The 72,089-nt window shown below is 41.7% G+C and overlaps 1 protein-coding gene and 1 long non-coding RNA gene across 4 annotated transcripts; one reads left to right on the top strand and one right to left on the bottom strand.

The window, feature by feature from the left end:
- Nucleotides 1-32,209: 32,209 nt before the first annotated feature.
- On the bottom strand, nt 32,210-47,300 carry PDIA4 (protein disulfide isomerase family A member 4). 2 transcript variants are annotated; one of them, XM_086743063.1, is made up of 10 exons: nt 46,932-47,300; nt 41,205-41,373; nt 39,223-39,428; nt 38,419-38,557; nt 37,723-37,928; nt 36,798-36,956; nt 35,530-35,681; nt 34,985-35,138; nt 33,523-33,756; nt 32,210-32,966 (listed from the first exon to the last, which is right to left on the bottom strand). In XM_086743063.1, the coding sequence occupies exons 1-10, from the start codon at nt 47,032-47,034 to the stop codon at nt 32,551-32,553; spliced, it is 1,938 nt and encodes a 645-aa protein (XP_086599189.1). In that variant the 5' UTR covers nt 47,035-47,300; the 3' UTR covers nt 32,210-32,550. The 2 variants fall into 2 exon arrangements, with proteins under 2 accessions (XP_086599189.1, XP_086599190.1); XM_086743064.1 differs by having other exon boundaries at nt 34,985-35,135; nt 46,932-47,298.
- A 281-nt stretch (nt 47,301-47,581) lies between these two features.
- LOC147601666 (uncharacterized) lies at nt 47,582-57,078 on the top strand. Of its 2 annotated transcripts, none has more exons than XR_015257936.1 (3): nt 47,582-47,606; nt 53,807-53,916; nt 56,739-57,078. It is a non-coding gene; the product is annotated as an uncharacterized LOC147601666 (long non-coding RNA). The 2 variants fall into 2 exon arrangements; XR_015257937.1 differs by lacking the exon at nt 47,582-47,606 and adding an exon at nt 52,802-52,952.
- The last annotated feature ends 15,011 nt before the right edge of the window (nt 57,079-72,089 follow it).

Genomic DNA, 72,089 nt, shown 5'->3' on the forward strand with positions numbered 1-72,089 from the left:
ACTGTTAGCATTACAGAGCTGCGCAGCTGATGGACAGTCAGCTAGGTTTTACTGAGACTTGTGAATTCCTAATGAAATTATAGTTTAAACTCTAATTCCCTTCCTACCAGCAGCAGTATGTGAAGCAGAGCAAGTCCTCAGATCACTGTCAGACCGCAGTAAGCAATGCCATGTGACAACACCGACAGAGATAACGTGAGACTCCATTAGGCACTCACCCTACAGTCTTCTTGGGGTGCAGTCAGCAGAGCACTATTTAAATGCGTTGCTCAAATACCGCTTGGCACATACACAGCTGCTTTCAGTGGGGGATCTGTAAAAAGGCCATCCAGCGCCCTGGAGTCAAGGAGATATTAGACAGCTTCTTTTTTGACTGAGAAAAAATCCCAGTCACTGTCTTGACAGGCATTAGAAAATCTGCTTGATGTGGCTTCAGGAGAACTGAGAGCAGAGAGAAGTGATGTTTATCCAAATATGTTACATGAGTAAATGCAATCATATAAAATCCAAACCCCTTCATACTCAAAACTATAGATATCTCTACAGTTCTTTGGTTAGCTTGCAATTAGTCTCTACTTATACATTCAAATGCTAATTATGAATGTCCACTGAGACTACTCACATAACATCTTGATTTATATTCAGGCTTAACTGTCACTTCTAATTAATATTCTCTTTATGTCTATATAAATAGTATATGCCATAATTTAAAGTAAAACAGTTAAACCAGTAATAAAAGAAGCCGATAAAATTTCCACAACACATTCTTTTTACACCCACAAAACAAACTTGTGTAATCCAATACGTTTCCCATTTTTTATTATCTTTTCCTGCTTCTTACAGAGCAGGAATAGATACTTCTACATGCAAGAATGTATAAGTCTAGGATTTTTTTTTTTTTTTTACTTTTTACATTTGTTGATTCATTTTTGGTTTGTTTTTTTTTTTTCATTGTGCTTTTGGTATTTTGCTATTTTTAAGAGAAGATATTCTCCCTCTTTGTGTCACTGTTTCTTGTAATTATCCTTTCCACTATCTCTGCATTCATATGCAGAAGAAACTGAACACTGTCTTATTTCTTACACGCAGAATGACCTGAAGAACTGGCTCTGCAGTATGGCTTATCACTGTCAGATCATTTCTGGTTTACCACATTCAAAGTAAAACTTAAATTTAGAATTGTTTTTCAAAAAATTGGTTAGATTTTTATATTATTTGAATGAATTTATTTTACAGCCAGTAGTACTCCTTTACATCCATCACAATACAGATAGAAAACAGAGTTTTGCTTTCTCTCTAAGTGGGAATAGCATTACAGTATGCTTTTTAAGCAAATAATCTTCTAAGAATAAAAGGTGTCAAATGAAGTAATTAGAAGGGATGCCAACAGGCTGGCCTCCAGGTTATTGTTAAAATAATGAAATAATTAATTTCCTTTTCATTGACTAGGTTTGTTCCAGAACATGTTTTTTTTTGTGAGTGGAACCACCAGGTATACAGATATATGAAAAGTATGAATCATTTTAAAAACATCATCTTTTCGTTGTGGAAACAAAGTGTCACAGTCCACAGTGACCAGAACTGTCAGTGATTTGAGATTATTCCAGACAGATAGAAAAGATATCTGGTTTTCTGTGTTCAAGTTTCTAGGCTGAAACAGTCATACTAGACTTTGATTCCCTTCTGAAATGCTTTGATAACGGTTACAATCTGGTGATTGAATTCTGCAACTCTTGCTAGATCAGCTTCTCTTTATGAAAATATTTTTGCTTAGACTTGATCCTAAGTTTTGCTAGCATTGCTGATCTAATGAAATGGGCTCTATATTCATAAATTTTATCTGCAACATAATTTCTTTTAGCATATCTTAGTCATTACTGGCTTTCAGTACATGAGTGTTGTTATTATCTAATCATGATTTTTTTTTTTTTGCAATCAGGTTGGCTGTGGCAATGATTTTGTGAAACAAAATATAGATGTCATTTTTAAAAAAAATACTTTTTTTTGCTGTTAAATAAGTTACGATTATGCTATTCATTTACTTTTCTGGTCAGTGGTAAAGGAGAAAGAAGCATTACTGCTCCTTTAAAAAATACTTCTCAAGAAAGATAATATCCAATATTGTCTTAAAGAGCTTCACCCAAACACTCGTCACTTGTGGCATTCCCAGTAGAGAGGAAGGTGTAAGCAAACCCTGTAGCTGGGCTCGATGAACACTGAAGAGAGGCAGGGAGAAAAAATTAACTCCTCCTGTGTGTTTTTTAATGAGAGCTGGGATTAATGGTGAATCTCACCCACCTTTTCTTTTAAAGCACATTTCTTGCCCTCATAGTTAAAATCAAAGGTAGATTCATTAGGAAGAAACAAGGGAGCTTTAGTACCCTCCATTACCTGTTGCCTGGGCTTTGCCAACTCACAACGGTTTGTTTCCATAGAATCATGGAATGTTTAGGCTTGGAAGGGACCTTCAAAGGTCATCTAGTCCAACCCCCCTGCAAGGAGCAGGGACATCCCCAACTAGATCAGGTTGCTCAGAGCCTCATCCAACCTGGCCTTGAACGTTTCCAGGGATGGAGCATTCACCACCTCTCTGGGCAACCTGTTCCAGTGCTCTACAACCTTCATTGTAAAAAATCTTTTCCTAATATCTAATCTAAATCTACCCCCCTCTATTTTAAAACCATTACCCCTAGTCCTGTCACAACAGGCCCTACTGAACAGTCTCTCCCCATCTTTCTTGTAGGCCCCCTTGAGATACTGGAAGACCGCTATAAGGTCTCGCTGGAGGTCTCGCTCTTCTCCAGGCTGAACAGCCCCAATTCTCTCAGCCTTTCCTCATAGGAGAGGTGCTCCAGGTGTTTCCATCCTTAACATATGTAATCATGGGGCCAAAGAGGTCAGAAACCGGCAGTATGTACAATTACCCCCCTGCTTCCTAAATTCTAACCTCAAAGCAATGATCACAATTTTTTGGAGACTGATTGATGATGGCTACATTTTTGGGACTGGCCACAGGGATGTCTCTACAGGGGATTTCAGCCATCACTGCAGCTGAAAGCCCATGCCTCAGTGTACGCCAAGATTTTATTGGCTGTCTGCAATTTGTGGGAGTGTAAATCGTGTGCACCCTGAAAGGCAGCTTACAGGGTGCTGAAATCTGAGTATACATAAGCTCGTACATGACTTACGACAACTTATATCCAAGCCACCTTGCAGCTCATCACCTCTAGCAATGCTAGCTCTCACCATCCCACAGCCATATCACCAGGGTGGACACAACCCACTTGTCATGGCCCAACACAAAGCATGACAGATCTCAGGTTTGATACATATTTCAGCAGTGGCTGCAAATCAGATGCAGCACCGTTCAGCTAATTTTGCCAAATCTGTCTATAACATAAAGTTGGGTCTTGCACTGCTCCAGCACAAACCCCATAGACTGTGAGTTGGAGCCCAGAGTTATTAATCTGACAGAAAATAGAATGAGCAGGGGCATCCTGGAAACTGGGAGTGGGAAGGACTCAGGAGACCTTCCTCCTAAAGGTCTTCTGAGCAGCATCAAACAGAAGATATTTTTTTTCCCTTCATTTTTAGTCAAATATTCTTAGGATGCTAAAAATCATGTCATCATCTCTTGAAACATGTCGGTAATACTTAATGGTTGTCATTAAGATGCGCCCTATTTTAGCTGAAAGTTTTTACACATTTTACAAGAAACGTGATTAAATTCTGTAACAGATAGCATTGAGGAGAGTTATACTGCTCTTTTTCAAATAGGCATGAATCCATTAAATAATGTTTTTTAAAAGCCGTAAAATTGGATTTATCTGATTCACCCTTTTAATTGCTGGCACGGGTGCTTTAAAAATGCAGCTAAAATGAAGTCAAGATGACATTCTGAGTAGGTGTCTTAATATCAGCAGCTATTTCTTTTCAGGTTATTTATTTATACTGACAGCTTCTGAGTGATATTCTTTTGAACTTGTAAAGGCATTTGGCTTTGAATCTTCTTGGTTGATTCGTGATTTAAGATACTTACTGAAAAAATAGACTCAAGTGAGTCGAAATCCAGACGAGTGAAATGGTGACACTAAGCAGCTCTAGGCCGCCCAGTCGGTGTGAGGAAAGGTGACGCCTGTGTGCTTAGGGCAATCCCGAGAGAAGCAAAGCTCTTGTTTCCTTTGTACGTCACTGCCATCTGCTGGATTGTATCAACAGGCTTGCGGAGTGGGTTTTTTTTTCTTAATCATAGTCGGAAGAGCTCAGAAAGTAGAACAAGCGGTACAAAATCCGTCTCGCCGCATCAATTTGAAAGCGCCCAATATTATTTTTAATTGAATAACTAAACACACCTCCCTCTCGATAGTCGCTCAACTCAATGTTTTCACAGCACAGAAAGGAGTTTACACCTCAGTCGTTTGCTTATATTTCCCATCATGCAAATTTCTGGCAATCCAAGAACTAGTTCTGTCATCTGAACTGCTAAAGAAATGTGCTAAGGAGACAGAGTTGTTGTTTACTGGTGCTCATTGTACAAAATATGTACTGTACATTAATCATCTTCTTTGCTTGGATTGGTTAAACAAATCATTCTACGAAGGTAGAAGAGAGATTTTGGAGATTTATTTAAAAGCAGAAGGAACAATAGTATTGGTTGATCTGATGGTAGTGGGTCAAGCGAAATTATTACTGTTATTTAATCTAACCTTTCTATATTCCACCCCATTGCTAACCTCGACTGGTCTTTTTAATGCCTTTTAGGCACCTGCTGTTCTTAACAGGTTGGTATCCGCTGGCCACATCTATTAGTCTATAAAGTTAAAGTTAAAGTGACTCTGTATATCTCATATAAACTCCTTGTGCCATGATTCTCAGTTCTCACTACCTAGTGTAACTTTTACAGGACATAGTTCAGTACATGGTACATTTGCCTCTGAAACAAAAGTGAATAATTGTTCTACTTATACTATTAAGAAGCACTGAATTTCCAAATTTCGGAGAGGTTTTGGCAGAAGTAATAAAGCCATGATTCTAGGTACTTGGGCCCTAATTGTTAAAAAAGGACACTACCTAAAATTGCAGATGATAAATCTGGCTATGTGACCAAATTAAAATCCTAGTGATTAACTCTAGTTTTGTGATTCGTACAATTTCCCTGGACATTTCAAAAGGTTTCTAAACGATTGTACAGTGCTGCTATCCACAGCTAGGCCACTGCCAGGTATCACAGCAGAAGCTCTGCACTCCAGTGGCAGGGGAGGAAGAAGTCTCTTACTGATAGCACGCAGATGAGTCTCACTAGAGTCAATGCATGACAGTGTTTCCTATAAGTGCATAATACAGTATGATGCTCTGCAAAGACTTGGTTTTTTTACTATCCTCTGCCATTTGTTACAGGTAATTACTTTTTTTTTTTTCCCCTAAAGTTTAGCTTTTCATTAAGATTAGTTTACACCTTCCTGGTAAATTGTTACTTCATCAATATTTTATGATCTCCTTTGAAGTACAACTTCTATGTTTCACTCTTCAGAATACAAAAGGGTACTGACAATGACCTTAGCTAAAAAGCAACAGGAAAAAAATAGTACTTACACTTGGGTAAGATTTTGGTGGTCAGTAAGTGTTACCTAACCTTGCAGATAATAAAATAGAACCAACGAAACAAAGACATTCCATTTTAAGAAGCCAAGGAGAGTTGGAAAGGAAATACTGCAGTAGAAAAATGCAAGTTACACCCAGATGGGAGATGGTGAAAGGTGGGGAAGGGTGTAGAATGTAAAGAACTTACAGAAGCATTTCTCTCTAATAAGACTTACTAGCATTCAGGAAAGCTATTTTGTAGGAGAGCCCACACCTGTATGATTATTTTAAAGACAGATTTCTTCAGACTACAGACTGATTTCTGTATCTTTATAAAGGTGACTAGAAAAAAAAGTACATGACAGCTAATTTTAACAACAACAACAAAAAAACTAAGTCCAGAAAATAAAAAATTCTTGTCACTGAAAGCTGAACAGTAACTTAAACTCTAGTCTTGAATGTAATAGAATCCAGAAAGGAGAGATATACTTGCAGAAATCCAAGCTGATCAATTTAACCATTATGTCAAATGTTTGTATGGTAATATCATGAGTGTGTGAAAAAATTATTTTCCTTTGATGTGATGTGATTCTCCCTGACATTGAGGTGAATGAGGGTATGGGTCTGTTACACAGGACAGACATTAGAGAAAGAGGAGACAGTAAGTGCTACCACCTATTTGATGAAAAAGATGATGGGTTATGTTCACTGGGACAAGACCTAAGTACTAAACCTCAGTGAAAATCAGAGCAGGGCGTATAAATTCCATCCACAAGGAGCAGTTAGCAGAGGTATTCTTGTCTAACAGAAATAATTGTAAATATGTGGCTTTCCCAATGTGTTAATGATGACAAATTATCCAGATTGTCATCTGCTGCCGTGTGTTCTTTGGCTCTGTCTCTTTGCTGCTCTGAAAAGGTCTGCTAGGGTAGGAAGATTAAAATTAAAATTGAGGGCTTATTTCTATTTTCACCCTGTGGAAGAGTTTATAGTGTCTGCCCCAAAAGCCATGCTTTAGATTTGTTTATATTATTTATGTTATTTTGATCTAAATTATAAGGCAGATACACCCTTCTAGGATCAGACCATCACAGCTGCTCTATATCATTTCTAAGACAAACAAATATACAGCAAAAGATACTGTCCCTTTCTTCATCTAGTTGCTTTTCTGGAAATCTCAGGACTCAGGTCTGCCCGTCTGGCCAAGTTTCAGTTGTACTGACAGTGGTGGTGAATTTACCAGTTGGACTTACAATTCCTCCTCACTCGTACTCAGCAAGGTGAACTATTTACTTCACTTCATTTGTTTTTATCTTGCTAGGTTTTTGGAGCAGCAAGCAAGGAAGACAGACAAAGGGTAAACATCCTTATTGACGCTGAGTTGTATCAAGCAAGCGATCCATTGGCTGGGGTCACAGTCTGAGCAAGACAGAGAAAACCAAGAAGGAAATATTGTGCCCAGTATAATAAGATTTCAAAGTGTGGCAGTGTCAAAAGTTAAAACCATACAAAAATCCAAATTATGTCTTCACAGTGACCTATTTGATTATTGTCCTATGAATGGCCTACAAAGCACCAATGCAAACAGGATGACCCAGTGGAAGCCAAAAGGAATCATACATATATTGTTTGATAAAAATGCTTGTAAAATAAATAGGAAACCTAAGCAATGCTGTGGATAACTCAGTAGAAGTGACTACTCCATAGACAACAAGGAACTAAGCATCGGGATGAATCATTTGGACCTGTAAAAAAATGGAAACAAACATGTTTCATGGCAAATTATAAGTTAAGCCTATTCCTCAGAGGGAACTTGGACTTCATCTGTGGTGTCTGGATAAAACCAAACCAAACAAAACTGACATAGACAGGAAAAGTAAAATATTTGTAGAAACGATGGGCCTCTTCAGAGAAAAGAGAAATGAGTAGATGGAGTTAAGAGAGAGGGATATAAAATTATAGCACAGAGGAAGTCAGTTTGGGACCCTACTTACAATTATTCATTAAGAGAAGAGATGAGTTTTAACAGTGATGAAAGGCAATCAAGATATTGAAACATACCATATTTTACTTCAGGCATTGGTAAGTTGTGCAAGTTTTTGCCACAAGGTAACAAGATACATTTCACAAATTACATGTCACCACATACATATTGCATTAAGGAGGATACTGGGGCTGTTTCCGATAGCAAGCTTTGTCTGTACTAGAAAGTTTAAGTATTCTAACCAGCATCAATCTAAAATTTATGTTGTAAAACAGTCATGAGCCCATGCTGTAAACATGTAAGATGGTTTCTGCCTTTTACTGAACTAAATTACATTAATACAAGAAAAGCAATCTTAAAAGCTCTACATTAGATGTTCTCACCAGTTTCCATATGAATTTTAAACTAACAGGTCAATAATGGAGACAGGAAAAGATTACTATTGTATCTGATAATCTAAAAGCTATGTTTCCAGGTATTCACTCAGTTTGAACAAAAGTAATAAAATATGTTCTCACAGGCAAGAATCCAACTTTTAATAAAAAAAAGAATATTATTTTTTGAGGAGAAGAGAAGACGATCACAAAAAACATGGGATTTTTGTACTGAAACTTCCCTAAATGCTGTGGTTTGAACCCAAAATCAGAAAGAACTTCAACTTCTCATCCCAGTTTTAATGTAACTATCTTTAAAAAGGTTTACAATACAGGAAGAGAAAGTCTAGAAGGAAAACCTTTGGAAAGAGAACTTCTGGCTCATACTTGGATGACAGCCTACATTACTGTAATGTAAACTGAATCCAAATGTGGCCCCTTTAGTCATTCCTGACTGTTGTAGCAACATAAACATTACTTGTGCTTGAATATATGCAGTAATGTATGTGTATGTGCTTGCCCAGTACTATTCAATGCCTTATTAAAATACATTCTCAAGCATCACATAACTTTACTTCATCTCTCTCAGAGGACCTTCAACTGAAACTAAAATTGCTCATTAGCCTTCACTGACACCTTAGAACAAAAATTTTAAAATGAAGCTGTTATTTTAAGAGTAACATACTGATTATTGTTATTTTCCCCTGATACAAAAAGCCATGAGTATCTTTCCAAATTTTGAATCCTTCTTTCCTAGCGCACTTCAGTCTTTCAAAAAAACCTGCCTTCATATTCCATAGCACATTTTCAAAAGTAGCTATTATTTAGGTTTCTAGCATCCCAGATGCCTTATTTTGGATGCCAACATTAAACCTAGGCTGCAGGGAAGAGAAGGGGAAATAAGAGTTCATTTTAGTTTGTTTGCTTTAAAGCCACTCAGCAAATCACCGATACCCACTTTTGCACAGGCATTTAGGCATGCAAAAGTTAGGAGGCACTCCACACCTGCTTGACAAGGACTGAATTATCCTAATTTTCTTGTGTGTCCAAGCCTTGGACTTTTCTATAGTTTTGGGGAGGGTTATTGAGAAAGGGCAAGAGGAGGACTGGTTTCCACTTGTAACACAAATGTGCAGTGTGCCAAAGCCTTTGCAGGAGAACATCTGCAAGAGAGTACAGACAACCAACATAGGTGAAACTATGCAGCCTTGATTTACTATTAAGCTCATGCACAGTATTTTCAACATCAAAAGAAATAACTGCATGCTTACAGTACTGACAATATTTAAGTATTTTACTAGATTGGGACTTCAGTTGTTGCTCAATGAGATTTGGCTAAGCAGTGCTTTGCCGTAAACCATTTAACTGCTTGCATATGATCATAAACTGTATAGTAAAAGGTTGTAAACTTAATGAAAACATGTAGTGTAAACAAAATATTATGAAAAGAGGCATGCATTATTTTCTTTTTTTTTACTTGAAGGCCAGCTAAGTGTCAAGTACTGACAGTGAAGATTACTTGAAACATAAATTCTTCATCCACTTCTCAGGGACAGCCCTAAATCTTCATTAGTTGGAACAGAGATATTTTGGAAAGTGATTGTAATGGATCCATAGCCATTGTCTGTATTTTTATACTTAAATCACTATTCTCACCATTATAAAGTCTTATTCCTTGATCAGGCCTTTGAAAAGCAATTCAACACAGATGTTCCAAATAACAAATACCATTCATTGATACACCAGTTTATACAGGGCATAACTTTACTAGTGTATTAAGATTTCGGTATCCATGGGTTCCTGAATAAAATGATGTGTCCATCACAAATTAGGAAATTGCTATATCAATTCAGCTTTGGAAGAATGAGTCAGATTAGAAAGAGGAAGTACGGAGACTAGCGAAAGACTTATTGGTACACATTTGAAACTGAAATAAAAATTTCTAAGTGAAGATGGTCAAGGCTGTCAGAACAATATAAACAGCAAGATAATTTTCTTGTTTGAAAATGATAGAAATAAATTTTCAAGTGACTTTTCCTAAAGTTGTCAGAACAGGAGCAAATAAAACTAGCTTTAGTCTCTGAACAGATTATTTTCAAGTAAGATAATAACCATGAACATTACAAATCTTTAAATATTTTGTTCATGATCTCTTGCCTTTAGAGGTGGGAAACCTTGTTGCTTTCAATTAATAATCCTAATAAATTGTAACATTTAGCTGATCAGCATACTAAATCATGCTGTATTTTTGCCGTAGTTTAGCCCCAATCAGGACCAGACTACACACTCTCTCTCACTCACCCCATCCTCTGAGAGAACAGGGAGAGATAGTATAAGGAAAAAAAAAGCTCGAGGTTTGAGATAAGGACAGGGAGAAATCCTTAAAGTTACCATTACAGGCAAAACAGACTCGACTTGGGGAAAACTATTCCATTATTACTAAAAGCAAAGCAGGATAGTGAGAAAGAGAACAAGATAACTTTCCCCCACCCCTCCCTCTTCCCGGGCTTAACATTATCTCTACTACCTTCCCCACCCTGAGTGGCACAGGGGGAAGAGGGAACCGGGGTCATGGTCAGTTCATCACACGTCGCTTCACGCACTCCTTCCTCATTGGGCGAAGAACTCCTCACATTCCTCCCCTGCCCTATCGTGGGGTCCTTCACATGGGCCACAGTCCTTCTTCAAACTGCTCCAGCGTGGGTCGTTTTTCCACAGGCTGCAGTCCCTCCAGAATGGCTGCCCCAGTGGGCCCTCCATGGGCCACAGCTGCCTTCAGGCATCTGCCTGCCCCAGTGTGGGGCAACCCCTCCACGGGCTGCAGGTGGATCTCTGCTCCTCCATGGACCTCCATGGGCTGCAGGACGACAACCTGCTTCACCATGGTCTTCACTACAGGCTGCAGGGGAATCTTGGCCAGGAGTACCATTACTCCTCCCCCTCCTTCTTCACTGACCTTGGTTCTCAGGTTCTCTTCACATCTCCTCTCCACTTCTTGCAGCCCGGCTGGGCCGAGCCAGACCCAGTCTGCTGCCCAGCGGGAGGCCAGAGGGTGAGAGTCACAAGGCCCATAAGGCCCATGCCTCCCCCTCTCTGTCCCCTGTTTCTGCTTCTTCACATCTTCTTCCTTTTTTTTTTTCTGTTTTTCCCCTTCTTAAATACGTTATTGCAGAGGCATTATCATGGAACATTCTGCCACCAATTGGCTTGGCCTTAGCCAGCAGCAGGTCCACCCTAGGCCCGGCCGAGTCCACTGAACCAAGGGGAAACTACTTCTAGAAGCTTCTTATAGAATCCACCACCATGCCCCCTCCCCCCCACCCCCCCCCAAAATAAAACCAGAAAGTGAGAAGTTAAAAAAATATTTTTCCCCATGTCTGGAAATGCTCAAAAGATGGTATTTCTGTTCAAATTTCAAATTACATAAATGCTTTTTATAGGCTTTGCCTTAGGTGAAACAACAAAGACCCTCTGTCCAATACATCGTATTCCTGACTGATCACTCCTTCAACATCTGAAATATCCTGCTATTTATTACTGCATTTATAGACAAAAAAAACCCCACTAAAATCAGAGCAGTTGTTCTGCTGCTACACATGGTTTCTGACAATTCTGACATGTTATGGACTTATTAAAATGCCTGGGAAGAATACAGAAGAATACAGAAGTATAGGCTATTGAGAAATTTAGTTAGACTTATGATATCACTTTCTGGACACTTGCAAGTCTGTAATGAATTAGAGAGCTTGCTGACATGCTACAAACAAAAATAAATTATTTCAAAGAAAATGAATGTCATATACTGTCATATTGAGTTGGTTGATTTTGACCGGGAAGCTCAGCCATCAGTGGGAAATTTGCATCACCAAACACTATTTTTACTACCACTTGTTGGCCACGGTTGTGATGCTTTTTAAAAATGTATGAGTGCAGGGATGTTCAGGAAAACATTATAAAAATTAAACCATGTGTTGCTCTTAGGCTTCTGTAAGTAACAATAAAGGCTTTTATAGTAACATTAACTCTCCCACTTAATATGTCAAATACTTTGATTGTAGGTTAAATCTCTAAAGACACAGCTGCACACACAGATATTGGATAATGAGAGGGCAGAAATCACCATTAAAATTAACAGGGCTAGTTGGAAGAGCAGTGGTTTGTAAAAAAGAAATTAACACAAGCTATATCAATAAATCCTCTTGAGCTTTTGTCCTATTACATTCAAAATATGTCTCCACTGTAGATGGTGTTCTCTGGAATAGAGAGCAAGGCTCCAGTCTGTATTTTTAAATGTATATTGAAAAAAAAAACTGTATAAAGGATTACATATATCCCTTACTTTAGGCCTGAACTCCAGTTCATGGTGCAGGGTTTCTAATTAGTGTGCTAAAACAATACTGAATCTGACACCCATGGAGATGTTGTTGGAATAACACAAAAGATGAAGCCAGGAGTAATGAGCATGGGATCAGTCTTCATGTCTTCCTGTGGGTTGGCCCAAGGTTCCTGCTGTGAGACAGGATTTATAAATATTGTGGGTCTCTGCCATGATAAGGGATTATTCTTTCAGATCTAATCCTATAATCTCTTGAAAATCTCTTCAATAGGTAAAAGATGTATCTGTGAAGGTACATAGGGCACTGTTGTGAAACAATATACGTTAGGCTCATAGGGACATGAAACTCAAGGAAAACATAGAATCCACATTAAGGGTGAAAACAGAGATGTCTTCTAATGCATATTCACTTGCTAGCATCTCTAAAATGGAATAGGAATACTTTAAGCCAATTTCTCTGAAATCAGTAGTAGTGGTATTTGCTTTCTTTAGGATTACTTAACTTACTCCTCAAATGAGACAGAGAACTACTGCATACACAAAAATTTAAAGACAATCCAAAATCAAGCTTTTGAAGATTTTCTAGGGCAATTCCATCCTTCCTTGATTTCCTCACTGCCTTTGTGCAATTGCACAGTGAACTTATTGGGTTGAAAGGTAACATCTGAAATTTTATTTGTCACTGTATCACATTCCTGGATTAGCTATGTTGATGTAAGGGAGTGGCTGGGACTACATAACCCGGGTATCAGGGAGAAAAGGTGTGACCACAGCAGTTTAGGCTTAAGTAAGCAGAATGTTTTATAAGGTCTCTTTTGCTAGGCAACCAGAAAGAGGACAGTGAGAAGAACTGAAAAAAAACCAAAATAACAGTGAGTGAGATGCTGAGTTTGGAGAGTGGAAGAACTTCTGCCCCAGTACTGCGGTTCATTGCCCTCACAACTATGCTCTGTTGTGTAAACTGTATGGCTGAGCTGATCCATATTAACCAGGGCCCTCCACATTATGTGTTTTTTGATTTTCAAAACTGAGGCTGTTTTCTCCTAGGAGTGTGGGGTTTTGCTGCAGCTGCAGTTACCCCAGCACTGCTGAGGGGCAGGAGGATGATAAAGGAGTGGCTGGGGCAGGAGAAAAATAGTTTTTCAGCTGATTTCATTGGCAAACAGAGCATTTCACTGAAAGTCTACCTTTTGGATGCATTCTTTCCTTGATGTGCTTTGGCTGTAATATTGTCAGAAAACAAACAAACAAACAAAAAAAAAAAAAAAAAGAAAGAAAGAAAGAAAGAAAGAAGAAAAAAGAAAATTTTGAGGTATTTATTTTATCCCTAAATGAAAAATTCTGTTTTGCAAGAATAGTTTCTTGGTAACTGTTGAGATCCAGATCCCATCCATGCCTGTTTGCTGCTGGCCTCTCCACCTCCTCATTTGCAGCACTGGCGTGCTGTGGAGCAGGGAGCTAAGACTTCAGCAGCCCCTCTCGAAAAGAGAAAGATATTTGTGGTGTTATAAGCTACAGCAGATGTAACTGAAAGAATATATTAGCATAGATGCGTGTGTGACCATGCTTGTCTGTTTCTGCAGATGCAGAAATGTGAGTGCAGAGCACGGTACTCAATGCAGGACTGCTCACGTAAATCCTGCACACTTCACTTGTTAAAAAACATCTGAAAACAGTTTTTTTTTTTTCTCATATCAGAGATCACCTGTAGTGCCTACTTCGCTACTTGAAAAAGAACGAGGCAACAGCACTCCTCTTCAATTTTCAATTTATGGCTCGAGACTTCTTATTTGCATATCGCTTACCCATCATGCCATGGTGTGCCTTGTTGCCGAAAGGAAAAGGTTCACACAAAATATTTTACACATGTGGGTTTAAGAGAGCTAGAGCGATATTCTTTTTAAAAGAGAAAAAAATTATTGAATTTGATTTTGCAAAACCAGGTTACTTCCTGTGCCACCATAACAAGAATGATATTGATTTTTAGAGCTATAAATAATTTTCCTACAACACTGACAAGGTGGCTGGTCCGATGGCAGTGGTATTTATAATTAATTGATTACAGTCAGTTACAGATTTCTTTGTTCTTTCTCCACTCCAACTGCTGCACTTGACTAGTCTTTTAGCTGCTTACGTTCCACGTTTTCTTTTTAATATCATTTGCAATCGAACAGTATAGAAATAACGTTTGTATAGAGCTCAAACAGGCATGACAAAGCAGGGATGCAGCTGCCCATGTTGAGGAATATTTCCAACACTACACACAGGTAATTGAACCTTCTTCATTCTGCTTCTGCTTTTTCAAGCGCTTTAGTGACTTTAACATTTTTTGTGGGTCCTGTTACCCTTAATTTGTTAGCTAACAGTTATTTTTGTTAGCCTCTGATTTTCTAGAGTAAATGAGCATCGAGTCAAGAATATATTTTTTAATCTTAATCCTTCATGGAAAATGCTTTCTTCCCTAGTCTCTTTGAGAACCCAGTGGCTGCTACTTACTTGATTTTGACCATTGTTAACAACATAGGCAGTGTGCATTGCATTGTGAAATGGCAGTTCAAAGTCTTACTCGCTGCTGGGGGCAGAGGAGGAAAGAGGAGTCACTTATCTGAGCTTCTGCTTTAATTATACAGCTTTCATTTCTAATACATTATGCTTACAACTTCAAGCACGCTTTTCACAGATTAATGAAATGGAATAGTTAAAAAGATAAACAGCAAAAATTAAGTGATGCCTGCCTAAACCTTTCAAATACAAGACACAAGAATTTCTGCTCCAGGTGCTTCAAGCAAATATGCCATTTGATTATCAGAGAATACAGAAACTGAGCAAGGTGGAGGCCCTCATTTTATGCAGAAAAGTATTTAATTTTTGGTCATCATGAGCCTCAAGTATTTCTTTGATGATCACTTTCCACTGGTGGTGGCTCAAAGCTCATAGCCTCAAGCCAGCTCAGCCTCTTCCTTCTAGACTGGGGGGTCATGTGTTTGTTTTTTTTTAAAGTCAGCTGTAAGATGTTAATTGTAGTGATGGGAATATATCCTCAGCCAGTTCAGATTCATTTTCCTGTAGGTTCTTTATATCAGCATTTCTCATCTATTTGAAAGCTGCATTTATTGTTCAATTATTGAAGCTTGCTGGCTAAAATGCTATTGTTCCTTTCTACCTTTCTTTTCCATTAGCCTTTGCTTTTTTCCCACTGCCTTCCCTTCAGCTCTGTCTGGCTTAGAAATGCCTTATAACCGCACAAATACATAGCGTACAAACAAAAGGTTCCTTTTGTAGACTGAGCTGCAGAGGCAAAATTGCACTATATACTCCTATCATCATCTCCACAACCTCCCTCTCACTGTGTTGGCAGGCTGAACACACAAAGCTGGTGAGAGCTCACTTGTGCTCACATGGTGCAACTGCACCACGAGCTCTGCAGACAGAGCTCTGGAAATCAGAACCACATAGGAATCATAGAATGGTTAGGGTTGGAAGAGACCTTTAAAGGTCATCTAGTCCAACCCCCCTGCAAAGGAGCAGGGACACCTCCAACTAGATAAGGTTGCTCAGAGCCCCATCCGACCTGGCCTTGAATGTTTCCGGGGATGGGGCATCTACCACTTCTCTGGGCAACCTGTTCCAGTGTTCCACCACCCTCATTGTAAAAAATGTCTTCCTTATATCTAGTCTAAATCTACCTCCTTTTGTTTTAAAACATTACCCCTTGTCCTATCACAACTGACTCTGTTAAAAAGTTTGTCCCTTCCATTAAACCCAAATGACATGAATATACCAGTAGAAACTGGTATGATGTCATAGATTTAAATCCTATATATATACATTTTTCCCCCTTCAGGATTTTCTTTACCAGTTCCTGATTTCCTCCTTATAAGTATTTCACTACTACTATCCCTTCTCCAACAGTGTGGAAGCTTTTTGTTAATGAGGGCCTAAGATAGCTTTCCAGTAACTCTCCTTTGCCACATATATTTACATAGTATTTAACTTAGCACTGTTAATCAACTCGATTATAATTGTGCTCTTTTTCTTGGCTCAGCAGTGGTTGTGGTAGTTGCAAAGCCTCAGCCCTGTCTCCATCACAGGGCCCAGAAAAACTGCCTGCCCATGAGCCCTCCCCTCCCTATAGCAAGGACATGGCCCTTCAAAATACTAAGGGATATGCACTTCAGGGATAATGCTGAGAGCCTTGTGTCAATCATCGCAGTTAATATGCAAGGCATACCTTCATCAAGCTGCTGAACAGGCACCCGCTGCCCGGCAGGATCCCAGCAGAGAGGCTGCCTGTTTGCTCAGTGCTGCAACATCCATGTTGGTGTAACTGGTGTCCTGTCAGGCATTTTGCCAAGCAGGCAAAAATTACGAAGACAGTTCCGAACTCAACACTATGCCTTTTCTGGAGGGAGGAGTTGCAAATGCCTCGAGGAAATGCTGGAGTCGCCCTCATGCCAGGCCCCCCCACCACTGCTTTACCCTGACCAGCCAATGCTGCAGGCAGCCATGTCTCAGCCGGCCAGCCCCACGTGTGGTGCTGAAAGTGGCAAGAGTGGCAGCCATAAGCTGGCAGGTAGCAGGCAACAAGCATCCCCCCTTGGTTTTGATGCTGGCTTTTTTTGGTGCCTCCTTGCCCATACCAGCAAACTGCCCATCCTGCTGGCAGCCCCCAGCCTCTCATCGCTGGGCAGGCCTTGATACCATTTTCTCTTATTTGCCTCACCCCAGCTTTCAGCTGCCTCCCCAGCCCTGGCTGGGGCCTCCTCATCCCAGGGCACTGCCTGCCTCCATGCAGGTCCCTGAGCAGGGTGCCACCCAGATGCCTCCCCATGGGGCCTCTCCGCTCAGTGCGCAGGGCTGGCAGGGCTGCACTTCAACTTCAGCCCGGCCTGGCTTTGGCACTGACATGTTTGTGGTGAGAAAGGGATCAAGAAGAACCCTGAGGAGAAGGACTTGGGAGTGATGGTAGGCGAGAAGCTCAACATGAGCCGGCAATGCGCCTTTGCAGCCCAGAAGGTCAACCACATCCTGGGCTGCATCAAGAGGAGCATGGCCAGTAGGTCGAGGGAGGTGATTCTTCCCCTCTACTCTGCCCTGGTGAGACCCCACCTGGAGTACTGTGTCCAGTTCTGGAGACCCTAACATAAGAAGGACAGGGACCTCCATCCAGAGGGACGCCACAAAGATGATCAGAGGGCTGGAGCACCTCTCCTATGAGGGCTGGTAGAGTTGGGGCTGTTCGGCCTGGAGAAGAGGAGGCTCCAGGGAGACCTTATAGTGATCTTCCAGTACCTCAAGGAGGCCTACAGGAAAGATGGGGAGAGACTGTTCAGTAGGGCCTGTTGTGGTAGGACGAAGGGTAATGGTTTTAAAATAGAGGGAGGTAGATTTAGATTGGATATTAGGAAAATTTTTTTTACACTGAGTGTTGTAGAACACTGGAACAGGTTGCCCAGAGAGGTGATTGATGTCCCATCCCTGGAAACATTCCAGGTCGGGTTGGACAGGGCTTTGAGCAACCTGATCTAGTCAGGGATGTCCCTGCTCCTTTGCAGGGGGGTTGGACTAGATGACCTTTGAAGGTCCCTTCCAACCCTAACCATTCTATGATTCTATAATTCAGTGCATCTGTGCCAGCTGCACAGAATAGGGCTCTCTAGACATAAATAGCATAGCAGTTATTTTCTTTTTGTCATCACCGGTGGTTCTTTTCCTTACATCCACTTTAATTGCTGATACACTCAGCTTCAGAGGGGTTTGGCTGTGAAGGCAATATATAGTCTCAAGACTTACTACTTGCAAGTGCAAGTTTCTAATGTCTTTTTCTAGCAGCTGCAAGCAGCTTAAAAACCATCTCTCTGATGTCCATACTCTGTCTTTTGCCTCTTCCAGTCACAGAGGCCTTTTTTTAAACTCAGACACATTGAGGGGTGAAAGTTAAACATTCTGCTAATCCTGTTAGAGCAGCACTCGTTCCCACTGTATCTTAGCTCAGCAAAACTCTGAAAAGTATCAATTATTAGAATATTAATTACTAGAATTCCCTAAAGCAAAAGCTTTATGTGGTATGAACTGTAACAGCTGAGGCTCACACAAATTAATGCGATATAAAGGTCAGTGAGAGTGAAAGAAGTATTGGCACATGCCATCATGTGCTCTTAGTTTGATCACCCTAGTGGAAATTTTATTAGGAGTTTTTAATCACTTCTCCCAGATTCATAGGTCTTTTTAGGATCAGAGTAGCTTTATTTACAGAGCTTCTGGTTTTCTCCACAGAGTTCAGCAGACCAAGAAAAAAAGGTTTAGGTAACTTAATTGAGACCACCGAAATGTTCACCAAAGAGACAAAAAAATCCAGTCATCAGCCACTAGTCCCAGTCTACGATGCAGATGCTAGAGAGCTCCTTCACCTTGGAAATTTCCTCCCTCCTGCAGTGCCACAAGTGTGGCAGAGCCCACTCTGCCTCCTGGGAGTATAACTGACCAGAGGAAGCCCTTCTGTATTGGTGGGTGCCCTCCTCAGACTCACAGCTGATGCTTTCAGTACGTCCCTGCCCCTCTATGCACATGCAATCCCTGCTCCACCAGGCACAATGCCTTTACCTTCTGCAGGACAGTCTGTCTTTGTGTGACAGAAACATTGCTGGTTTTCTGTGAAAAAAAGGCACAGGAGGGAAGAGGATTGTCCCCAAAACAAGCTGCAGAAGAGAAACTGTTGCCTGCCTAGCCTCCACATCAGTCTTTGGACAATCACAGTTGTTTTGGCTAAAACATCTACACCATAAACTTGCAAGAGTCAAATGTGGTAAATAAAAATATGTAAAAATATGACCAAGTTTCTTGCAAAATTTACTCGGTTTCTTTTAGCTGAGTTTTACAGAGGTAGTATAAGGCTAATGGATTATGAAATTCTCTCATCAAAGCAAAACAAACATTTTGAATAGAACACAGCTCAAAGCACAGTTAAACATAGTACCTTCTCTGTAGGCAAAGTTATCCTTTCACTAGAAGTTTGTTTTGTTGTTTAAACTGAATTCTAGAAGTATTAACTTAGATGCTTAGTGTAAGAAATAATAATTGCAAATTCTGCTGAAAAAGCTGAGCTATTTCTTCAGCAACCATTCCAAGGGAAAGGTGTTAGAATACTCTGAATGTACAAATATCTGTAGTCCACAGAGATTAAATAAAGTCATTTTATTTAATTCCCAAAGGGGAGAGAGTCTTCCCAAACCCAAACTGTATGGAAGCTATGCAAGGAAAAAAAAGACATGTTGTGTAATTCCAGATACTTCAGTTTTTTTCCACCCTAGAAAACAGAAAATGTTTTCACAGTGAAACCCTTAGTAGGGGAAAGCCAAGTCTTACTTGGCCTCAGAAAGAAGTGCTGCTAACAGTGTCACATGGAATAATTTTCTCTGTTGTCTTGAAAATCTATAATTTTAGAAGTCATTCCCTACCAATTTAAAACAATGGGACATTACACATCTAAAGGATATACGTTTTAAGAATGTGCTGCAATGAGTGTGTATGGTTCCCTGTCACTCTCCTAGCCCTGCAAATACTCCAAGGACCGTAGCTGATGTAAATCGGAACACATTAAATCTCTCCCTTAAGGAGCTTGCAGGCAAGTGTCTCTTGCCTGCTGTTTGTACTGTTGTCTGTCATAGGAGGTGCTGGTTTTGTTGAGACATGTGGGTGCCTTTTTGATGTAAATAGTAGCTAACAGTAATTGATGTTAATAAAGCAATATTGGTTTACACTTACTGAAGGTATTGACCTAATTATCAGCAAGTATAAAAATAAAATGAAATGGAAACCTATTGCGCATGCTGGCTAGCTAGTAAAACAGTTACAGTGAAACATTCCCTTGAAAAAAAAACAAGTTTCAGAGAAGCCAAGTAGTAAGGGTAAAATAAACAATTTTTCAAACAATTATTTTTTAATGAAAATTTCTGTAGCCACAATGAATGGCACCATGGACTCCAAATAGTTTCCAATACTTTCTGCTGTTGTAGAGTTCTCACTGTAAGTAGGAGGACTAGGCAACATGTCGGACATGATTTGTGCTCCTACAGTTGTTTCCACAAGACAAAGCTGGTCAGATAAAGATCTGAGTCTGTGATCTTCTAATAAGCAAGTAAAAAAGAAACCCAGACTAAATCAATCAAACCAGAACTTACTCAATTTGTAGTAATGACATATAATAAAACTTCCATAGAAGAAAAGAATAAGGAATAAATTTATATCAAAGAGCAGAAGCTTAGAATCTGTGAGAGACTGTGTTGAACGTTTGTCTCAACATTGTCAAAGCGTCAAACCATCACCTAAACAATGGTACATCAGTCAAACCATAGGACCAGAGTCTTCCTGTTTTCCTGCAAGATGATTCCCTTATCTTGCAAGCCAGTCAAGCCACAGGACTGGAAGCTTCCTGGTTTTTTCCTCCTATTTTCCCACAAACCTGAATGCAGAGCTGATTCTGCAAAATTTAGCCTTACCCTTACGTATGCGCCCAGACCCAGGCCAGAAAAACAGAGGGGCCCAGAGACGGTATTGGGCATGCGTATCACCGCCAGGTGAGGGGTGCGGCCAAGCAAACCCGCTCTTGGAATATGTGATGTGAATAAGACGAACGATAAAAGGAAAGAAACGACCAACATCGGACGGAATGTTTCCCCACCGAGTCAACTGGACTGTTGGGATGCAGCTCCATGGTGGTAGCTATTGCAACTGAAACTCTTTTCCCTCTTTCCTTTCTTTCTCTCCTTTCTCTTGCATTTGCGAACTTCTTGTCGGGTTAATAAAGTTACCTGGCGCTTGACTCTGTTTTGAGTCTTAATTCTGTTCCCGAGAATACGAGCAAAACCACGCTCCGGTGTGTGTGAGGTTGGTCCAGCCGCCCCTAGCCTCCCAGACTCGTCTGAGGTTGGCTAGAAAGCAAGCGGGCCTTCCTCTCATCCGAAATCGGAGCGTGACAGCATCTCAGTGATTATCTGTGACAGTGTTTAACTGCAGCCCATGCTCCGAAAATGCAAGATAAAGATTGGATATGAAGGTTTTAGTTTTGGACAGCTAATAATGCTGCAGTTCCTGCTCCAAAACAAAAAATCAAAACATTGCTACCAGTAATCCACCCAAACATTTAAGCACCTATCCTTTGCTAATCCCCACCCTTTTACTGTCTCTTCTCTACAGATGGGTACCTTCAGCATTAGAAAGAACAAACATTCTGGGCAAAATGCAGGGAACAATTATCATACGATTACAAACCAAGTACAGCAAGTGTAGCATAGCCCTTGAAGGCTTTCTGTCTGCTTCACTCTCTTCTGTGTTTCAGGTTTTACTGCTGCTGAGAGTTCATCTAGCTGATTTCTTTATGTAACACTGAACCCTTCTGAAGGCTGTCTTTTTGACAGTGATGACTTTCCTTCCCTGGTACAGTCAGTTTTACCTATCTCATGTTTCTTTCCATGATCATGGGTCACTCCAGACTCAGAGAAGCCACTAGTTTTTTTTAACAATCTCCTCCATCAGACTTTCTTACTCTCACTGGGGCTCCTCTCAGTGGGTCATGCAATAGCAACTGCAGTTTGCAAGGCCATAGAAGGAAAACAGCACCTATTGCTATGGCTCTGGGAAGGGACAAGGAGGAGATGTTATGAAAACATAGCAGTGGGTGAGAGATAGGTAGTCTCCTCCTGCATATGTATTGGGAACTTAAAGAACAAAATACTTGTGTCTTTTCTGCAGTGATCACTAAAATTACATGCAGCTCGGGCATGTTACATCTTACAATACACTCACCAGAGTAGGATTACGGGGATAAAACAGTGTGTTCTCCTGCCTATGCTTTTATCAGGACAGATTTTCCCCAGAATGCATGCTGGCACCCCAGGAAACTTTCAAGAGTTTGAAGACAGAGTGAGCTGGGAAGCATTCAGCAAAGTCAATTATGGAAATACTCACAATGAAGAATTCTTCCCCAGACCTAATGGCCAACGGAAACAAGTACCCGCAGGCCTTTAGAGAAAAATCCAAGAGAAGCCCTCCAAGTCCAGGAAAACCCAGGTTCCTTTAATAATCACAGGGAAGGAAAAAGGTAGTGGTTATATAGCAATTACAGTTGCTTCCACTTCATAAGGAGCGAAGGCAGCTCTGTCTGGTCCAGGGCTCCCCCAGGCAGAAGGGACAGGCTGTACTCCCACAGCAAAAGCAGCCCCCTTGAGAAAGGGGAGAGAAACCCCGGGGAAAAGAAATTACATCAATCAGTGCTTACTGATATCTGCGTTCGTTACATGCAGAAGCTGAAACACACGCTGAACGTAGGCTCAGACACGAAGCTCCAGGGAGGTGCGGCCCGGTCTCTGATTTGCATACTGCCTTCCCAGAATGCAGCGGGGCGCCCAACGGGAGGTGGGCAGGTTTTGCTGCTGTACCTAGAGGTGATTCTCTGCAATCGTGGATTTTACCTCACTCTGCAATTCTAGGTTTGATTACATTGCCAGGCAATAAAACAGCAGCGCCGTCAGAAGCTAGCCATAACGGAAAAGTCATCAAAGCAGGGGAGGTCTAAATATCTTCCGGGTGAGCCAAAACTACCGGCTGGTCCGAAGGTAGTGGGTTATTTCAATTGATTGTTCACAGTCAGTTACAGATTGATCTCCTTGTTCTCTCTTTCCCCCCTTCCCACTACTGCACTCGACTAGTCTTTTGCACCTCGAGCAGACTCTCCACAGCATTTTTAATCCATCGCTACCAGTCCCTCAGTTTGATTTAATACAAGGGAAAGCACTCAAAAAAATTAAAAATGAGCTTATAAATTTACAAGAATTCAGTACCTGTTATCTCAATAGCCACACTCCAGCCAAATTCTCAGTGCTTCACTTTGCCCAGTGCTACCTGCAGCCTCCAGGGCACAGAACATAATCTACTAATTTAGATTAGATTGGTGACATACCAGAACCACAGCAGGGTGCTCCTGAAAGAGATGACCCCTTGAGACAGACAGAACTTGCTCTGTAAATTGTAACTGCACCTTATGGCTCCTAAACACGCTGGGACAGCTGAGTGCAAATCACAGCGGCCTGCGTCGCTCCTGCCTCTCTCGGTACCAGGGTGGCAGAGAGGAAAGAGAGGAGCGCGGACATAAAGAGCCCACATTCTTCTTGCAGCTGCCGCTCTGCCCTTACCTGGGTGAGCCAAAATGCCTTGGTGGCCTTTGCACCCCTTTTCCCAGGGCTGCAAATGGGTAAACAAGTGAGAAGCAAATCAACAGCGCAGTGTTGATGCTAAATATGGCTCTAGGGCAAATAAAGGGTTTAATGAGTGAGAAATTGTGGGGTTTCAGAGCTCCAGGGGAAACCCAAGAGCATATCAGCTTTGAATGTGCTAGGAGAAACTGAGTTTTTGTGGGAAGGGAGGGCTGATGCATGATCCAAAATCTGGGCTTAGGGAACATAGGCACCTTGGGAGAGCCAAAGACTGAAGAATTCAGGGCATTTCTAAGGTAACAGTGGTTTGGAGGATGCTTGCATGGCAGAGAGGACTAGAGATGTAACAATTTATTCTTACACTGGGAAGAGATTTGTCTGTTCTTCCTCAGAAAAAAACAAAGGATTTATGGGGAAAACAAATATTGTGGTTGTTAACTTGTTTTTGAAAACAAATTCCTACATCTTTATGAATGCAAACATGTTCATAAACACATACCATTTCAGTTAGCACTAATTAGAAGTATTGCTTAGTATTTTTGTGAAGCAGTGTAAGAACCTCACTTTTGAAAGTATACCTGGTAAGATAAATGGAGTTTCAGAGCACATTGGAGCACTTGTTAAGGTACATTTAGTCTGTTGGTGTATCTCAAATCATCAGGGGTCAGCAGCTGGAAATTAAAGATATCAATAGTTTCAGCATATAAGGAGAAAAGAAGGATGTGCCAACAGGGTTCAAAATCACTACATAAAGAGTGAACTTATGTTTTAATGCAGATAAAGTAATGCAGGTTTACAGTGGGGAAAAAAAACCCCAAAACTGAAAATGACATTTCATTCTTTTGGGGAAAAAAGTCTTGTCTTTGGAAGTTCAAGTGACAGCTGATTAAGTATTGCATTACAACACTCTCACGATCTTGTGTCTCCTACTGCTTGGTTTTTTTCCATCCCTCCTTATGTTCCCCTTTACACTGTTTTTTTTGTTATCTTCCATCCATTTTTTCTTTTCTTTTTTCTTGGCCTCAGCTCCACACTTCTTTGCCTCATCCATCCCAACTTGTTCCTTTAAAGCTCTTAACCTTCAGAAGTCTTTCCCCCAAAGCAAGCAGCATAGAGAAGTAGTTCTCAAACCACCCTTTCTCCCACCTGCTTGGCTATACCTGCAGGAGTGAGGAGGAGAAGCAGCCTCCAGGTTCCTCTGGGCCATAGGGACTCTTGACTGGGTGGGCTGGGAGCAGCAGCCCCATGCATCAGGTCTAGTAACTGAGTCACTGCCTCTGTCCATCCTCTTTTGGACAGTGTTGTTCCGGCATAATGCAGGTCACATCTAAGAACTGTGTGAGAAGGACCTGCCTGCCTTATGAACAAGATCAGTATGCTGGTCTTCTCCATCAGCTATCCAGTAAAGTTTTGTTTTCTTTCTCTAAACCAACAAATTTTAATTTCTCTGAACAGTTGCAGGAGAAGGGACAGCCTAACTGCCTCTGATGGGTAAAGAGCTAGAGCATGGTCTCAAGCAATGCACATCTGAACACTTTTGGGAAGAGGAAGATGTCTCCTTGACCTTCGACAAGTGCTATAAAAATGGTGAAGGGTTACAGCTCCTGCTTAGACATTCTTTGATGGAGCATGTCAGTCACTTGCTTTCCAGAAGGAGTTCTATGCTGAGGATCACAGACTGCAAGCCTATTCCCATGACCTCAATGAATCTGCCTAAACCCAAAAGAGATGGCTTTCATGTCCTTTCCTCAGCACCACCTGCTCGCTGAAACTTGATTGCTCTTTACCCAACACTGCTTTGTATCTTCTCTGAAGTGCTAAATTCTCCCTAGGCAGGGGGATTTTTCCCCTGCAGGTGCATCACAGATACCAAACTTCAGACTTAACATTCCACTGCAGGGACCATGGACCTAATTTTTAAGGTACAGTCTTTTACTGGATTTAATAAATTGTGACTTGGGATGAGGAACACTTTATTGCCATATTGCTGGATGTACCTTTCTTATTCTGAAAGGTTAAGATCGAATTCAATTTAATAAAAGAGAAAAAGAAAACTTGACCTAGGAGAAAAGAAATGTCATAGACAGCAGAGAACTACACAGTAACCACTTCTTTCTGGGGGCAAACAAATAGTCCAGCAGTGTATTTTTTAATGCGTTTGATAGACTCTGAAATTAAAGTCTACAAAGCAACTAAATTTTGCTGTTAGTTTCTGCACCTGTTGGACGAGTACCTCTCAAGTCAGCCAATGCTCATTCATTCTTTTATCACCATTAAAAATGTGTTGTCTAAATTGGTTACTGATTTCAACTACTGAGAAGATGAAAACAAGGAAGGCTTCAAACCAAACCAGTTTTGTGTGTCCCGCTCCCCCTTCCCCCCGACAACTGCAATGGAAGATCTACACTTCCCACTAGAATATCCTCATGCTGTTCTATTTATTCTATGCCTGAGCTGACACATTTCCCAGAATTTCTTGAACTTGCATAGTTAATGGATCTGTATTTGCTAGTGGCATATATGTATGGGTGATTAGCTGTATTGCCTGGTGCTGGCTGTTATTCACGGTTGCATATGCGTAGTGATTTCTACACATGATCCTAATTTCTTCTTTCCTTTTCAAGCAGTATGTTTTTCATCAACAAGCTAGGTCTGGTCTTTCAAAATGTGGTGTTTTACAGTCAAGAGGGCTACTTATTCTTTACAGATCCACAGTTCAACTGGACCCCCTCACACTGGAGTGTTTAGGTACTGTATGTCTGATGAAGGTTGACTATTCCTACAATTCTCAGCAAAATAGGCTGCATTGTTAGGAAAAAAATCCAACCAACCAAGCGCTGAATTGCTCCTACCGCTGAAGTTGTTGTCACATCACTGTAATCAAAGAAAGACTTTTTGATCCTTACCTGTACTTTTGGACACCTTCCAGTATGAGGAAGTGCCCCCCTTAGATCCACTGCTGTGCTGCTATAGAAAACAGTGTACTTCAAGGATCTCATTAATACTTATGGTGCAACTTGGAAGTGAAAAAATGAAAAACAAAAATCACTGTGACTTTTATTTAAAATGTGACTTTTCTATTTAAAGACTGGCTGGTTTAAACAAGCAGGCAGATTAGTAAGGCCACTGACTTTTTAATGGACTGGTTAGTACACCAATATACACCTCTCTATTTGCATCTGCATCTGATGCTATAGATGTAGCATCTGTGCTCTATTACTGCTCCTTGAGGCTCCTTTAAAGGATCTTGAACAAAGCTCAACCCACCTGACATTAGGCTCTCTGTGAAGATTTGCTGTTTGGGAAAAGCTACAGCTTAATCAACCTAGTGGAGTTTAACTATCCTTTAGTTGTTAGATTATCTTGAGACTGTAAAAGATCAAAACCAACTTGAAGCACAAAAGAGCCAAATCCCACATTAAAATACAATTAAAGGCATTATCAGAAGTAACTTATGAAATATTTCACATGGCAAGTAAATGCAGAACTGCCTTCCTTACTCAAAGCAATACCGTTTTCAAGAAGCTTGTTCCATTTCCTAAATGCATTCTATGATTCAGAAATCAGTATCAGTGTAGCATCAGCACTTAGTTCTGGAGCTTTGGTTGTGTTGCATATGGGGTTTTTTTTTGTTGTTTTTTTTTTTTTTTTTTTAATATAAACAAATGCATTGGTTAAATGCAAATTATTAGGCTGAATATGGAAAGCAAACAAAAATTGTGGCCTGATACATGAAGCAATTAGAATAGGTGAGTAAATGGTCCTGTCTAGCCTTGATTTCTCTGACAATGGAAATTTGAGTTATCAGTTGCTTTTTTTTAAGCCCACCTTCTGTCATTCTGAGCAGCAATTTACCAGGCTGTATTACCGTACAGTTCTCCTCTAGTGTAAGACAAATACTGAATTTCAGCAAGGCTACTGTAACTTAGACAAAGCAAGTAGGAGGGCATTAATCAAAAGCAGGCTGACAAGCATCAGCTTTCACTTTGAAGAAACAACCCAGCATACAGAAATCCATCAGAGGATCAAGTTACTGATTGTGGAAAGGGTTTTCTTTGCATGATTTGATTAAATATAGCTTTACCTCCTTTATCTCGTTGTTAATCAAGGCACATACAGCTTGGGATTTGAACAAACAGCATTTCTGAAACTTCCACCTTTCTACTGTAAGGATTCATGGTAATTCACAGAGCAGAGCTCTTCCTCTCTATAGGCAGAAATGAAACTGAAGAACGGTCATGTCCTTCCAGACCCAAGCAGTCTTACCCAGCCTCTGCAAAGACATGGTAATTTAGATTTCATAGTGTGTACAGAACTTGTCCTGACATTCAGGAATGATTCAGAAAGCAATGCTGCAAAGTGTCAGATAACAGCACAGTGGCTGCATACAAAACTGTTCATGGCACAGGAACTCCAGCACTAACATTAGCATGACAGCAGTCTGTGGCCTCTGAAAGCACACACAACAATGTCTAAAGGACCAAGCTTCAGTGCAGAGCAACCTCCAAAGAAGTGATACTGAGACAGATCACATAAGCCAGGAAAACATTTCTCCAGCCCATGGCTGCATGGCTTCATGCAACCTACCACGGTCCCATGGGTCCAGGAAGGAAAAGGGGAGCGGTAGTTGACTGGGATCCGTCCCCTGACAAATGTGCTGCAGTGATGTGTGGTGATTCCTGCCACACCCTCCTTACCTCAAGCTGTGCATCACTACTAGTTGAAGTCCCAGAAATGCCTGATAACTGAGGTAGGATATTATAGCATTTAATTCTGCACTGAAAAAGGGAGTTTTACAGCTTAAGCACAGCAAACGAAAACCAAATTGCTTAACAAATACAAGGCTCTGTAGCATATTCCCTAAGTGGATTACATACTGGTTTGTACAGGGCTTGATGTACTCATTACCCAACTTCACAGACTGACTGTATGGACTACAGTACTCAATCCTCTGATCCTTGTCCACTTCCAATGCAGGCTGTGAGCAAAAAGCCTTTTGGAGCATGGACAGTTTGCAGTGGCTTCTCTTGCCTACAACAAAAGTAAGGACACAAATCTGACCACTACAGTCAATGCTACTTTCTGAAATGTCTTTAACCTTATTCATGTTCTAGTTTTCTGAAACCTGTTTCCTCAGCACATAACCCCATGTACAGGAGGACAGAAACTTTGTGGAGTAGTCTCCAGCTCAGCAGTGCCTTGCTTGCTTGCTACCAGCCAAATCTTGGGCCACAGCCAAGCATCACCATAATTAACAGTTTTGTAGTATAAAATTGTTATAGCAGAAACCGAGTGACAACCTTGATTACAAACAGACAGGTCCCTCTATTGTTAACAATCTCTTTTAGTACCAAAAATAGCTAGCACTTTATGCAGTATCAAGATCCCAGACCCGTATTTACTGTTACCTTGAACGTCCCACAGACATGGTACAAACTCACTCAAGGAGCACTGGCTATGCTGGAGTTGCTGCTTGCCTTAGCCTTTGACCCTTCCGGGCCACTTCCTTTCCCTGAACAAGTCTCAAGTCTGACTACTTGAAGATGTACTACAGTTTACAGAAAAGAAAAAAAAAAAATGTTTAATAGAAGATGCATGCGTGCAAGATATTTACACCAGGCCAGGCTCCTTGGACCCTAACTGGGAACTGTTATTACTACACAAATTGGTCCTGTGCTGAAGCACAAACTGCAGGCTTTCTTCCACCTGGGAACAATAATCAGAAATGATGCCATAAGCTCATGCAGCTGTCTGTAAGAGCAAGTAAGGGGAGCTTCCTTGTTCTTCTGCACTGCATGCATTTTTTTTTTTTTCAAATGTAAGAAGGGAACATCAAAGCTAATAAGCAGTACTTAAGTAATACTTTAATGGAGTTTATAATACTTAGGAAAGCATCCTAATGCACCAGGAAGGGAAAGGCAGACATGCATAACACATTTAAATTCCAAAACATGGTATGACTCCTTCCCCTTAGAAGGCACCAATCACATTAATATTACTTTTCAAGTATAGAGCTTTATCTCTACAGAGAGATAACAGACCTAATAAAGTAACCATCCCAGTAAGTCTCACAGAAAGTTGATGTGATGTTGATAGTGAACACAGCAGGGAATAAGGATACTGGAGCTAAGGAAAGCAGTTTGCTTTCCAGTATGACTTCGCCCCAAGTTGAGAGGCGAAAGCATCTTCTATCTTGATCACTACCCAGCAATATACATCAGTTATGGGGTACAGATGTCAAGGTGTGTGGCACAGCCAAGGACTTGCAGGAAATGCAGGCAAGATGACACTAATGTAAGGATGGATCAAATCCTCGTTTCCTGTACTACTTATAACCCAAAACCCATAACCTACTTGGGGTAATGCTGCCTGCTCTTGCAGCTCACTGTCAAGAAACTAAGTTAGCAATACTAGTGAATTTTTCTTCCTTATTCAGCTCAGACTTAAGCACTGCTGCTCTAGAACAAAATTCAGGTCTTTGAGCACAGCCCTAAAGTAATGTGTACCAGGCTGCCTCCACCTGGTGGAGGCAAGGCAAGGAAGAGGAAGACAGTAAGAGTACCATGCAAGTACACCTTGGACACTCTCCTGGGCCTTGTGCCTTTTATGCCATGAGGGCTTCCAGCAGGCTGAAGAGGTTGTTTTCAACCCAAAGTGGTGTCAGCTGCTGCTGGGAGTAAGAAGTCTACAGAAATAGTACAGTATTGGCAATGATAATGTTAGTAAGTTAGCACCTGCAAGAAGAGAGGTGAGAAACTCTTATGCTCAACTTCGACACTTATTGTCCTGAGAAAGATGGAGCCCTGACTGTAGTCTCCACCACCAATAAGGGACTTTTCACCCTCCCTTCTACATGTTCTGTGCTTATCTGTGTCCTCATGTTGGTTAGATGACATGTTTTGGAATAAATCCCTACAAGTCTGCAACTAACTAATAAGCAGGAACAATTTAGTTGCCTGCAGTATTAAGCAATACTTAGGGATAGAAGTTGAACTATGTTTAAGAACTCAATTTTAAAAGTTTGTGCCTACATTTTTGAAGAACTGAGTTGATCTCAACTTGCAGACAGGACAGAGCTTGCTACTTGGCTTATGTATACTTGCTAAAGCTGAAAAAAGTCACCTCTACTGTAAGGTGGTGCTCAGCTAAATCTGATCTCGGTCTTGTTGCCTATGCACAGACATTTACCACAGATCACGGCCTCTGAAGGCTCTAGAGAAAAGCTGCAAACAGAAGCAGCAAGTGATGGAAGATAATGCACTTGGTATGAGTCTTGTAGGTGAAATATTGCCTAAGCTTAACACATATCTGTACCTTTAAGAACAGCAGAGAAAAAGTAATCTAACATGAAAAAGACTGACAATGCCAGGGCTAGAAGTGAGTGATTATAGTGCTTTAACAGAAAGCAGCAATTAAGACCTGACCCTGAGTAGTTGCTTAGTACTTATCAGCTTTTGCTGATAAACAACAGGAACTGAACAGCATTCAACCCATCCCAGCACTCCATGGAGATTTAATACCGTCCCCTTCATTCATGATCTACTGATGAGCTTTCTCACTAGCTTCAGATAAATTGTTCATTAAAAGAAAGCCTTCATGCAGTCTAACACACCTTTGCAAGAATAATTCGATAGTCACTTTGCTGGGTAGGTTGTTAACAATCAGTCCCCTGTTAAGGCAGCAGGAGGCACATCCCTTCAAGAGGGATGCAAAGTGCAATAGGAAGTTATGTAGGGATTATGTACCCCCTTGCAGGCCGTTTTGGGTCCTTGGACTATATTGTTAACAGCCACCACCTCCTGGACATGGGTTTACCCTTGCTACACAGAAGACTATCTCCTCAGAAGAAAAAAGGGTGGTGGTTTTGGATTTGCACACCCTCCCAGAAGTTGAAAACTAATGCAACAAGGAAACCCAAAAGAAAGACTGATATCAGTTTTTTGTAAGACAGAAAACAGTGCTGGCTAGGAGAGAAGCACTACCTGTTAAAAATGCAGTATGTATCAAAACTACCTCAGTGACACTTAAGTCACACACACTGCAGCATGACAGCTCTGAGAAGAGGCAGACAGTGCTTCTGAAATGTATATAAACCTGCCACCCCAACACTGCCCATAAATTTATGAATGGATCTGAACTGGGACATTCAAGATCAAAATTAACTTTTAAACACACATACTGCCAAGTGGAGCACAGAATAGATGCAATCATCTTTTGTACCTGTAGTAACTGCCACAGGAATAAAGTCCATCAGAAGGTCTCAGTCTGCTTACCCAAAGACAAATCACTACCAAGCTTTCCTCTCTACAAAAGGAAAGGAGATAGCAGCACATAGATCCGATACCGGAATCCAAGCACTACCACCCACTAGATGCTCTTTGTCACACTCCAATTACTCCAAAACATACTTGGAAAGACTAAGATATAAATGGGTCAATATGGACTACTAGAGAAGTAAATTAGAAAAACTTGCTATTTTAGCATCACCCTCTCTACAGAGGGGCACAAAGCACAAGTTGACCACATTTAGTTCGCAAGTCAATGTGTTGTATCTCAGCAAGACTCAATTTGTCCACATATGAGAAAACTCCCACTCTTACTCTCACCAATTAATATAGTGATACAGTCACATGAATATGTATGCAGAAATATAACAGAAGAGAGACTGGCTCGAAATACTGGTCCCCTCAAGTAACCATACCAAGAAATAAGACAAAGAAATCTGTTTGGGAGAGGGATCTAGTTCTTTTTTTGGCAGTATCTCTTAACTTAAAAAACAGCTGCATTGAAGTCAAATAATCAAGCTTAAGATAGTCACAAAAAAAGTATGTATTTTTCTCCAAAGATTAAAACCATAACAAGACATTCATATCAGAGAAGTTCAGTGTCCAGAAAAAACAAACAAACTTTTCTGCCGTATAAAAAAAAAAAAAAGATACCGCAATTCCTTGACTGCTTAAGAATTTCCTTGCTGAAACTGCTTAATTCTTCTCTCATGAAGTTTTATCAATCATCTGCTTTTAACTACAAGGTACAAACAATTTTTCTTCACCACCCTCATCTCATCTAAAGCTCTTCTTTTGTTCTGGAGAGTTTTGTCACATGCTCCTCTATAAATTTGCTCAAATGCTCTAAATCTCTGTCCCCGCCTTCAAGTTTTATAGGGTTGTTCTTCTTGTCCCTTGGAGCAAAGTAGATAGTGGGGAATCCCTCCACTTTGTAGTGGTCATTTGTCACATCGTTGGCAGTAGCATCCATCTTGGCTATGACAAGATTTTTCTCATTCTTGTATTTTTTGCCTAGCTCTGTATACACTGGTTCTAGTTTCTTGCAGTGTCCACACCACGGGGCATAGAACTCTATGAGAACATCATTCTTTGGATCCATTACTATGGTATCAAAAGTTTTACCCACTACTACTTTCACAGGCCCTTTGTTATTTTTTGGCACTGGCTGGGACTTCACAATAGGCTTCAGTTTCCCTAGAAGGAAACAAAACACACACTATTGTTAGAATACAGTAAGAACAAGTCTTACTATCTGCCCCAAGAAGAAAGGGCAGAAGTACATCCTTTCACCAGGGAAAAAGCATTGCATCAGTAAATGAACTTACCTCTGCATAAAATATACGCTAACTTGCTGGTGACTTTTCAGGAAAATAATCTTCTGACGTATAAGCAACAATTTGTTTCACAATTCTCTAGAATCTTTCTCCCTCTTTTTATAGCTGTCCATCCACAACGTATTAGAGTGATTCATTATACTAAATAACCAACTCTCACTTCAAAGTTGCAAGAACGTTTTAGGCTTGCCAAACACACTCAGCGTTAGAATATAGTAGATGCCACAGCATAGTCCAAGCAAAGTTAATGAATTGAGATTTAAAAAAAAAAAAAAAAAAAAAAGGCAAGAAACATCCAAAAGCTTTAAGCCACAGAACACTAAGGTTGCATATATGACTTTGCTGTAGCCATAGCCTGTAGAAAATAAGTAAAAACAAAGCAAATGGCTTAGAGAACCCCATTTTAGAAACTGTACCTTTTTTGAATGCCAGTACAAATTGCCTGAGTACATCAGAGTCAAACTCTTCTGGCTCCATAGCATATTTCTTGCCACCTTCATCCAAAATGGCGACATTGACATCCTCTCCACTTTCAAGTAGGCCCAAATCTTTTATTTCAGAAGAATAATCTTCCTCATCCGAAACAGCAAAAACATATTCAGGGAAGTCTTTAGCCACTTCCAGGACTTTGCCTCTCCAGTACTGGGTAGCTGAAAAAAACCAGAACACAACAGGATTAGTAATTCCTAGCTGCTGGTTGCTTCCCCTCAAAGTGGAAGAATGGTAATCTTGGCTAACTGTCGTGGTTTTCTTACTGAGGGGGGCCCTAAGGTGGTAGCTTCTGAAGGAAACTGCTAGAAGTCGCTCCCCTTTGTTCAGTGGACTCGGCCGGGCCTAGGGCGAACCTGCTGCTGGCCAAGGCCGAGCCGATTGGTAGCAGAATGTCCCGTGATAAAGCCTCTGCGATAACGTATTTAAGAAGGGGAAAACAGAAAAAAAAAAAAAAAAAAAAAAAAAAGAGAGAGAAGAGAAGATGGGGGAGGCGTAGGCCTCATGGGCCTTGCAGGCCTCACCCTCTTGCCTCTCGCCAGGCAGCCGACTGGGCCCGATTCGGTCCAGCCCGTCTGCAAGAAGTGGAAAGGAGATGAGAAGTGAATAAGATGTAAAAAAAGGATCCTGAGAGACATCTGCCAGCCTGTTGTGAGGAACAGCTGCAGACGCCAAGGTCAGTTCAGAAGGAGGGGGAGGAGTAATGCGGCTCCTGGCCAAGATTCCCCTGCAGCCTGTGGTGATGACCATGGTGGAGCAGGTTGTCCCCCTGCAGCCCATGGAGGTCCACGGAGGAGCAGAGATCGACTTGGAGCCCGTGAAGGACCCCGTACCGTTGGAGGTGGATGCCTGAAGGCAGCTGTGGCCCATGGAGGGCCCGCTGGGACAGCTGTTCTAGAGGGACTGAACTCCGTGAAAGAGATGACCCAAGCCAGAGCAGTTCCACAAAGGACTGTGGCCCATGGGAGGGACCCCACGCTGGAGCAGGGGGGGAATGTGAGGAGTTCTTCCCCCGACCATGAAGCAGCGGTGTGAAACAACGTATGATGAACTGTCTGCAACCCCCATTCCCTCTTCCCCCCTGTGCCGCTGGGGAGGGGATGGTAGTAGAGATAATGTTAAGCTTGGGAAGAGGGAGGGGTGGAGGGAGGTTATCTTGTTCTCTGTCTCATTATCCTGCTGTTTGTGGTAATAAATGAATAGTTTTCCCCAAGTCAAGTCTGTTTTGCCCGTGACAGTAACTTTAAGGATTACTCCCTATCCTTATCTCAAACCTCGAGCCGTTTTTCCTTATATTTTCTCTCCCTGTTCTCTCGGAAGGTGGGGGGGAGTGAGAGAGAGACTGCGTAGTCTAGTCCTGATCAGGGCTGAACTACGACACTAACTTACCAACACGGTAGTCAAAACTGAAGTCCACAGAATAATAGACAACCACTAAAGGACGCTTAGCATATCTTTTAGCATCATTGGAAGGCTTGCGATGACCAACTAGAGGCAAAGCATGTTTTAGCACATGCTCTTTAATCTCATCTGTAGAGTCCTGCTTAAAAAAATGGGGAAAAGTTCAGACAAATGGATTTAAGTGGCATTTCTGTTACACACTACTGGAAACTAATATTGATGTATGCATGAATGAGAAAGAGGGGCATGTTACAAACAATGCTGTCATCTTATCTTCAAATTCTTAAGCACTAAAGATAATTTAGTATTCTACCCTTAATCTGAATATTTTAGTGGTAAATTATTTGAATATGTAACCTCTGGGTTTATTTTATAAAGCTTTCTTGAACAAAGCAATACAATTTCAGGGGACAAACAGGTTGCCTCAAATATCTACTGGAGTACTTCCAACAGGAAGATGCCAACTGCTCATACAAAGAAAGAGAACCTTCGATCAGCACACAAAACTTTCTAGCTTTGGACGAGCTACTCACTTTAAGATCCAAAACATGCATCTTGGGCTCATGCTTTGACTGAAATTTTTCTGGCTGCATGACCACCAGTTTTCCTGGAGATAATTTCAATAGTTTTGAAATCTCATTGCTGAAGGTGTGGTAGAACTTGTAATCTTCTCTTAAACTGTTAGCTGAAAAATAAAGGTTAGGAAGAAACAAAGGTCATCATGAAGTGAACTGAGAGCTTCTGACTGAAACCTTGAGACTGTACTGCAAGCAAATTCTCTTCCCATTTTCACTGGGACATGGAACAACCCAGAGTCTTGGAGAACAGCTCTCATCTAGGGGTGAGAGGCATGTGAAAATGCATACAATTCAAGTAGCACTATTTGAAGGTTGTTCAACAACCCATCTACTTGACGAGTAATTCTACATATTCATGAACCCTTAACAGCTTCCAAAACATATACAGTGAAACAGCTATTTGTTTATTAGTCTTCTGTCTCTTGGCTTCCCCTCAAATAACAAAGTAGAGCTGGAAAGGAACTCACAAGGTCACCCAGTCAATCCATTTGCTTTTGAGCAGCCTAGGAAACAATTCTATATCTTGCCATACTGAAAAAAACCAAGTCAGCTCCTAATCCAACTATAAATGACAGCAGCCCCAGAAGCAGGCATAGCCAGAAGAGAAGAATTGCTCATACTGCTCTCAGAGCTCTAGCAAAAGTCAAGAATGGCTGCAAGTAGTTTGATCACACACGACACAGGGATTGATTAAAGTAACTGAGCACTTAAGTGCTTAGCCTCTTCTGTGTCGTAGGAAATATTGTTAACAGGACCAACAATACGTCATATCAATGGGGGTTTTAAGAATAAACATTGCCAGGAATGGTCTAGCTAAACTAATTTAGAGGTGGACGATGATCCTTTCTCCAGGTGCCCCACCTCAAACAAGTCTGGCAGAGCCCAGACTCTGGAACCGTCAGATATGAAACAAGCAATAGCAGATGGTAAAGCTAGCAAGGCTTTAAGCCAAGAAGTTGCTTCTTTCTAGTTTGCGTGTTTTTAGGGACACAGTACCAAGAGGAGGTATCTCCTGTGACTGGTTGATACTTTAATTATAGCCTCAAAATCTGCTGTGAGCTTTTTCCCTGGAGTACAAGCAGATCACCCTTCAATCTTCTTCCTCTTACCCCTCTCCAATCTTCCTCACTGAACTAAGAGCAGAAATAAAGGATCTCTCCATGCCGGAAGTCCTGGACAGAATCTCAACAACACATACATTAATATTTTAAAACATTCTTTACCTGCTTCCTGATAGAGCTGATATGCTTTGTCATTCTCTCCGCTAAAGACACCAATGATGATGACATCATCTCCATCCCGCAAAATTTCCTGTACCTGCTTGGTAGCCTGAATCTGTTTAGATGGAGGACCAGCCTGTTCAGTCATGTAGTCAATAATACCTGTGAGACAAACCCATCCCCAAACAGTGGCTTAGAACACTTATTGAATTGAAAGGTTCAGGCATTCCCTCTGTGACGTTGTGTAACACCACGTTTCCCATGGGCATTTTTCTCTGGGCAGCCCTCCCACAAATAAGTAAAAGACCAGATTAGCAAGAACTCAGTCCAAGTATTTGAAGTGGCAGTTCTGGATATACTTTTTCAGACTGGTTTCAGAAGAGGTGACCAAGCAGGAGCTCCATGGATATCAGCTGATCCCTCAAGTAATCCTCCTTTCTTAAAATCTAGACCCTTCACAGTCTCCTCATCCTGCTACGAGACAAAGTTCTACTTGGATACTCTTAAGTCTTCCCTCTTACTAAAACCTAATACTTAATACTTTGCTAGCCCTTATGGCCCATTCCAGTGCAATTAAAGGCTGCCCATTTACTCATACTGCTACTGCTTCACCATGTGTATTTCACTTACTTTATATGAAAAGGAGCTTCTAGTAGCACCATAAGATGTTATAAGGATTAGAGACAAATTTATGCTGCTGGCCTATGTAGGTATGAGACCACACTTATTCAGGTTTCCCCAACTAGCATTGCTATCATGTTAACATGTAGTTTATATATAAATATAGATATAAATAAAAATATATTTATATATAAATATTTAATTTATATTTAATATAAATATATATATAAATTATAGATACATAAAAAAATTCAAAACATCTGTAGACAAGCCCTCAGAAAATAAGAAATGTCAGAAGTTCCAGTACCGTATTTTTCCCGTGGACCATTGTAGTCATAAGGCTTGCCCTTGCGGAAGATTTTCAGAGTTGGGTAGCCAGTAACATCAAATTTCTTTGCAAGCTCAGTTTCAGCAATGGCATCAACTTTAGCGAGGGGAATAGGAGGCGTGTGCTTGCTAAGCTCCTGGGCAGCCTTCTCATATTCTGGAGCAAGCCTTTTGCAGTGTCCACACCTAAGAAAGGAGAGAGGAAGGCAGTTTTTAGAAGCCATAAGTCCTGCTACCTCTGAATTTGAAGAGTTACGTCTTCCACAACGGAGAAAGTAGAAATGGGGTTATTCAATCTACAGAGGAAAACTTCAGCCTAGGAAGACTTGTCTCTCCAACCTGAAGCTAACCTCTATGTCTGGCCCCACATTACTAAAGGCAGTATCATTTTTAAAGGTAATTTTTAAACTAAGGACCAACTCCCTTTGATTTTAATTATCTCTCAATGTGTTCCCAGATCTGTAATTAAGGAGACCACCCCTTGCTGAGCAAAAGATTCAGTTTAGTTTTCAAGTGATTTGTAATGTGATCCTAGGTCCAGGTCAGAACAGTATAACAGAGCTACACACACCTGCACAAGGCAAGACTCTTAAAAAGGCATAACAGAAAACAGGTTCACCAAGTGTGTTCAGGCCAGCTGTGCTAGGAAAGTACAGGTGCCTGCCTTCTTGCTTACCATGGAGCATAGAATTCCACCAGGATTATGTCAGCACCGTTCACGATGTCATCAAAATTACCCTGGGTCAATATCAGGGTAGCTTCTGGTGGAGGGGTCCAATTAGGGTCAGAAACCTCCTTGACTTTGGCCACAATTGCTGAAATACAGTTCAATAGCCCAGTTAGCAAGTTTGCATTATCATACTAGTAGCATATCAAATGCATGAGTTGGTATCAAGAATTTAAGATCAGAGTGGCAAGCACAGTCTTGGCCTGAAGCCTACATGCCAAGCTTAGATGAGAACACTTTCTTACTCAAGCTCCTTTATACTTTACTTCAGTGTTGCTATTGCCAAGGTCTTCTCTTCACCCCATACAGAATCTTGTGCAGAACACAGATCTGTACTTCGCAGCACCACAGCATGTGAATTCCATCTCAAAACAGAGAAAAAAAGTAGTTTTTCTGCTCTCTGACTGAAGTTGGGCACATCCATTAAGCAAGAAACAAGTGGGTTTATATACAGTCAATACATAGACCAGATATTTCTTATTAGCCAATCCTTTGGCAAGCAAGAGACTATCTCCTCTTCTAATCAAACCATATCTAGAAACCTTCCATCAGTAAGAGCACTACCCACTAACTGCAAGTTGTCCTCTAGCACACAGCCAATTGAGAAGACAGGTAACATTTCAGCCTTCATAATATTATTCTGCCTAAGATAAAGTCACTTGAAATCACAGTCCTTCAGAACAGTCACATTAAGAAGCACAACCATATACTACTTTGCTTTCTTACAGAGAATTGCAAAGGATTAGTGTTTACCATCTTCTGTCCGAGAACCGTCATAGTCAACAGGTTGGCCTTTTTTCAGGATTTTGATGGTTGGGTAGCCACTGACATCAAAACGACTTGCTAGTGAAGTGGCTGCAGTAGCATCTACTTTGGCAACGGGAATAGGAGGGTCATTTTCCTTCAGAGTTTTGGCTATCTTTTCATATTCAGGAGCAAACTGCTTGCAATGTCCGCACCTATCAGAGGAAGACACAAGTAGATACATAAATGTATGACAAGCTCACAGAGGTATTTTGCTATTGTGCATTTCCAGGATGCTTTCTGACAGATGTTTACAACATCAACATAAGAATGTTTGTCTTGCTGTGTTTTCAGATCATGGAGAGGTAGAGAGTAACTGTAGCTAATGTGCTGTTTGTTCAAATCTCAACTTTTTTTTTTTCATTTAAAAGGCAACACATTTCCATACGTGCTTTATAAAGCTGTTGTAAAAAAATGTAACAGTTCCTCTTAAAACAAAACTGCAAGCCTTGCACCATGTTTCTCCTTCCTTTCTGGGCCCCCAAATACGGTCTCATTCAGACTTCAGCCTTTCCCTAATCTAGATTCACCTTCTCTACTCAGCACTCTAAATTGAACTAAAGGGAAAAATGAGCCAGTAGTGAAGGTGGCCTAGTGAAATCTCACACCCACTACAGTATAACAGCACTTGCTCTCTTTCTGGCCACACCAGAACGCTTTGGGAAGAACAGAGGCTCCTGCTGCAAAAGCTGGCACAACAGATACACTAGCATAAAAAAAGGCTGAATATAGCTTGACGAGCTGAAGACAAAACCAGGAAAAAGAAGAAAAAAACAGGGAAAGTAATGCGTAGCAGATAGCTTGCACTCCTTAGCCTCTCAACTAGTAGGAGGGGGAGCAGAAAAAAAGAAGAGGAGGTGTTTAGTCCATGATGACCATGCATCTTTCTGTTCAGATAAATTGAGCTTTATGTTAAGTTTTCATGCAGGCAAACTACAGCTGCAGAATTAGTACCTACAGCCAAGCAGGGATGGGATTCACTGTAACAAGAGTGGCATAACTTAAAATGCAACTTCACCTCCAGCAAGATCATGTTCTCCCCTATATTCAAAAATTAGAAAAGGACAAATGAGTAAGTTATCTTCGTATCACTAAGCCACAAAGGAAAAGAGGTTCTGGCTGCAACACTAACTCAGCAACTTGACTGCAAACATATTCTACTCTTGTTTTTCCCCCACTAAGCATCTCTATCATTTTTGTCCAAAAAAGTGCAAGACACGATACATTCTGGCCTAAATTCTTTATCTCAGTTGTACGCAGGTAAATCCATTGCAGTTCCCTTGAGCATACTGATGTTATTTTGTGTACCCTGGTATGCCAGCAGAATTATCATCATTAGGGAGACATATAATGTACTGTTTAAATTGATAATATAAACCAGTTATGTCCTTACTCATACTGCATCCTTCTGGCAAGGGCAGAGATTCAAACTTGAGATGGAAAACTTTCTAGCAACTGTCCTTCTACGGAAGTCTTCCCCGTTTCTCCATCTAGATGCGCAAAAGTGCACAAGTTCTCAGTGGGCCAGCACAAGGACATGATAGCAGGCTGCAAGACCACACTGCATTACTTTTCTGGGGCTGACTGGGATTGTCTCTGTTCCCTGACAGGCACAGAGCAAGGATGGAACCAGGGCTGTGCTTCCCTTGGCATAGGATCCCTCAGAATGACCCACATCTGTGGAGAATGAGCAGGCTATTGTCTGTCACATGGCAGTGGGGCAGGAAAAAGCGTACATCCACACCACTAGAATGATCTCCTGTCCTGGACTATGGCACAGTCTAGTGCTTTTCCTGCAGGCAAGCTACTCCTACATAATCTTTAAAATTGCAACCCAAGTTCACTTTTTAAGACTGTGTCCTGTCAGAGAAGCCCCTGTCAGACAGCCACCCTATCTTGCACCTAAGGAGGTACCACAGGCTGTAACTCACCATGGTGCATAGAACTCCAATAGTACAGTGTCCTTGTCTGCAGTGAAGGCATCAAAGTTTGCATCATTCAAGATTAATACACCATTTTCTTCCTTAACTTCAGAATCATCATCTTCATCATCATCATCTTCATCACCACCATCATCCTCATCTTCTTTTGTAACAGATTCTGGAAAAGTAAAAACGCAATACAGATTAGATTGTGTCAAGTTTAACATGAAAATTACACTATCAGGTTAAGATTTATTAAGTATATCCTGTGGTTAGAAAAAAAAAAAGTTTCAACACAGGTTAGTTCCTATTCCACATACAATGCGGAGTATCACTTTGCAAAGAGCTTGGGACTCTGATGTTTGATTAGTCCCATTTCATATAATCATAGAATAGTTCGGGGCTCTGCGACTAGTTGGACATCTCCAACTAGATCAGGTTGCTCAGAACCCCATCCAACCTGGCCTTGCATGTTTCCAGGGCATCTGCCACCTCTCTGGGCAACCTGTTCCAGTGTTTCACCACCCTCACCATAAAAAAAAATTTTCCTTATATCCAGTCTGAATCTGCCTTCCTCTATTTTAAAACCATAATCCCTAGTCCTATCACAATAGGCCATGCTAAAGAGTTTCTTCCCAGCTTTCTTATAAGCTCCTTTTAGACACCAGAAGGCTGCGATAAGGTCTTCCCGGAGCCTTCTCTTCTCCAGGCTGAACAGCTCTAACTGTCTCAACCTGACCTCATAGGAGAGGTGCTCCAGCCCTCTGATCATTTCATTTCTGTCCACGCTACGCCAGCTAACAATACCAATATTTCAGTAAAGTGTCAACATGTATTTTGCTCTTCAGGGCAAACTAAGAAAACAGACAGAACAAGAATTAATGCATACAGACCCATGTGACAATTGCTACCAAGGTCTGTTGCGTATCTTGCTGAAATGTAGGAAGTGAGGCACTAGACATGTTTTGTTGAGCAAGAAGGGCATGCAGATGATACCTGAATTCAAATAGAAGTCCTCCATCATGCAGCAAAACAGTCATCCTTCAAGCACAGCAACTTGTAGCTGGAAAAATTAGGTATTGTACCAAAAAAGCATGTTTTCTGACCCCAGTGTTTTCGTTGTACCCTTATGCACTACATGTGTAACACCACAGCTGCTACGCTCTGCCTGTTTGAAGGCGATTTATTCTGTTGAATAAACAGAAAGGCTTGCTATAAACTCAAATGCTATCATTTCCCTACTACCAAGGTGATTTAGAGGCAGCACTTTGTAAATAATGATTCTGTTTCTGACTGCTCAGTTCCACCCCTGCCACATCAATATATCCTGCTTTCAGTTACGGTGAGGTTTCAGGTCTGCAATTTCCACTCATAGGAGCATCAGTCTGTTCTGGATCAGCACCAGGCTGCAGAGTGAGTGTAAAATCAAATAAGTGATTGTCGCAGGAGTCCTGTGAAAACCCACCTCTACGCACTTGGCAGATGCAAGGTACTCTTCTAAAGCAAATGGAGTAAAAACTTCTTTGAAAGAACTTTTGGGGAGGCCTTTGAATTTAATGAGACCAGAACTGCTGGTCCAGAATGTGCCTTTCAAGGAGAAAGCAGATTTGCTAGATTACCAAAGCAAAGTTAGCACATGAAATCTGAAGCCAGGATATTTCCACTGGTTCAGTCTTAGTTGGCTTGGAATTTGAGACGGTTTCTTTAATATTTGATCTTTCACACACTCCTTTAAACCTTTTTTTTTTAAAACACCTTATAATTTAAGGCAAGCAGACCTTCCTAAATGACTTTAAAGGAATTTCAGTTACATTTCAGTTTTCAGTTATTTCAACCACTTTTCAACCACTGCAGCCCCAGAATTATTTAAAAAAAAAAAAGAAAAAAAAAAAGAAAAAAAGAAAAGGATTAAGGTTTCTTACTTAAAACTATTCTCTACTTTAATTGGCTTTTGACTAAGCTGATAGGAGCTACTGCAGTAGGACAGCAAATAATGTACATGTAAGCTACTTATTCAGGACAAGAACTCTGAAAATACTCCCATTTCATTTGGAAGTTAAGAAAGATAAATATGTAGTATCCAGGTATGAAAAAAAGCAATAAAAACAAACCCCATTATTTTCAGACCAATGGCAGACCACAGGAACAAGCTAACCAGGGATAAAATTCGGCCCCTTTTTAAATTTGCAATAGCCATTTTTCTGTTAGAAGGTGGTATTAAAAAATATGCCTATATGCTCTCAGAAAACAGTATTTGCCTCTGGAGAAAGTGTGTTAATTTTAGTTAGGACCCAACTTTATACAACCCCCCAAATATTAAAGCTTCTGATGAGGCGAGAGATCACAGGTGATCATTTATCACACAACAGCAGTGACCTGAACTAAGCTTCTTTAACAACTACTGCTGTTTCATCTGACCTACAAAGCAGCTAAAAGCACTATTTGCAAGTGGACAATGCCTCCTGTGTTGCCACCTCTAAGCACTTGCTGAACTATATGAACACCCTTGGGCTGAAGGATAGTCATGTACCTACAGGACATGGTGAAAAAGCTAGTTTTCAGGGCGTTTCCGCAGTCAAATCTTCTGCTTACATGAGTACCCAGCAGTTTAGAGGGCTATGTTTCACTGTAGGGTGTTCATGGCTGGTCTGTGCCTGAATTCCCAGCGAGTTGCACAATGCCCGTTACTCTTCCAAGCAATTCACTTTAGACTTGTTTTTTTCCTGACACAAAAGAATTTGAGCAAAATTAGCTGGCCAACTTGGCTCATGCATCTCAAATTAACCACCAGGCTGTGACTCTCGTTCCTGCTTACTATGCTAACTATCTGTCTCCCAAAAAAAAAAAAAAAAAAAAAAAAAAAAAAAAAAAAAAAAGAGAGAAAGGCCACTGTAGCTACTGTGGCACAAGCTCATTGTTTAGAAAGCTGAGAACAAAGTATCAGCACCTACAAAAACATCTTGCACAAGTGGAAAATGTTAAGACACTAGATCTAACATCCATTACTGAAAGTATTCCGTATCTTTCACTGCAAGTGTCTTTATAGCCTGCCAACACAAATCTTCCTTGACAGTGATACATTTTCATGGACTTTATATACACCCACGTCCTCCTCCTCCTCGGAGATGGAGGCAGGACAGTAGCACCTAACAGTAGGACTCCAGCTTTTCCCAACCGACTTACAGAGGGCATGCATTTCTGGGGGGGGAACTCACCACACAAAGGTTTGCCCTCAAGATGGTAAAATCACTCTCTGTGGTCTCCATACAGATACTGATACCTAGGGTTGTCATAGCTACCTCCAACATCCTCTTTAGTGTTGCGAGTGAGACCTGCTTCAAGGATCTGACCAAGTATGGGAGAAGTAAGCCGGACTTTTTTTATCACAAGCAAAAAACCTTCCCCTGCAATAATGATTTACAATTTGGAGAAAACAAATACAGAATGAGTCTGTGACACTTGAGATGGCAGAAGTAGCTAATAAATATTTGCATAAGACAGTTTACAAAAAGAAAACAGCTGCCCCCAAACTGAAGTGTCTTTGTTTCTTAAAGCTACTTGCAACGCAAGTGGACAAACCAACAAGTGACACCTGTGGCCAAAACCTGCCCTCTGGTAAAACACAGGCCACTCCCTTTTACTCCAACAAAGCATTTCCACAAATTTCAACACATTACACAAATCAAGAAACATTATAAAGATGACATTTTAAGACTTCAGGTACATGATGCCGGCTGGCAGGCCTTCTTCAGGATGACAGCTACCCTAACCAAAATAAATTCTAACAGTAACTTCACTGAACTTTCAGCATTTATTGGGAATCTGGCCTAGTAACTTTTTCTTAAGTAGCATGAATCTCACATGAAAAAGCTGCATCCAGATACCAATGACTTCTGGATTCTGCCTGAAAGTTTCCTTTTGAGGAGGGTGCTGCACTGTCTGTTTCTCAATTGGATGAGCTCAACCTTCAGAAACACAGAAGTCAAGACTCAATCTGTTGCCAGGGCATTCAAAAGTCTTTTTATGAAAGCAGTCTTCCTTAATCTTTTCTATAGCAGATCCTCTACATGATCCCTCCTCTTCCTTCATCAGGACGCAAAGGGTGTAAAGGTTAGCCTAAACCTAGGCTAACCTTGCTGCAAGCATGCCAGCTGCCTCACTGCCCTAGTCAAACTTAATTTCTGACAAAATACAGTGCAACAATCCTGCTTTCATCTGAATTTGTCATCTTCTGAACAATCAATTTACATAGGATTACTTGCTTGTTGCAAAGTAAATTTGATCGACTTCATACAAGTCTGCATTTCAAGGGCAAAAAAGGAAATCCCTAACTACAAGCATTTTTAAAGAAAGACTTGGTAAAGCCTAGTTCATAGCTTATATACAATTTTGAGATACACAACAGATGCAAGAAAATGATTCAAGTTGTACAATGGATTACTGTTCAACTTGACACAGGAGGAAATACTTTCATCACCGTGTCTTTGATCCCAAGAACACATATAATGAGAAGAACAGCACACACGGGAAACACTGATGAGAGCCTGGCTCCCAAGAAGCTGAGCTACTGCTGTCAGCTGCAGGACTCAGGCTTTGCTGTAACATCACAGGTGCTACTTCACCATTTGACCGTACTAGGGAAAATCAGTACTGGACTTTGTCACAGGCTACAAAGTGATGACAACCAAGTGTTTTAGCTAAAAGCAGAGAAACAGACATAACACAGAATCTTCCTGTCACGCTTTTGTTTTTTAAATTCTAACCTGAAATACATGTATCTCCTTACTGCAGATGCTACATCCTATTTAAAAAAACAAAAACAAAAACAAAAACTCTTGATCCTTACCCTATAGATCATACAGCTCATCACACAGATAAGGTACCTGACATAAATGCATTTCTTCAAGTCCCAGTGCCTGTTCATTAAGCAAGAATTTACAGGACAGGAGTTCAGGTCATCCATAAACCAGTCTCCCCGAATGCTCTCTAATACTTAACATACAGCAGCGTTAACATAGGAAACATGAAAAATGTAGGATTTCTCAAAGTTCACGTGAAAGACGCTTAAAACGAGAACAGAAGCACCTTCAAATACCTGCCTTCTATGTACAGGCGCTAAACTTAGTAAGTCAGAGCAACTTTGTTTCAGCTAATTTTGGAAAGGCACAGACATACATCAGTGAAATTCAAAGACAACTGGAAGAAACACCAAGAAGTTAGCAATGCACGGCCTTCCTTCTGGAAAAAAACCCAACCAAACAAACAAACAAAAAAAGCCACAAAAAAAACCCCCAACAAAACCCCCAAAATAATCAGTTTGAAACACACAGAACACACAGCTCCCCTGAATTAAATGGTAAGGAAACGAGTGCTCTATCGGATAACGAAATTGCAAGTTTACTGGTAACGTTCAAGTCAGTAATTGCCAGCAGGGCTAATTATCAGCTTTTAACTCCATCTTTATCCCACCTTTAGAAGAGGTGAGGAGCAGAGAAACGCAACGCGAAGAAACGAACAGCGCTGCGAGAAGCGGGCTGCCCGAGACACCAGTGCCTTCACGGCGGGGAATCACCGCCCGCCACCGCCGGCTCAGCCCGGCCCGGTCCCCACCCGGCGCCTCGCAGGGGCACGCGCTCCCTGCCGCGCCCAGGGCCGGGGCCGCGCACCCGCGCCTCGCGGGCACACACACGCGCCCAACGGCCACCGCCACCAGCCCGCCCCCCGACTCGAGCTCACCTCCGCCACCCTCCTCCTCCTCGGCCGCCGCCTCCCGCGCCAGGAGGGCGATCTGGGCCAGCCCCAGCAGCAGCACCAGCACCCACAGTCCACTCGGCCTCATCCCGCCGCTCCTCGCTCAGTCCGGCCCGATCCACTCGGCTCCGCTCCGGCCCGCCGCGCCCCTCGCCGGACGCCACGCACCCTGATTGGCTGCCGCCCTGCGACGCGGGCGGCAGGGTCGCCAATAGCCTCGCTCACCCCTCCGAAGCGGCTCCGCCGCGCAAGGCCCGGGCGCGCGTCCGAAGGGCTGGAGCACAGCGTTCCCGGCTCCCTCCCAGCAGCTGCAGCAACCACCACACCCCGGCAGCAGAGGAGCGCGACCGGCCGAAGTAGAAAGGGGTGTGCGCCTCCGTCCGCAAAATTAGACGTCTGCTCTGAGGTGCCGCTCTCCCATTGGCTGCCCGGGGGCCACCAACTGCCGGCTGACACGCGTTCCGGCGCAGCCGCCCTGGGAGCGGGGGGGGAGGCGGGGCTCCCGCCCTCCCCCCAAGGGCGAGAGGCCACATCGCCTTTCGGGATTGGTGGGCCGCCGCCAGGGGGCGGGCACAAGGCTGGTTGGGGGTGGGTAGGGGGCGGGGCGGGCGGTGCGGTGGTAGCCTGTGAGCGCGGGGCGAGGCGTGGCGCGGCTCTGAGGTTGGAGGAAGGGGCTGGGGGGGGGTGGGGGGCTGCTGGGTGCCGCCGTGTGTCAGCTCCCGTGGGGCTCGCGGAGATGGGGGGCAGCAGGTCCATCTGTAGTGCCATAATTAACCACTGTAAGCAAAGGTGTTGCAGGCCTTGGGCAGAGTATGGGCACGCGCTGTTATCCGTCTGAATGTCTTCTACTTAACTTTTTTTTTGTGTTTCCAAAAAGCTATGGTGAAATTTGAGTCGTTTAGCTAGATTTTAAGAGAGCAGTAATTTGTCAAGTTAGGTTTTTCCAAATGTTTTGGCGTCCTACTTGTCAACAAGGGGTTTTCCTTGATAGGACGAGGGGTAATGGTTTTAAAATAGAAGGAAGCAGATTCAGACTTGATATAAGGAAAAAATTTTTTACAATGAGGGTAGTGGAACACTGGAACAGGTTGCCCAGAGAGGTAGTTGACACCCCATCCCTGGAAACATTCAAGGCCAGGGTGGACGGGGCTCTGAGCAACCAGATCTAGTCGGGGATGTCCCTGCTCCTTGCAGGGGGATTGGACTAGAAGACCTTTAAAGGTCCCTTCCAACCCTAACTCTTCCCACAGACATAAGCAGGTCCCTACATAGCTGTGACCCTTTTTTTTTTTTTAAAAAAAAACAAACTTACATTTCTCTCTTTTGCTTACTGTGGAGAGATATATCAGCTGGATTTCTAGCAATGATTGTTCAAATGCTTGTTGAGCAAGCATAAGATCTAATAAGATAGTGTTGAAAACTGGGCTTTTGGTCCTTAAATTGCCAGTTTGGCCACATACGTGGACGAATCAGAGCTGTTTATAGGTTCATGAAACAATTATTTTCTTTTTAACAACATTTCTGACCCTTACAAATTATCTACACTAGATAATTTGTAAGCACAAAGCACTGTTAAATTCAGTGCACAGTAGTCATACTCTGAAGTGGTGGCAGTAGTTTGTGACAAGCACATATCTTAAAGACCTTGAAGTGCAAGTTTAAATTATGAAAACCACGATTTTAGGGAACTGAGAACATGTTGTGCTGCTCTGAAAGATTATTGAAGTATCTAAGTTGTTATTTGACATTTGTCAATGGTCTGTACCAAGCAGGTTGGAAAAAGGCGTTGGAAACTTGCCTTGTTCTACATTGGTAAGTTATAAAACTGGAGTCAGTGCCTTCCCTCAACTCATCTGCCAAACAAGTTATTTTGAAAATACAGTGGCTGATACAGTAGCAATTTTTCCACTTATCTGTGTACCACTACAGTAAGTGGAGTCTTCTGTGAGACCTGATCTGGACCAGATTAAAGCTGTTTTCATCCTCTCTGGTTTTGGTATCAGTATAAAAAAACCCAACAAAACAGAACTTGTTTTCATGATTAGTTTGATTAACATAGATATTTAGTAACATGGTGATAGCACATAATCAGATTGGACATGGGAAAAATTAAGAGTGCGAAAGGTTTTATTTACAGTCTGTTCACTGTTTGGTTAACACAACCCTTGATTTGAATATTGTGTTAGTGTGTGAAATATTGACTGCCTTCTTCATCAGAGTTTATAAGAGAAATAGCAGCTATGGTAATCCATTTTATTCTGATTTAGTTTGGAGATTATCCGCCTGACAGTGACCTGTCAAGGTGGAGGAGTTCTCTCAGGCCCAGTACTTCATGACTGACATTGTCTAGGCCATTGGAAAACAGGTTAAAAAAGCTTGCAGAAAAAATAGCTTGCATGTAAAATGGGGAAGTGGTGTGAGTATTGCTTTTGTCTGTTAGAATGTGAAATACAGTATTAAATAGGATTAAATATAGAATTTTTCTTTTGTGATGGCTAAGTTTTGTGGTTATTGTGTTTTACGTTTATACACGTTAACCAAGTTGAAAAATGAGATCAGCAGGTGTGCTAGGCTGTCAAAGGTGTCAAGCGCAAACATCCAGGTAGACAGTAGAAAGGAAGTGCAAAAGTACAAATACAGATATTTTTTTTTCTTGTTTTGTTTGAACTGCAGGAGGAAACCCTGCAAGTCAGAACCCCTGTAATCCCTGATCAGAAAAGGACAGCCTGATCATCGAACTGAGAAATCTCTCAGAATCCCTCTGCTAAGTTGAAGGATAATTGTGTGGGTCTTTACAGTATTGGTAGCCCGGATCTTAAGCACATCCCACTAGACAGACAAGGCCTTGGCAAACAACCACAGTCTGGTCTGTCTTTCAATCAACAGTGCTGTGCCTGTCTTTCTTCTTTGGGATAACACAGCATAGCACAACAAATAACAAATAGCACACCAAACATAAGTGTAATTCGTTATAGACCGGGTGGGGAGTATGCTCAGTGCAGTTGTGAAATACACTGGGCACTTGGAAAGACTGAGCTAGCTGTGCAGCTTTTCCAAGAGATTCCTTCCTGCTCTCTAAAGGATTGCTTACATGTGAGGATGACTATGTGAAGCTCTAAACTAAGTACAACTGGTAAGAGCACTGCTGCCTTTTGCCAAGTACTCATTCTTTACATGAGTTACTGGAAAACCCTCTTCTTTACCAGGAGAGTCTCTAGGCAGAAGGTAGGCGGAACAGAGCCTAGAATAGACAACTAAGTATAGGGTCATCTGCAGGTTAGATGCATGGAAAAGTGAATGGCACAGGTCCCTTGCAGCATGTCTGATGTGAAAAATTGGCCATACTTAAAAGTCACTTCTGCTGCATACATACTAGAGAGCAACAAGCACTGAAAGCATGAGACCTCACAGAGCATCTATGGAGTGGTTTCTGAGTAAAAGGCATTTCTGTCTGATAACATCTGCTATGCAGCAGAAAAATCCAGATGTTGTCACACTTTCGTTATTTGAAAACGGATTACATATTGCACATACTGTCTTTTCATATCCTTACAAGCTGTTAGCATCAGTATTGGCAGATTTGCATCCTCATGAACAAAGCGGATGATCACACTCCTTTAACATGCTTTTCCTCAGGAACATTCATTAAGTGTCTTTCCTATTGGTTTAAGCTGTCAATGGCTACCTTAAAGTCTTCACAGGTTGCATCTGTGTTTTCCAGCACCATTAAGTGGAGGACTGTGGAAATACCTCTTTGTACCATACTGTAATTTTCTCCTTCAAAAGGTGGCCTAGACACGAGTCATTTTCTGTACATCATTCTGCAAATTCTATGGGGTACAATCGTTGATTTTAGAAGAGGCATATTCAGCAGTAAATGTCAAGAAAAAGCCACTGTTCTTTCACAAAAATCATGAAAATTGCAAGGTATGCCAGACTAAGATACATTAGTCTAATTTCTGCTAATTTAGTACAGTCTCAAAAGTAGATTTGAACCTGCTTGGCCTTTCACAGCCTGGTAACATTGAGTAGCTATCTGTAAGGATACCGAACAATTATAATGGTCTCATATATGTGGTAGCTGGTCTAATTTATTATAATCTGTAATATCACGGAGTAATACTGACTAGGTGCTGACTGATATTGTCTGAATATAGGTGCAACAAATTAATTTACTATTTAAAAAGATTAATTTTGTGTCTGAGTGCTATAGTTAAGTTGCTGATGGTGCTTAAAGGATTGGAAATTCATTTTAATAGGATGTTTGCAGCCACAGCACAATGCCAGTTAACTAAGGTGTTGGACCGTGATGTACAGCATTTTCAGTAGGACTGTGTGACAGATGACTTTGTCACTCTGTGATTATTCTTGGAAAGAGTATTTGTTCCATTCAGCATGAGCTGATGGCGCTCTTGATGCCACCCACTGACAATCTAAAACATGGTCAAAATGCTGCTAATACACACTTGACATTGCAGCACCTGCACAGTTCTGAATAGTTTTGGGGGAATGCTCTCAAAACTTGTTTTCTGAAAAACCTTGTTCAGTTGCAAAACCTCTTTTTTATGTGATCTGCCAGTTTTTAAGTGTCACAGTGTCACACAGGTGTTTTGAATGATCTTTCTGGTAGTTTTCTTGTGAACTTAAGTTCTCTTTTTTGCATAATAGCTAAACTTTCACAGCTAATGATCCTAGTTGTCTTGCTCATAATCTTCTCATAAATCACTTCAGTGATTCTCAGAACAATGCTTAAAATATCCATCCTGTTTTGCATTTAATTTACATCTAGAAACAATTTAGAGAGCAAGAGAAAACACTTGCAGAACTCATTGTTGTTTTTTGATCAGTGGTTGACTCATGTATTATGATGCTTATTGTAAAGTAACTTTCAATAATTTTCAGTCATCATTTAATGTGAAAATGTTCCACTTCAATGCTACTAAATTCTTGCAAGTTAATAAACTATGGAGTCACTATAATATAAATACTGTTGAGTCCTGTCTTGCACTCTTGTTTTGCTGCAAAGATTTTCTTATGATTTTTTTTTCCTCTCTGTCTTTTTTTGTTGTTGTTGTTTGGGGGTTTCTTTGGCTTTTTTGGGGGGGGGGGAGGGGACTTGCTGCTTAGTTCTTGGATCTCTGTGCCATATTAAGTGAGTTCATACTTACTATCATTTGATGTGCTCAGCTCAAAGAAGCTTTTACAAACATATCAGCCTAAGTTTAGCATCTGACATGATAAAATTCTGGGTCATTTCTTCTGGAAGTGGATTTTTTATAAGAATGGTGTACCATCTTCTCTAAATTAGAAGACGAATGTATTGGTAGATAATTTTCAGACCTCATTTCAGAAGCAGATTATACAAATACAGCTAAAATTAGCATATGTAAACTGAATACCCTCAGTTATTATACTGATGTCATTAAAAATTTGAATCTAGGGCTTCAAATACATTTAAAAATTTAAAATGGCAACTGTTAATAAAATTCTTGTAGCTGATTTCACCCAATATGGATTGCAGTGCCTAATGTGTTGGATCATGGAACCATAGCATGGTTTGGGCTGGAAGGGACCTTTAAAAATCATCTAGTCCAACCCCCCTGCCATGGGCAAGGACATATTTCACTAGATCAGGTTGCTCGGAGCCCTGCCCAACCTGGCCCTGAACACTTCCAGGGATGGGAAATCCACAACTTGTGTGGGTAACCTGGTCCAGTGTCTCATCACCCTCACAGTAAAGAATATCTTCCTGATGTCCAGTCTAAATCTACTCTCCTTCAGTTTAAAACTGTTACCCCTTGTCTTGTCACTATGGGCCTTGGTAAAAAGTTTCTCCTCATCTTTCCTGTAGGCCCCCTTTAGGTACTGAGAGGCTGCTATAAGGTCTCCCTGGAGCCTTCTCTTCTCCCAGCTGAACAACCCCAACTCTCTCAGCCTGTCTTCACAGGAGAGGTGCTCCAGACCTCTGATCATTTTTGTGACCCTCCTCTGGACTCTCTCAAACAGGTCCACGTCCTTCTTATGTTGGGGGCTCCAGAGCTGGATGCAGTACTCTGGGTGGGGTCTCACGAGAGCAGGGTAGAGGGGCAGAATCACCTCCCTCAACCTGCTGGCCATGCTTCTTTTTATGCAGCCCAGGAGACAATTGGCTTTCTGGGCCGCAAGGGCACATTACCAGCTCATGTCCAATTTACCATTCATGAGTATCCTCAGGTCCTCCTCTGCAGAGCTGCTCTCAATCCATTTATCCCCCAGTATGTAGTGATACTGGGGATTGCCCCAACCAAGGTGCAGGACCTTGCATCTGGCCTTGTTGAATGTCATGAGGTTCACATTGATCCACTCCTCCAGCCTGTCAAGGTCCCTCTGGGTGGCATTGCTTCCCTCAAGTGAATCAAGTATATTTGGAGAAGTGTTTTGTATTAGGTATTTGGACACTCCCTGCTTGTAGAATTTGGCAATATTTGTGCTAGTAAGTTAAACTGTGCCCAGGCAAGGGAATGCGGTTACCTACTCTAGTAAACTCTTAGATACCCGCTGGCACAGTGCTGGCCTGTGCCAACTAGAGCACTTTCAAGGACTTCCAGACATTCTTCTGGAGCTGGCATGTTTCTAGCAGCTGTTTGTATGCAGTCAGTCTGCTTGGAGAACGAGAGAATTTATTAGCATAGATGCAAGCACTTCCACATCTGTTGGCCTGAGTGCCTAGGAATATCCCAGACATGTCTACTTTACTGGTATAGATGTGGAATTCCAGTGATTTGTTACTTGGTGCCAAGAATAGTAGAGAACATGTGTGAAAATATGTACTCATTAAGATAAGTGGCCTAAATGCTGTACCTTTTGTTATTTTTCTTCAGAGTTCTGTAAGGTAAGAAGCAGTGGGTAATAGATCAGAAGACATTGCTTCAGGTGTCTGTGAAGTTATCAGGCTCCTAAATTTGGGTGACCACGAATCCAATACAACTCTGTAAGTGTCGTTTATATCTAAACTGTAGTTTATAACATTTTTTTTCAGCTGAAATATATAGAACACTTTAATGGAGTTTAATGTTAAATTAATATAGAATAAACATTGGAACCTTTCAGCAAGGTCACATTCTAGCACTGTCAATGTGCAAAAGAAGTCTTTATCAGTATGAACACTAGAATGTATTAACAGCTTGGATGTGACAGAATGGATGTAAAAGAACCTTGATGGTGACTACTGCTAGAATTACTTACTTTTTCACAAATTGTTTTTCACCTTTTGTACAGATGACTAAATGTTTGTCCTGCCTCCTGTAAGGGACAGTTAAACTTGGTGAAGTTCAGTGCATTGCTGGCTGTAATGCTTTTTCGCATGCGGGGATCTCATTAGGAAAAATAGTAGCAGATTTACGTGTGCATATAGCACAATGGAGGGTTAAGAGAACACTATGGTGAAAGTATGGAACTGTATAGTAGTATCTTAATAATGGTGGACCCAACAAGTTGAGAATAGTTGTTTTATGTTGGAAAACTGGAAAGGAATAGTAATTACCTTGCAGAGGATGTTGTAACTTTTTGAAAGGTCAGAGGTGCCACAGTGTTTGGGCACATCTATCCATCTGAAGAAGCAAAGAAGGATGAAATAATTTCATGTAGAAAGGAAAAAGATTCCTAGTTGGTTTCACCTGGCCTGAGTCCAGCCTGGAAAGCTGAAATACTTCTTTGCAGCCAGAGAAATGTCTGTTGTTTCCACTGTGACCTGCCTCAAAGGACCATTCCCTAGGTTAGGGAAGGACCTGCCTGGTAGGTGCTGCCCAAAGAGGGAGCAGAAAAGGCTTTAAGAGGCAAGTATTGAAGGATGCATCTTAAATAAGCAGCAGAGAGGAAGAGGAATTGCGTTCTTCTCATCAAAGGTGAGGGTCCTGTGTGGAAGACTGTTTATACTAATGGTGCTGCACAGTCACTGGAAACACTGACTTCATTTTGGGATTGTGTTTGGAGTTAGTGAGGCTGATGGAAATGCAGATTACCCAGCATTGTTGTTTACACCTGAGCACCTGCATGAATTTGTCGCTAGTCTTCATTTAGCTCTGACTCTGATCTGTCTGACCTGTGAAAAGATCCACTGATCCTACAGGAAAAAAAAAAGGGGATATAACATGGAATGAGCATCCCCTTGAAAATGAGCGTCCCATCTCCATCAGAGCAGGAGTGTTGTCATATGCACAGTTGGTCACAAGATGTCAGTGTCAGAGAGCAAGTTGGAGTGAAGGGCCTGGGAGGTTGAACATGGAGTGGAGATCATCCTGTTCCCCATTCTGGAATCACTGCAAGGAACAGTTGCTGCATTGGCCCCTGGTATTGTTGGAGCTTGAGACCACAATGCAGGTCAGGAATTTTTCCAGCTCTTTGCAGGGTGCTTTTGGTTTGGTTTGTGCATTAGTCCCAGCAGAAAGCTGACAATTCTCTGAGGCAAGATAAGAGCAGGAAGCAGACAGGGTTAGGAGCAGGAGTAGATTCTGGCATGAGGGGGAGGCTGTTGCCCTTTGAGCAGCTATCCTGTGTGATACAGTACTCCATAAGTCAAAAGTAAGTATCTTGCATATGGCTTTTGACAGACCCATGAAAGTGCAGACCTTCTAGGTTGTCACCTGTCAAGAGCCCATTTTTTTATTCAGGAATATCATTCAAGGGGTTTAAGCCTGAACTGGCTTGGTATGGTCTGTTGCAGATTACATCAGTGAAAAATTTCCTAGAGAAGACTGCTATGTCTGGCTGGCACAAGATGGCATGGCTTTTCCATCTCAGAGTGTGCATGGGAGTCAAGGGAAGGAGAGCTTGTGAGCTTTATATGCCCATGGGAGACCCACTCTCATAATGCTTTCATTATAATCTGTCAAGTTATTCCACTTTCAACCCTGGTTCCATATGTATAGTGCCGTATTGACTCTAAGTAGTTTAAGTGACAGATCCACTGAGAAAGGATGAACAGTGTAACTGCTATCCTCCTTCTTAGAGCTGTATGTCTTGGGCACACATAAAACTGCAGAGATATAGGATGTTTGTTAAAAAACAGTGCATCTTCAAACATTATCTAATACATGGCATAGCATCTAACAGATCCTCTAACAGAACTCTAACCGCTTAAGGTTTCTTGTCCCTCGCATGTGGTTTATACGTCCTTTGCAGCAGAAGCACTACATTTAACCTCCCCAGCGCGGGTAATAGTTTCTAAGAGTGCTGCAGATTCTGGTGCTTGCTGTGTCTCACTGTCTGCTCATCATGGCAAGCTGTGCAGTGGTAGTGTTTTTCACAGGTACATCTGTGCTCATCACTAGTGTTGTAGAATAATTTCATACAAGTATTTTGCATTTTAAAAAGATTATTTACATGTTCATAATCCACATATTTGGCAATACATAATCTAGGTGCTTTTTTCTGCATTATAGTGACATGCAGAGACAAATTTTCCCAACTGCAGTTACTTTTGTTCCTATTGGGTGTACGTGGCAAGGTGCTGGCAGCAGGGTGGCAGAGGAGTGGCCTCTCTGAGGAGAGGCCAGGCACTGCCATGTGCCAGACCCACCGAAGGGCACAGCTGAGCCCCTCAGCCACAGGTGGGCGCCTTGAGGAAAGAATAGCTAAGGGCAAAACACTGCCTGACAGTGACGAGTGAGGGAAAAAGTGTGAGAAACAGCCCTTCGAGCCCTGAGAGGAGAGCAGGAGGAGACAGAGGAAGGGCTCCACACATTCCCATAGAGATTCCGTTGCAGCCCCTGGAGACATCTAGAGTAGAGCAGTATTTCCCTTTCTCCTGTGTAGAGAAACATGATGGAACAGGTGCAGATGGAACCCTGCAGCCCATGGAGAACCTGCGCTGGAGCAGATTTAGTCCTGAAGGACTGCAGCCTGTGGAGAGGACCCATGCTGGAGCAGGCGAAGAGCATGAGGAGGAAGGAGTGGCAGAGAGGAGCTGTGACAGACTGACTGCAGTCCCCTGTTCCCCATCCACCTGTGCCATTTGGTAAAGGAGTTGGTAATGAAGTGAAGTCAAGCCTAGGGAAAAAAGGGGCAGAAGAGGAAGGTGTTGTTTTCGTTTTGTGTTTATTTATCACTATCCAACTCTGTTTTAACTTACAATAAATTAAATTAATTTCCCCAAGTCTAGTCTGTTTTGCTTGTGATGGTAATTGGTATGTGATCTCCCTGTGTTTATCTTGATGCTATCTTTTTAATCTTATTTTCTCCTCCTGTACTGTTGAGGAGGGAGTGTGAGAGAGTGGTTGGGTGGATGTTTGGCAGCTGGCTAAGGTTCCATATAATTTGTTTCCAAAAGGCTACATTAAAACAGATTTTTCATCTAAAAGTGCATTACCCCATGTTGAAAATGGCCACTAATCAGTTTTTCAGCAAGTCAGCAGCAGGTATTGTGAAAAACCACGAATTATTGTGGCTCATGCATGGAAAATAATGACTGATGTCTCTGACAGTAGTAGACTTTGAGAACATTGGCTTCCCAGGACATGATGAGGCTATGTGTTACTCATTATCTGAAGTCTGAAACCATATGACTTTTAAGTATGAATGATCATGTGATATAAAGTGGTAGTGGCAGAAAAATTCTGAAAATCAAAGTATTTTCATGTGAGACAATTAGAAACTTTATTTCTTCCTGCTAAAGTGCGTGTTGTGACTGTCCACTGGGCTTCTTTTTGGGAAAACACCCGAACAGAGTATGGACATTAGTTCATGCAGACACATAGTAATGCGTCTTAAAATCTTACTGGGCTCAGAGAGCTTTTTCTACACTGAATGTGAGTGAGAGGATAAGCCAGAGAACCTTATATCTCTATTTCCATATTCTTCCATGTTCCTGTGTCCTTTTTGATTTAAAAAAAACAAATTTGGTGGGTCTGGCACATTTCCTTACAAACACGTTGACAAGGCATATCTGAAGAGGACATAAACTGTGGTATTGCAGTGGGATTAAACTTCAGTAAACAGAAGACAGTTGGTACCTCAAGCTGATCTCTTTGCTAGAGAAAATATCAATGCATCAACATCCTTGAAGACAAGGGAGAAGAAGAGCAGAATGATCTCTGTGAAAGCCATGAGTCTCAAACGCATACAAACAAGCCCTATTTGACCTGTGAAACAGAAGGTATATGGTAATCTCAGCTGCAGTTGCCCATTTCAAGTCTGAGAGTAGCAGAGGTCTGATGAGTACATTGATTAATAGATGTATCTGCTTCTGATAAAGCTGTGCCCTGGCAACTGATGTGGCTCTCCCTGTTTTAAATGAGTTAGTGGTGGACTTGGTGGCTCAGTGCCGCTATCCCTGTGCATAGGTCAGTGCCATTTTCTTCACTGCAGCAAATGAAAACCAAGTGAGACTCCCAGTACTGTGTGCAAATCAGCAACCTATGCTTTCTGTTTTTCTTGCTAAGAAAGCCTTCAACTTCTGCACTGGAGAGCCATTCCAGTCTCTTCCCTTGCAGTTAGTCTTTGACTATCCAAATAATATCGTCACTGTCTTGTAACCCATTGTACAGCTTTAATTACAGCTCTGCCTGAGCTAGCCCTTGTAGACAGTGGGATCAACATCAACTTACTTAGTACTTATTCTCCCCTTGAGCTCTGAACAGGACCCCAATGTCATGCATAATACATTGCCTCTATTTGGGACAATTGGAAGTGTATGCCCATCTTGTCAAGGCAATTCCTCCATCAGACTCTAAATCAGGATTCTTGTGCACAGGTATATAAAGTATCAGCTGGTTATCCATTAGACATAGATACAGTCAGTGCTGCTGGGTGCCAACTTGGAGAAGGCCTGGGCAGCATGCTGCTCATAAATTGTGTGGGGCCATTTTCTCTCAAATCTCATCCCTTCTCAGAAATTCAGTAACTTGAAAATTCTTTTAGAGGACCTAAGCATCTCTAGTGAAAGAGAACTTTACCTCTTCAACAGGGTTGCACTCGTTTGGGGTTTCACAGATGTACAGAAATTGTGCTGAACTCCCAAAAAGCTTGAAGAGGTGCTTTCCTGAATGTGTGATTTGGAAATCCAGGGAAAGCACTTGGTACATACTTGGTGCAGCTGTTCTGTGATCCACTCATAGAAAATATTGAATGAAAGGCATAAACACTTCTATCAATTTATTTCATTTTATTTCATGGCTTATGCTGGTTTTTTTCACTAATAAGTTGCAAAAGCAGTGCAGATGCCACAGGAAAATCTATTTATTAGTGAATTCTGCCTTGTCATCTCCTTTTGCCTACTATAGTGGGAAAAATTCTAGAAGTTTGGTATCTCTTTTAATGTCCTTGTGGGTCTGTATATGTGGTTGCCATGTGGCTATGCCATTTGCTCTTGAAATAAACCACGAATAGCCCACCAAATTTGTCTGACTGGACCAGAAAGTTTTCTCTCTCTTATGCTCTGATTGCTATGGAGGAATGTACTTGTCATGTCTCCAGATATCCCCTTACTTGTCTGAACTCCTTGTGATGGCCCCAAAGGGTTCTAGCTGTCCCTTAGCGCCCCTCCCATAAGGCACCAGAGCTTAAAATATCCTCATTGCTAAGTAGTTGCCTGACTGTTGCTTTTTTTTTGCTCCCTTTCTTTCTTGACTGGTGACTGGAAAGTGTGCAGTTTGTCCTTGCAGCCCCAGTGACTGTTATGGTAAAGAGGACACTTTTGCATAACTCTTTCCTTTCCTGCAGTTGGGACTTCTTTCTCCTGGGGTTCCCTGTGGTGGAGGGGAGAAGGCCATTCAGCTGGAGCCCCAGGGGTTTATCAAATTTTCAGCCAAAGCTATGAACTAAAGTCAGGGACTGGGAGACGAGCCAGCTGAGGGGATGGGAGGGATGAGATCACCTCATGGGAGAAAGGAAAAAGCAAGAATCACTTGGTGCCTTGCAAAGAGGGAGCAGCATTGGCTCTGCACGGCATCCAGATAATAAGTGAGGGGCACACAGTGGCTGGAGAAGAGGATGCTAATAAGGCACCTTTTGGGCTGTCTCCTGAGAGAAAACGGAGGGACACATTAGCAGTAGTGTGGGAAAGACTGGGCATTGTGAGAAAGGAGGCCATTGCTTTCCCAGTGACCCTGATGGGATTCCTGGTTCATTTAGGGGGCAGGGCAGGTGGTAATGTAGGAGGTCCACTGTTTCCTGAAGGTCTGGAGGCAAACGAGGGTGATGTTTAGATGATAGTATGTATGTAAGTCCTTCTCTTTTTTCCATTATCCAAATAACAGAGTGCTGTAGCCAGGATCTCCCGTGGCTCAGGCAAGGAGATGAGCAAGACTGGGGGTTTGGTTCATGATCCTTCTGCTGGCATAATGGAGTGAGAGGAGAAATCTAAAACTCATTTCAGGAGAAACCAACCCTTGCAGCCTGAACCTCAGCCAGCCAAAGCCTCCCTTTGCTTATATGTGGAACGTTGTAATATGACTTGCTAAGCTTTGTAACACTAAGTGGATATTTATGTTAAACCTTGACTTGTAATAGTTCTCATGTGATTGCAAGTAATAACCTGGTATGATGACCATAAAGACTGCTGGGCACAAGTGACTCGTGAGAAGTCTGCAGCTTTCAGAGGAAGCAGGAAGACCAGCAGGGGAAGTGGTGTGCCGTTATGAAAAATAACTGAACAGCAGGCTACTCTCCACTAACCTCCACTAGTAGGGTTGATGCCGAAGCATTTCATTGGAATTTCTGGACAAACTGTAGCCACAGAGCAACATCCCATGGCTCATTTTGATTTCTGTTTTGCTCTTGTGATTACTTGTATTTTCTTGCTCACTGTCTCCCTAGGACATTTCTTTCATCAAAAATGTTTGATGATAGTTTGTCAGACAAAACATTCTCAAGGTCATAGTGATGTTTCCTAATGTCACCTGGGAGTATTGTAGGGACTAAGGAAACACTATACAGTATTCAGAAAAATATGTTTCCTTAGCTGTAAAAATCTCTTTATTAGACTGGTTGGAGTTTTATGTCAGGGAGTTGCTTAGTCTTTTTAGGATCATGAATTGCTCTGCCTTTAGATTCAACTTCATGACATGAGCTTATGCTGAAATTCAACTTGATTTGATGTTGTGTGGACTATATATGAGATTTCCTGCACTGTCTTATTTACTATTTGGTGGTGTCAGAATAAGTGGTTACCATTAAGTAGCCTGCTGTTGCTGTCTTCATAGCCTTCTATTGCTGTCTTCATTACTGAACAGTTTCTTATTTGAATAACATGTTGAGTAGTTGTCTAGTTTTTGCTTCAATAGCTAGCTGATCTGTAGGGGTTTTCCAGTGTATTACTTTCAATATATGTTTAAGGATTTTTTTTTTTTTTTTAATCCAAACCTTATATTTCAGGATGTGATGCCTGACTAAAATCCAGGCCTTGCTTACTTTTCTCAGGCCACATCTGAGGAGGGGAAAATAAATGAATATTTCTTTTACATGGTGTTTTTGTTCTAGGAGGCTGATGTGGATGGGCAACTTTCCTATAGTATTTGTTATGGTTTTGCCAAGTTACTTACCACACCTTAGAAAACAGATCGAGCTTTTGCTTTTATTATTTTTTAATAATTTAATTAATTATTTTAATAATTTAATAAATTAATTTTTTAATTTTGCTTTTATTAATTTTTAGTAGTTCAGTTGGTTATTTAATATTAGTAATAATGTCTCTGATGATACTAGAGACAAGATTTGAATGGTTGCACTTGTAAAAAGTTGAAACACTTTTGCATACATCTATACTTTCTAATTTTGGAAGTATTTAAAGAAATAATGCCCCTTTCCTTTGAGTGTTATGCAAATTGACAGAGGAGAAGGTTCTTTAAACAAATAAAATGGTTACTGTCAGCAACCTGAATATCTCTCTGCTGCCAGAGAAGTAGGTGGCTACAGGAGGATCAGTCTTTGCACACGCAGTTTTCCATGTTACCTCTGTTTAAATGTAAGTGTGAGAACGTGAAGGAGCAGAGAAGGGAAGAGTGAGTCATGTGAAATCCAGTTTGTGAGGTCAGTATAAAACACATTGTGTCTGCAGAAGGTTGTTCTTGTTCCTGCTCTGAGGGGTCTAACTCCATCAATATTTCTGTACTGCATAACACCATAATTTTGCACCTTCAAAGCCCTCCCTCAGGTGCAGGGTACTTTGCCTATGCCTAAAGATAACCCTGTGGCCAGGTGCCTAATGTAAATAGCTAAACAAGGAATGTAAATATTATATTGTATCAATGCTGTGGGAATTTCAGAGGTGAGAGTAAAAAGTTATTTTACTAAGTAAAATATTTCCGAGATATTAATAATATTTGTAAATACAACTTTCATTCAGGGGTTCCATGTGACTGATCACAGTCCTAGGTAAAAACAGAGAAGTCAATATTATGTGATAACATCCATGATACTAGATTGTGACAATGTTGAGATTTTTTTTTTAAATTATACTTTGTTCTTTGTGAGCTCAAAGAAACGGCTCACCCTCTAAGCCACCAAGTTCTAATTGGCAACTGATCTGTTGAAGTTCATTTCATGTTCAAGAGGTTTGTTGAAAAGAGTCAGCTAAGGGCGTGTTTTTGAAGTCTTTGAAAAGGATCTTGGAAGTCAGTTCTCCAGTGCTAGACAAAGAGCTCAAGTCAACTTCATCATACTCTTCAGAGCAGACTTTGCAAGTGGGAAGAAGCTAAACTCATTTTTCAAAATCATGACTTGATTTTGAAGCTTTAGCTTTCTGCAAAACCAGGTCACATAGCTAACAGATGTTGAGATATGTTGATTTTGATCATGTTTCTGCAGTTTCAGTACACAAAGATGCTTGCTAAGTTTATAAAAAAAAGGCATAGGCATTTGGAGTCCCACCACTCCTCTCCTAGATGAGTGCAGGCAATTTAAATCTCTTAGAAATATAATAAACTCTTTCCTAAGAAGTCCTGTTAAGACATTTTTAACAGCTCAACCATCAGTTGTCTGCATGCAGTAACGATTTTTTGGATGCAGTATTTAACCGTGGAAAAAAAATTAACCAAATTGTGATGAGCACATCCTAGGTTACCATTTTTGATGAGAGGAATAGATTTTGTGACCATTTCATAACATTTGTTAGATTTTAAAGGTTCAACTATGAAAGACTTCCTGCTTAAAAATGTAATGTATCGCTTAGGCTTTATTCCATTTATGCCTTAATAGCCCAACAGAACTTGATTTCTCTTCTAGAAAGTCAGATACAGTACCAAAGCCACCATATTAACCTATGTCATGATGAAATACTTTAAAAATATTGGCATTATTACTGAGGGTACCAAGTAGCAATGTAGACCAGCTCTCTTTTGTAGGACAAAATCTTTGCTATTACTTTTATCAATATGAGCTTTTTAATATTTGTGATATTTGTGCTGTCACCGAGGGAAAGAGAGAAAATATTTTGTTACTATAGCACCTGAAATTAAATTGAAATGTGTTTCTTCTTACTTGCAGTTTTTCTGTGCCTGGTTGTTTTGAATAAGAAATATGAAAATGCTTAGCAACTTTGTTTTCATTTAAATGTCATGTCATAGAATCATAGAATCATAGAATGGTTAGGGTTGGAAGGGACCTTCAGACATCATCTAGTCCAACCCTCCTGCAAGAAGCAGGGACATCCTTGACTAGGTCAGGTTGCTCAGAGCCTCATCCAGCCTAGCCTTGAACGTTTCCAGGGATGGGGCCTCCACCACCTCTCTGGGCAACCAGAGTTCTACAGTTCTACAGTTCCAGTGTTCCACAACCCTCAGTGTAAAAAATTTTTTCCTAATATCTAATCTAAATCTACTTACCTCTATTTTGAAATTGTTACCCCTAGTCCTGTCACAACAGGCCCTACTGAACAGTCTCTCCCCATCTTTCCTGTAGGCCCCTTGAGGTACTGGAAGACTGCTATAAGGTCTCCCTGGAGCCTCCTCTTCTCCAGGCTGAACAGCCCCAACTCTCTGAGCCTGTCCTCATAGGAGAGGTGCTCCAGCACTTTTATCATCTTCGTGGCCCTCCTCTGGACCTTCTCCAACTGGTCCATGTCCTTCTTATGTTGGGGGCTCCAGAACTGGACACAGTACTCCGGGTGGAGTCTCACCAGGGCAGAGTAGAGGGGCAGAATCACCTCCCTCGACCTGCTGGCCGTGCTTCTTGTGATGCAGCCCAGGATGCGGTTGGCCTTCTGGGCCGCAAGGGCACGTTGCCTGCTCATGTTAAACTTCTCGTCCACCGTCACTCCCAAGTCCCTTTCCTCAGGACTGATCTCTATCCCTTCTCTGCCCAACCTATATTTGTGCCTGGGATTGCCACAACCCAGATGCAGGATCTTGCACTTGGCCTCGTTGAACTTCATGAGATTGGCACGGGCCCACCCCTCCAGCCTGTCAAGGTCCCTCTGGATGGCATCCCTCCCCTCCAGCGTGTCAACGGCACCACACAGCTTGGTGGTGTCGTCAGCGAACTTGCTGAGGGTGCTCTCTATCCCACTTTCCATGTCACTGACAAAGATGTTGAACAGGGCTGGGCCCAACACGAACCCCTGAGGGATGCCACTTGTCACAAGTCTCCACTTGGACATTGAGCCGTTAATTACTGTCATTCTATGAGAGCCCATAACAAATTAATCATAGTAGTTTTATTTCTTTTAGAAGAGCTTATAGCTTCTGCAGTCTTACAGAGACTACAAACATGAAGGCTATTCCTGTAGCTGTTTTTTTGAGAATGTTTTCTAGCTGCTGAATATGTGTATTTTTAAAATACAGTCGTGTCAGCATTTTGAGATTCACCAGAATACTGTACAAATTTGAAGCAGTGATCAATGATATTATGTCTGTTGAAACTATTCCCTGTATCTGCCAAGTTGTTGTAAACACAAAAGACTGTCAGTCTTTTGAACAAAAGGGATATTAAATTTCTTTAAAATCATTGAGATTCAGTATCCATTTATGAATTTTTGTTTACATAATTCCTTTTTTTTTCATTTACTGTCACTATTTTCTATAACAAGTACATAGCAAAAAAGATGTTTTGAATCTGTAGCTCCAGTCCGGTTCAGCTATATGCCACTATTTCTGTCTTTAGAGTGAATTATTACAGAAAGTACACAAAATACAGGCTGCAAGAAGCCCTGTCTTGCAGCAGGAAAAAATACATCTAATGCCATTATTTATTTTATTATTAGAAATTCAGAATGAGGAGGATGTTAGGGATCTGGGAGGACTTGTTGGTTAACGTCCGTGAAGAACCTTGAAGGGTGGAATGCAATTAGGAAGCCTTAATTTTTCTTCTTGGGGATCCTGAGGAAAAAATTAACAAAAGCTCAAAGAAATTGCAGCACCATGCATGATGCTCTGTTGTATGGAAAGGAGATTACTAAAGATTTCCCAGAAACTTTCTGTGCTCCTGATGTTTAGTTTTGATCTGAGTTGTTGCCAAGAATCTCAGAGAAATCCACTTACAATAGCAGTACCAGCAGCTGGCTTAGGGTAGGTTAAGGTGGAAAACAGCCTTGCTTTTAGTGGGAACCAGACGACCTCTAATGAAGCGGGAAGCTGCCATTGTGCTCTGTGTAAAACCTTCCCCCATACTCTCTGGGTAGAAGCCTCACCAGCTCAGCTAAGATTGTGCTAGCAGAGCTTCTGGTTTGAGCTTCATACAGTGGTTGATAATGGTGATGATATTATTAAAACCTCACTACTCTGGTGTGTTGTCTGGACCACTGTAGCCAGAGGTAAATAGTTCTGCAATGGAAGTTTCTTGACAAGGCCTATTAGAGTGTCAAACAGAGCATCACCACTTTTGGCAGGCAACAAATGCAGACACGATGACTGCAGGAGTACTGTAGGTATAGTATGAAGCAGCACTGCAGAGGACCAAATTATTATGGCCACAAACAGGAAGCAGACCCTAGGGAATCCACTGGTTCTGAAACATGTGCCTTCATGTCATGGCTGTCCCAGCATTTGTAACTGTAGCATGTCAGTCATGACTCTGAGCTTGCCCAGCTGCTTTTCATGATTCAGTTGGCATGACTTTGTCTTTTTTCAGGCAAAGCCTATGTGATTGCATCAAGGCAGTTGGCATATCAGTCCAAAATTTTTGCTGTGACTTAGCTGTCAAATAGGGAAAGAAATATTTTCCCTAAACCTATCTAATTTATTAATTGTAGGTTTATTGCTTGAGTCTTTCTTTGCTTTCAAAGTGAGAAAATTCTTTCTTTTATTCATTGTGTGTATCATGTCATTAGGTTGAGAATTTAGTATTTAAAACAAATTATCTTTTGGTGGGTCAGATAGTGAAATTTGTGAGTGTAATAGGCATTGAACTCTTCCTCTTTGCTTCTCTGTTTTAACAGCATCAACAATTACATTAAGAACCTTTTTTTGTCTACTCTCTTCAAAAGGTGTTGTAGTTCAGCCCCGATCAGGACCAGACTACGCAGTCTCTCTCTCACTCCCCCCACCCTCTGAGAGCATAGGGAGAGATAATATAAGGAAAACGGCTCGAGGTTTGAGATAAGGACAGGGAGAAATCCTTAAAGTTACCGTCACGGGCAAAACAGACTCGACTTAGGGAAAACTATTCATTTATTACTACAAACAGCAGGATAATGAGACAGAGAGCAAGATAACCTCCCTCCACTCCTCCCTCTTCCCAAGCTTAACATTATCTCTACTACCTTCCCCTCCTGAGTGGCACGGGGGCGGGGGAAGAGGGAATGGGGGTTTTGGTCAGTTCATCACACGTTGTTTCATGCCACTGCTTCATGGTCAGGGGAAGAACTCCTTACGTTCCTCTTCTGCTCTGTTGTGGGGTCCCACCCATATGCCACAGTCCTTCATGAAACTGCTCTGGCATGGGTCATCTCTTCCACGGAGTGCAGTCTCTCCAGAACAGCTGTCCCAGCGGACCCTCCATGGGCCACAGCCACCTTCAGGCATCCACCTCCCCTGATGTGGGGTCCTTCACGGGCTGCAGGTGGATCTCTGCTCCTCCATGGACCTCCATGGGCTGCAGGGGGACAACCTGCTCCACCATGGTCGTCACCACAGGCTGCAGGGGAATCTTGGCCAGGAACCGCATTACTCCTCCCCCTCCTTCTTCACTGACCTTGGTGTCTGCAGCCATTCCTCTCACAAGAAAAGTTCTTCACAACAGGCTGGCAGACGCCTCTCAGAATCTCTTCACATCATCCAGCTCATCTCCTCTCCGCTTCTTGCAGACGGGCTGGGCCGAGTTGGGCCCAGTCAGCTGCCTGGTGAGAGGCCACAGGGTGAGGCCTGCAAGGCCCATGAGGCCTGCGCCTCCCCCTCTCTGCCCCGCTCAGCTGCTTCACATTTTCTCTTCTCCTCTTTTTCTGTTTTCCCCTTCTTAAATACGTTATCGCAGAGGCGTTATCATGGGACATTCTGCTACCAATTGGCTCGGCCTTGGCCAGCAGCGGGTCCGCCCTAGGCCCGGCTGAGTCCACTAAACAAAAAAAAGACTTCTAGCAGTTTCCTACAGAAGCTACCACCTTAGGCCCCCCCTCACTAAACAAAACCACAACAAAATGTTACTCAGAGAGAGCTTCCATTGTATCTATCCCTCTGTTTAAGGCAACATATCTCCTCTTGGATTCCTTCCAGAGGATGAGGTCTTGAAAGAATAGCCATATGTGAGGTATCATTAAAATTCATGCTTTCATCAAGTATGAAACAAGTAAAGTTCTCTGTCTTTTCTGTTTACTGTTGCTTAATAATTTCCATTTCTTGTGCCTGCTGTTCATCAGTTTTTACAAAAACTCGCACTTTTCTGTTCAAGTCAATGTTAAATCATCATTTGGATTATTGTTAAGCAAACACTTAGTACTTCTGAGAAAAGGGTGTTTTTTTCCCCAGAAGTCTCATCTGGAAATGCAGGGGTGTTTTGTTATAATCCAGGATCTTATTTATGTTATGTCTCTTTTTTTTTTTTCATTTTTAATTTGTTTCTAAATGTGTCATAACATAGTCTTTTCATGTGCTACCTTCTTTCTTCTGTTTGTCTTGGTTATTACTAAATTATTTTTCATGTTTGATTTGAAAATGGTATTGAATGTTCACCAAGTTATATCAAACACTTTGGTAACATAAACTGCACAGTCATCTTAGAAAAAAGAAGTCATAATGGTATTTTTTTTTCCTGAGAAACTGACAGGATGCCTAGCTTTGCTTTTTTACGGCTAGACATTTTTATATTTGCTCACAACCCTTGTCATGCTGCCTGGTTCTTCAGCAACACCTACCTGATCAACAACTGCAGAGGCCTCCCGAACACCTTCCCTCCTTGTACACCCGAAGCCCTGCCTATTCATGCACTACCTTGCTTTGATGGCTTCCTCAATAACTTCTTTTTCTGTGCTCTGTGAAGATGGTTGTGACTCTGCTTCACACTACTCAGTCCTCAGTGTCTGCTGCTGTCATGGCTTGGGGTCTGAGACAGTGATTACACCAGATGTCACAGGAGCAAATGTAAGTTGATCTTTCCTTTTCTCCAGAAGACAATGTGTATTAAATGACTTATTAGGTGCTAGTGACTGTTGATATTTGCTTTTGTAGGATGGAAGGTCTGGGACCTGGGGGCCTACACTTGCATGTGCAACAGTATACAAAAAAGAGCTGGATCTTGAAATGCAACAAGCAGGGAGGCATTTGAAGGTTTTTTGCTCTAAACCTGTGTTCATTCTTAGAGGTATTTTGCTGCCTTACCTCTGGCCTGTGGCTGGTTTGGATGAGGTGGATGACAAGAACACACAACAGTGTAGCAGTTTCTTTGCCACGTGCTATCACTTGAATCCTTTTCAGATAAAACTATCTCACTAAATTATTACAGTAATTTTCTTTTTGAAAGGCAAAATAAGGCAACTTTCAAAAAATGCATTTCCTGGAAGTAGTTTACTTGTTTTATTTTCAAATTCTCCAGAATTTTTTTTTTTTACAGACTCTTAAAATGACCTATGTAACATATAGTAATAGTTGTAAAAATAAAAAACAAATTATGGACAGAATTAGATTTTTGTTTTAATAAATTACCAAAAAAAAAGTCTGAGCCTTAATTCAGAACAGAACAAAGTAAAATTACTGTGACATGATAGCAAACTGAATTTTCTGCTAAAATCATAGAATCTTAGAATAGTTAGGGTTAGAAGGGACGTTCCAGTTGGACCTAGTCCAATCTCCCTGCAAGAAGCAGGGACGTCTTCAACTAGATCAGGTTGCTCAGATCAACCTGCATCCAACCTGGCCTTGAATGTTTCCAGGGATAGGGCTTCTACCACCTCTCTGGGCAACCTGTTCCAGTGTTCCATCACCCTCATTGTAAAAAACTTTTTCCTAATGTCTAACATAAATCTACCTCCTTCTATTTTAAAAACATTACCCCTTGTCCTATTGCAAGAGGCCCTGCTGAAGAGTTTCTCCATGTCTTTCCTATAGGCCCCCTTAGGTACTGAAAGGCCACTAAGATCTCCTCGGAGCCTTCGTTTCTCCAGGCTGAACAGCCCCAACTCTCTCAGCCTGTCCTCATAGGAGAGGTGCTCCAGCCCTCTGATCATCTTTGTGGCCCTCCTCTGGACTCTCTCCAACAGGTCCATATCCTTCTTATGGATGCAGTACTCCAGGTGGGGTCTCACCAGAGCAGAGTAGAGGGGCAGAAACACCTCCCTGAACCTGCTGGCCATGCTTCTTTTGATGAAGCCCAGGATGCGGTTGGCTTTCTGGGCTGCGAGCCTGCATTGTCGGCTCATGTTGAGCTTCTCATCCACTAGCACACCCAAGTCCTTCTCCTCAGGGCTGCTCTCAATTCATTCTCTGCCCAGCCTGTAGTTGTGCCTGGGATTGCCCCAACCCACATGCAGGACCTTGCACTTGGCCTGGTTGAACTTCATGAGGTTGGCACGGGCCTGCTGACGCGGAAGTCACGGACACTGCTGACGACCAATATGATCAAGCAAATGCCAATTTATTGTTGATACATCCCGGTTAATATAGCCCTTCTAATTCCGTATCATACGCAAGCTCTCTACTAATTGGTTAACTATATCATGCACGCGCTCCTAGCTAAAATATGATTCGTTAAGTCTCTTTGTTCACGCGCACGGCTCTCTCCACCTGCACCCTGCTTCATGTTCAGCCCCCAGTCACGTATGCCAGCGGTTTTCCTTCTTCTCAAGGTTGCTTCGTTTACTTTCTCACAGGAAGCTTCATTACTTTCTCACAGGCAGCCTCATTATTTTCTCACAGGTGGCTTCAGTACTTTCTTACAGGCAGCTTCAGTACTTTCTCACAAGCGGCTTCAGTGATGTCCTTGAGGCCTGCTGCTCACAAACATAACAATTCCATTCGGTCTGGATTGTTCATTAAGTGCCCCTGGTACTCCAGGTATCCAACATGGGCCCACCTCTCCAGCCTGTCAAGGTCCTTCTGGATGGTATCCCTTCTGGATGGTATCCCTTCCAGTGTGTCGATGGCACCACACAGCTTGGTGTCATTGGCGAACTTGCTAAGGGTGCCCTCTCTCCCACTGTCCATGTTGCCAACAAAGATGTTAAACAGGGCCAGGCCCAATACAGACCCCTGAGGAATGCCAGTTGTCACCGGTCTCCACTTGGACATTGAGCCATTGACCACTACTCTCTGAGTGCGGCCATCCAGCCAATTCCTTATCCATTGAGTGATCTATCTATCAAACCCATGTCTCTCTAGTTTAGAGAGAAGGATGTCATGTGGGACAGTGTCAAATGCCTTGCACAAATACATGTAGATGATGTCAGTTGCTCGTCCCTTGTCCACGGATGCTTTAACTCCGTCGTAGAAGGCCACCAAATTAGTCAGGCATGGTCTGCCCTTAGTGAAGCCATGTTGGCTGTCATTGATGACCTCATTGCTCTCCATGTACCTTAGCATGGTTTCCAGGAGAATCTGCTCCATCACCTTGCCAGGCATGGAGGTGAAGCTGATCAGCCTATAGTTCCCCTGGTCTTCCTTGTATCCCCTTTTAAAAATGATGGTTAAGTTATCCCTTTTCCAGTCATCGGGAATGCCTCTGAAAAAGCGCTAAATACAAGGTCAACCTTGGAAAAGAGTCAGTGTTTATGGATTTCTTATCCAAGTAATGTAAATTACAAGCTTAGCAGCATTTTCTTATGGAAGCTCAGGAGGATTCCTCTACTTGATGTTCTGCCTATATTACATAATACTGATCTACTCAACAGATATTTTTACTGTGAGTTTGTTTATCACAAAATTTGGTATTTTAGTTTGGTATTTGTGTTACAGAATATTGATTCAGAGCTTAAACTTGGTGAATATATGAAATAAAATAAAAATATTTCTCCATAACTTTCTGTCAATTTAAGAAAGCAAGCCTAGCAATTATCATCAGTAAGGACTGATTATTTTTTAGTAAGTATGTGACCAAAATCTTGTCTTGGGCTGCACCACCTTATCTAAAGTTTACACTAACGTACCTTTTCTTGTACCTTTACAGACTAGCCCTCTGGGCTGTGCCAGGGTTTTTCACTGATGACAGTGTCTCCTGCTGCACTGCAAAACCTCCTTCAGTCTGTTACAGGCAGTTGTAACCCAAGCAGGTCTGCCTTTTGGGAGCACAGGGCAGATTTTGCTGGCTTTGGCTAGTCAATGTGAATTATAGAGGTTATTGGATGATCCCAAACTACAAGTGTGCAAGAGCAGTCTGACTGAACAGCTAAGGATCCTTCTTCTAATTAGCTAATGGTTTTGGTTTGCCTCATGAGATGGTCTCTCTGCAATGCAAATGTGGATCTGTTGACCAAAGCTGGTCAAACCCCCGGGCTACAGTGTCTGTCAATGCTCAACTAGCTAATAATATGAGAACAGGGAACAGAAATAAGTTAGTTTACACTTGAATATTATGTATTGGTTGACCCTATGAAGCTGTTGCTTGACTGTCTTTCTCTAGAAATTAAAAAAAAGGATAGAAAAAAGTATAAACTAAGAAAATTCTTTCTGATTGTTTTGAAGTAAAACACTGATCTCAATTATAAATTGCAGAGATAAAGACTGGGATTGGTATTGCATGAGTAAAATCCTATGTCTGAGTGGAAATAGAAGATAGCACTTTAAAAGAAGATTGATTAAAAGAAGATGAATA

Source organism: Chlamydotis macqueenii, chromosome 2 (genome assembly GCF_036417535.1).
Source record: "Chlamydotis macqueenii isolate bChlMac1 chromosome 2, bChlMac1.mat, whole genome shotgun sequence".
NCBI lineage: Eukaryota > Metazoa > Chordata > Aves > Otidiformes > Otididae > Chlamydotis > Chlamydotis macqueenii.

Excerpts from the sequence above, each read along its gene's own strand:
- PDIA4 (XM_086743063.1), bottom strand. The coding sequence starts at position 47,034 with ATGAGGCCGAGTGGACTGTGGGTGCTGGTGCTGCTGCTGGGGCTGGCC. Across the intron at positions 39,429-41,204 it reads TTGGAGTTCTATGCACCATG|GTGCGGACATTGCAAGCAGT; the intron begins GTGAGTTACAGC and ends TTCCTCTGATAG. Across the intron at positions 35,682-36,797 it reads TCAGCTCTATCAGGAAGCAG|CTAACAGTTTAAGAGAAGAT; the intron begins GTAAAGAATGTT and ends TTTATTTTTCAG.